Raw genomic sequence first — 72,089 nt, 5'->3', positions numbered from 1 at the left:
TAGAAATATGATTTTATAGTGAAAATCATTACCAAAACGCCCGGAAAAACCTAACGGGAGCATTATAGACTGTCATACAAATGTACAAATGCTATAAGGTAGCAAGAAATGCACTATAAACAATACTTTATGCATCGGCAAAGATAGTTAGCTCAAAGCTATTAAGGCTAATGCTGGCTAACAGAGGCTAGCGCAAGAAACGACGCCGCAAAGTATTGTTTATAGTGCATTTCTTGCCACCTTATAGCATTTGTACATTTGTATGACAGTCTATAATGCTCCCGTTAGGTTTTTCCGGACGTTTTGGTAATGATTTTCACTATAAAATCATATTTCTAAATGACAGGAAGTTGATAAACTGGCCGGAATAGCTTTGAGCTAACGGATCTTTGCCGATGCATTCCATTCTAAACGTAACGTTAGTTGTTCAAAACATTACCCGTCTATATAATTTGTTCCTCAACGTTATATAGACGGGTCATGTTTTGTAAACTAACGTTATGTTTAGAATGGAATGAATACATGGGTCGGGAAAGATAGTTCGCTCAAAGCTAATCCGGCCTGTTTAACCACTAGCTTCTGTTAGCTAATGCTGGCTGAGCAAGGAAATTAACAGTAAACGTTTTTACATGAAATACAGCCCAAAAACCCTGCTGACAAACGTTTGCTTATTAAATACATTCTATACTATAATAATACAAACGTTTCATTGCCTCTCTGTGACGACAAAGTTGTTTAAATAAGGGGAGAAAAGTAGCTAAAACCAATGTATTTGGATGGGACAGGAAGTGCCATTAGCAACCGGAAGTCAGCCGGAAGTGGCTACTTTCAGATTGTGCAAGTGGAGAGTTGCCTCCACGTATCATGTGGCCAAAAGACAGACACGCCCAAGACCAGTGATACTGTGATAAGAGACAAGGAACCTTGTTTCCCCATAAATATAAAGCAATAATATGCCTTTCATAAGTAATACTCATTCATCAGTCAGCCATGAATTAATAAGGCTGCATTATGTAAGGGATAATGTATAGCTACAAGGTCATTGTCGCAAAATAATTGACCGACACAGAGTTTAAAATACCGAGCCGCCTCGGCGAGGTGTTTTAAACGTCAGTGAAGGTCAATTATTTTGCGACAATGATCGAGTATAGCTATACATTATCCCGCTTATTACATGGCTAACTTACTAACAATATTGTTCTGCGGAATTCTACTCCCTCCTCGAAAACTGCTGCCGTAGCGCGACTCGCTAGACGCGTCTGCGAAAATTCCACTACTCTGCTGAGAACTGCTGCCGTAGCGCGAATCGCCTATATCTTTGGACAGCTGGGTGACGTCACCCTATTGTTCACTCCGAATTCCAACAGGTGTACCGACATTTTATCATCTACAAATACATTCGGATGATATTGTTTAAGATATATCAACAAGACTCAACAAGACGTTCGTCAGCAAGGACGTGGACGTGGACGCGGGCAAATACTGCGGCATGGTCATGCTGGACCTACAAAAGGCCTTCGACACTGTCAATCACACCATTCTGATTGACAAGCTAAAAGCAATTGGTTTTGATAGTTTATCAGTGAGCTGGATACAATCCTACCTGGAGGGGAGGGAACAGATGGTGGAAGTAAACGGTACCCTATCCCCCCCCCCTCACAGTGAGCTGTGGTGTTCCACAAGGAAGCATACTAGGACCGCTACTATTCCTAATTTATGCAAATGACATGTCGTCAGCTTGTGACTGCAACTTGTTCCTGTTTGCGGACGACTCAGCCCTGCTGGTCTCTGACAAGAACAAGTTACAAGTTGAAAAAGCCCTCAGCTCGGAACTAGGCAAAATCTGCATATGGCTCGCCGACAACAAACTATCATTACACATGGGCAAAACAGAGTCCATTCTCTTCGGTTCAAATAACAAACTCAGCAAGACCGACGGCTTCTCGGTTACAGTGGGTGACAATATTATCACAAGGAAAGATGAAATTACCTACCTGGGTTCCATCCTAGAGGCTAATCTTTCCTGTGACAAAATGGCATCCAATGTAATAAAAAAAAGTCAACCAACGAACGCGATTCTTGTACCGGATCTCCTCTCTGGTAAACAAGAATACCCTGAAGACTCTAGCAGGAGCACTCATTCAAGGGTACTACGACTATGCTTGCACCTCATGGTAGCAAAGCACCTCAAAGGCACTAAAAAACAAATTACAAACATCTCAAAACAAGCTAGTCAGACTACTACTTGACCTGACTCCTAGAACCCACCTCACCCCTGCCCACTTTGACAACCTAGGATGGCTTAGAGTAGACGACAGAGTACAGCAACTTGCAATGGGCCTGGTCTACAAGATACACTACGCGACCAAGGTACCCATGTACATGTCAAAATACTTCCCAAAGGTCAGTGAATACCATGATCACAACACCAGAGGGAGCTCCACAAATCATGTAAAACCCAGATTCGGCTCAAACAAGGGACTAAACACGTTTCGCAATTATGCCACATCAATGTGGAACGCCCTACCTAAAGCTGTAAAGGAATGTGAATCACTACCCACTTTCAAAAACACTCTCAAAAAACACCTACGTGAGACTGCAATTCGAAACTGGCCCCTACAAATGTCCTAACCTAGTTGTACAGTAAATGACCAAGTAAGGCTTTGTCAGTATTCCAATGTACAGTGTAAAATGTGTGTGTGTCCCCTACCCAACCCCCCCCCCCCCCCCCCCCCCACTCCAATGTACAGCCCTCACCCAACCCACCCAACCCCACCCCACCCACCCAACCTCCTCCAATGTACAGTTTCTACGCCAAATGTATATACACTCCTTTTCTGGACACTTTTGTATCACAAACAGTACTGTATTTGCAAATCTGATATGTCATAAATGTATAGATGTAGCAGTACTGTCTATCTGTATGTCATGTATGTCATATATGTTATGATGAATTGAAAATGGGGGACCCTGATGTAAACAAGACGAAAGTCTTTCTCTGGTCTGCATCCCCTTAACAATTGTATGTATTGAGCTGTACTGTACTGTACCCATTCTGCAATCTGTTAATAAACTTTTCAATCAATCAATCAATCAAGGTGGCAGAATATTGTAGAGTGAACGATTGTGGGTCATGCGCATGCGTGCGCAAGCACAGGAGCGCTGTCAGCAGAATTCATTGATTGATTGATTGATTGAAAAGTTTATTAACAGATTGCAGAATGGGTACAGTACAGTACAGCTCAATACATACAATTGTTAAGGGGATGCAGACCAGAGAAAGACTTTCGTCTTGTTTACATCAGGGTCCCCCATTTTCAATTCATCATAATTATATGACATACATGACATACAGATAGACAGTACTGCTACATCTATACATTTATGATATATCAGATTTGCAAATACAGTAGTGTTTGTGATACAAAAGTGTCCAGAAAAAGAGTGTATATACATTTGGCGTAGAAACTGTACATTGGAGGAGGTTGGGTGGGTGGGGTGGGGTTGGGTGGGTTGGGTGAGGGCTGTACATTGGAGGTGGGGGGGGGGGGGGGGGGGGGGTGGTTGGGTAGGGGACACACACACACATTTTACACTGTACATTGGAATACTGACAAAGCCTTACTTGGTCATTTACTGTACAACTAGGTTAGGACATTTGTAGGGGCCAGTTTCGAATTGCAGTCTCACATAGGTGTTTTTTGAGAGTGTTTTTGAAAGTGGGTAGTGATTCACATTCCTTTACAGCTTTGGGTAGGGCGTTCCACATTGATGTGGCATAATTGCGAAACGTGTTTAGTCCCTTGTTTGAGCCGAATCTGGGTTTTACATGATTTGTGGAGCTCCCTCTGGTGTTGTGATCGTGGTATTCACTGACCTTTGGGAAGTATTTTGACATGTACATGTATTTGTTTTTTAGTGCCTTTGAGATGCTTTGGTACCATGAGGTGCAAGCATAGTCGTAGTACCCTTGAATGAGTGCTCCTGCTAGAGTCTTCAGGGTATTCTTGTTTACCAGAGAGGAGATCCGGTACAAGAATCGCGTTCGTTGGTTGACTTGTTTTATTACATTGGATGCCATTTTGTCACAGGAAAGATTAGCCTCTAGGATGGAACCCAGGTAGGTAATTTCATCTTTCCTTGTGATAATATTGTCACCCACTGTAACCGAGAAGCCGTCGGTCTTGCTGAGTTTGTTATTTGAACCGAAGAGAATGGACTCTGTTTTGCCCATGTGTAATGATAGTTTGTTGTCGGCGAGCCATATGCAGATTTTGCCTAGTTCCGAGCTGAGGGCTTTTTCAACCTGTAACTTGTTCTTGTCAGAGACCAGCAGGGCTGAGTCGTCCGCAAACAGGAACAAGTTGCAGTCACAAGCTGACGACATGTCATTTGCATAAATTAGGAATAGTAGCGGTCCTAGTATGCTTCCTTGTGGAACACCACAGCTCAGCAGAGTAGTTGTTTTTAATCTAATTGTTAATACATATATATATCGCTATCAAAGAATGCTCCCACTACAGAATCATTTTATATGACTCACTACTCACTCCATGTATACTGTATGCATATGGTGAGCATATTTTTATACTCTATCATAACATTTTTATGTAAGATTTCTGGGGTATGGTATTTCAATACACCAATATATCGCTATCAAATAAACTCAGAATTCAGGGAACAAAACTGTTGCTTTTAACCATGGATTTATTTATATACACTCCATGTATACTGTATGCATATGTTGAACATAAAAAACATTGAACAACATGTTATCAGTTATTCAACAACATTCAAACTTATTTACAGTTTTGATTGTACAGTTCCCCCCCACCCACCCAACCACCTCCTATGTACAATTCCCCCCCCCCCCCCCCACCCAACCTCCTCCAATGTACAGTTTCTACGTCAAATGTATATACTCTCTTTTCTGGACTCTTTTGGTATCACAAACAGTACTCAAATTTGAACATCTGGTATGTCATAAATGTCTAGATGTAGCAGTATTGTCTATCTGTATGTTGTGTATGTCATATATGTCCTGATTAATTGAAAATGGGGGACCCTGATGTAAACTCTCTGGTCTGCATCCCCTTATTATTGTGTGTATTGAGCCGTACTGTACTGTAGTCTGTACCCATTCTGCAATATACTGTATCTTAGTCTGGGACAAGCCTAGTGTATATATACTGTATCTTAGTCAGGGACAGCTCTAGTGTATATATACTGTATCTTAGTCAGGGACAGCTCTAGTGTATATATACTGTATCTTAGTCTGGGACAGCCCTAGTGTATATATACTGTATCTTAGTCAGGGACAGCTCTAGTGTATATATACTGTATCTCAGTCAGGGACAGCTCTAGTGTATATATACTGTATCTTAGTCTGGGACAGCTATAGTGTATATATATACTGTATCTTAGTCTGGGACAAGCCTAGTGTATATATACTGTATCTTAGTCAGGGAGTTTATGTTGGAGAGTTTATGTTGTGGTTAGTCTTCTCATCCAGGCCATTGGTTTGGGGATGATAGGCAGCTGTGACGCTTCTTTCTATAGCCAGGAGACTGCAGAGGCTGCTGTTGAGCTGAAACATGAAACTGTTTACAGTAAAAAGAAAAAAAGCACAAAGGAATAATTCCTGAATTGTATTTACTACAATAGTATTTAAAAAGTGCACATACTTCATTTACAAATTCTCTTCCCTGGTCAGAGAGGATCCTTTGTGGACAACCGTGTCTATAAACCATAGAGCAGATGTGCCGTGCCACTTCAGCTGCTGTTTTGCTCTTCAGTGGGAAAGCCTCGACCCATTTAGAGAAGTAGTCTGTGGCTGTGAGTATATACTGGTACCCATCCACAGTCTTTGGAAGAGGTCCAGTGAGGTCAATGCCTATAAGCTCCCAGACAGCAGACACCTATCAAGGTAAAACAAATATTGACTTTAACATTTTCAATACTTCTTTATTAATAGCTGTTGTATAATATCAATACCACTATACACAATTACCTTTATACACTGTAACGGCTGTGCAGCTGTCAAAGATTTCCCACTTTTCTGGCAGCTATCACATTCCGAGACCTTTAAGAAACTATCTGTTAATAGTCATGCACTCCTCAGGTGCAAGCCTAGTTGGCTGAATGCAAATCTGAATCTGAATCTAACACAAAACACCTCAAACACATACCCAGTTGTCAATATCAATGGTCATGCCAAGCCAGTAAAATCTCGAGCACATTGCAGTGCGGGTTTTCAGATGTCCTGTATGCCCACCGATTGGAGAGGAGTGGTACTCTTTGAAGAGTCTTCGTCCATCCTCTTTGGATTTGACTGCTCTTCTCTTTTCAAAGAAGAGCTCTCCTTCTGCAGTGAACAACTATAATCATTAAAGAGTTATCTTACCAAGACACTTGTTACATTTTATATGCATTGTAGATACTCACCTTTTACTGTGAATTTGGAGGAATACCTTCTTAGGTTCAGTTTCTGGGATTTATCAAACCAGTCAGGGTATATTCCCAATGAAATAAAATTGACCACCTCGGTCCACCGATTCTCCATTGCTATACAGACCAGGGTCGGGATAAGTATTATTAACACACAAGTGATTTTTGATGCATAAAAAGTGATATTATTAACACACAAGTGATTTTTGATGCATACAAAAGTGATTTTAAAACAAGATAACGCTAAACTCAGGCCTATATCTTTTTACAGCTGGGTTTCAAGTTCAAGTTTCTTTAATAGTTGTCATACAGAAGTACAGAATACTTTTGTACAAAATGCTTCTTACTGTTGCGCTCCAGAGACTGTGCAAGACAAGATAAGTATGAAATAAAAACATAGTAAAATTAGAAGTAAAAAAAAAGAGGTCACAGTGTTCAGTTTAGACATATGTACAATGTTCGATGCAGAATAGACGTAGTTACCATACAATATACAATACTGTGCAGTGTACTAATATACAATACTATATAGTGCAAGGCAGAAATGGAGAAATGGGACGAGGTGCAATTTAGGTACAATTCACAGTAGGTGTACGAGTTGTAGTGCAAATCCTTTATCAATAAATATAAAGTGTAAGTGTGTTTGTGTGATCTAAAGTGTGGAGAGTGGGTGCTGCAGTGTGTTGTTTGTTTGAGTGAGTGTGTGCGTGTGGGTGTGTGTGCTGTGTGCATTTGATGGTTGTTGCATAGTGATTATTGTTCGTTTAGCGATTATTGTTCGTTTAGCAGCCTGATGGCCTGGGGATAGAAGCTTCTTCTGAGTCTTTCTGTGCTCGCCTTAAGACTCCGGTATCGCTTGCCTGACCGCAGCAGTTCAAAGAGGCAGTTGTTCGGGTGGCTCGAGTCCTTAATAATTCTCTTAGCCTTCCCCTTGCACCGCTTGTTGTAAATGTTCTGGAGGGTGGGAAGCCCCCCTCCAATTGTGCGTTCGGCTGAACGTGTCACTCTTTGTAGTCTGCTACGGTCTTGTGCAGTGCTATTCCCAAACCAGGAGGTGATGTTGCCGGTCAGGATGCTCTCTATTGTACATGAGTAGAAGTTCCTAAGGATCTTCTGACTGACTTGGAACTTCCTTAGGCGCCTGAGGAAGTAGAGGCGTTGTCGTGCCTTCTTCACAACACTGTCAATGTGTGTGGTCCATGTCAAGTCCTCGGATATGTGGGCTCCGAGGTACTTGAAACTGTTCACTCTCTCAACCGGTGCCCCGTCAATGCTGAGGGGGCTGTAGTCCTTGACCCCCGACCTCCTGAAGTCCACAATCATCTCTTTTGTTTTGCTGACGTTCAGGGAGAGGCAGTTCTCCTGACACCACTGTGACAGGTTCTCTACCTCTTCCAGGTAGGCCCTTTCGTCGTTGGCAGAGATCAGGCCCACCACTACTGTGTCATCAGCAAATTTGATGATGGTGTTGTTGTTCCGCTGTGCTACGCAGTCATGTGTGTACAGGGAGTAGAGGAGGGGGCTCAGAACACAGCCCTGGGGGGCCCCTATGTTGAGCGTGATGGATGAGGAGGTGCAGTTGCCGGCTCTTACCACCTGGGGTCTGCCCGTCAGGAAGTCCAAGACCCACTGGCACAGGTCATAGTTCAAGCCGAGGTCCCTGAGCTTGGCTATGAGTTTGGAGGGGACTATGGTATTGAATGCTGAGCTGTAGTCGATGAACAGCATTCTCACATAGTTCGTGTCGTCAGCTGGGTGTCGTCATCGTCACATTTTGGTGTACGACATTTTATCATCTACTTTATACATGCTTTATACATTCTGCTGCAAAGCCAATTACATGCAAATATTTACATGCTTATACAGTAATAAGTTATGTATGTACAAATATGCGGTCCACCTGTTCTCCATTGCTATACAGACCAGGGTCGGGATAAGTATTATTAACACACAAGTGATTTTTGATGCATAAAAAGTGATATTATTGTTAAACGGAGTGCGTTGCGGTGGCGATTGAATAGAACTGAATGGACTCATTGATCATCTTTAGCCTCTGGCATATTTATTTCTCAGGCGGGGCGAGATGCGGTCGTAGTGCCGCTATATATATCAACACCAATCATTGACAAATAATAGACCGGAACAGGAATGGAAAGGAAACGTCAGTGACATCACATACTGGATTTACTACATCGCCCTCTGTAGAACACAAATGAGCAAGGGCGCACATAATAATAATATATTTAACACCCCCACTCGAACTTAGCTTATTGTGGTACAAAACAAAAATATATATATATATATTCTCCCTCTTTGGCCTTCAATACAAAATAAACAACAACAACAAAAAAAAACATATTGGCACATCCATGCTTTTCTTTCACTCTAACTAAGTGCCAAACAAATACTGAGCAAACTTCTTCAGTTGTAGCTTAGTGGCTGGTTTTGTCATCACATCAGCAATCATGTTGTCAGTAGGACAATATTCCAAACATATCCTCCCACTATTCACAGTTTCTCTTATGAAGTGATATTTTATATCAATATGTTTACATCTTTGCCTGTTTACAGGATTCCTGGCTAGTGCAATAGCTCCTTGGTTATCATCATAAACCTTGGTTTGTGCATACTGACATCCATCAATACCCTTGAGTAGCTGTTGCAGATACATACACTCCTGTATGGCTGATGCTAAGGCCATGTATTCTGCCTCGCAGGTAGAAAGTGCAACTGTTGGTTGTCTTCTACTCTTCCATGAAATGAGAGAGCTTCTCTCACTTAGACTGGCACAGTACCCTGTGGTACTACGTCTGTCTACAACGTCTGATGCCCAGTCAGCATCACTGTGGACTATTAGGCCTAGTTCACCTGTATCATTCTTTTTAAAACATAAGCCACGGTCTGTTGTACCCTTAAGATACCTGAACACATGTTTTACAGTGTTCCAATGCTCTTCACTTGGTTCAGAAAGATGCTGGGAAAGTTTACTGACTACAAAACTTAAATCTGGTCTAGTGCATGTAGCCAAATAGATCAAACTTCCCACTGCCTCTCTATACATCCTCGGGTCTCCAAATTTTTCTGCATTTTCTGTGTATTCAAGTTTTGATTCACATGGGGTCTCTCTGGACCTACACTCTTGCATTCCAAATCTGGAGAGGATTTTGTTCACATACCTCTGTTGTGACATTGTGACTTGACCCTCTGACTGGTTAAAATCTATCCCTAGAAATTTTTTTAATTTTCCCAGATCCTTAATTTTAAACCTCTCAGCAAGCATCATTTTGACACCTTTCACAACCTCCTCATTGTTACCAGCAATGATTAAATCATCAACAAATACAATTAGAATCACTTTTTCATTTTGTTTTTCCCTTGTGTATTGGCAGTTATCAGCAGGATTTTGTTCAAAACCATTCTCAGTGAGATATGCATGTAACATAGCATTCCAGTTTCTGCCTGACTGCTTTAGACCGTATAGGGATTTCTGTAATTTGCATACTAGCTTTTCTCCTGTTTCTGACTCTATCTCATAACCTTCAGGTTGTTCCACATAGACCTCACGATCAATTGGTGCATGCAGGTATGCAGTTTTGACATCAATTGATGTAAAAATAAATCTTCCTGCACTGCCTTTTGCATGACCACTCTAACCGTTGTCATGTCAACTGTAGGTGAGAATGTTTCCTCGTAGTCAATACCTTGCTTTTGGCTGTAACCTTTTGCCACAAATCTTGCTTTACATTTGTCTGATCCATCAGTATCACTCTTGAGAGCATAGACCCACCTCGCCCCCACTGCCTTTTTGCCTGGTGGCAACTGGGTGATCTTGAATGTGTCATTCTCTTTCAGTGACTGTATTTCATCATCCATTGCGTCTACCCACAGATGTGACTTGGTTGAGCTTATGGCATCCTGGTAATTTTGTGGTATGTCACAAACTGCTCTATAACAAGAGTCTACACATGTTACCAGTCTGTCTGCTGTATCCTCAGTCACATAATCCTGAAGGTACACTGGCTTTCTCCTAACTCTATGTGGGTACCTTCTACCCTGACACTCAGTGCTAGGCTGTTCACATTTAGCCTCAGAAACATCACTTTGAACACTTTGACCTGATGCATTTTCCATTTCTTCTCCATTTCCCTCATTTTCAAGGATCCTGGGGTGTAACTGTGCATCTCTGTCCTGATATTCAATGTGTGATCCATGTGTCTGTTTCTTTTTCTTTGGCTGTCTCATTTGTGAACTTCACTAACCTGTGTTTTCTGACCTTCTCTGTGTCTGGATAGTACACAAGATAAGCTGGGCTGTTTTTGTCATAGCCAATAAAAAGACCCTGTTCACATCTGGGATCTAACTTCCCTTTCTCTTGTGTGTAGGCAAAACATACAGATCCGAATTTCTGAAGTTTGGACATGTTTGGTTTCTTGCCTGTGAGCATCTCATATGGTGTCTTCTTTGTGCGTCTACCGTAGCACCTGTTTCTCACATAGGCTGCCGTCTGTACAGCATAACTCCACAGCTTGTCTGGCAACTTACTGTCTAACAGCATACACCTGCCCATTTCATAGAGGGTTCGCCAACCTCTCTCTGCTGTGCCATTTTGGTGAGGTGAATAGGGCGCAGATGTCTCATGCTTAATCCTATTTTTGGTTAACAGTGCTTTGAATTCCTTGCTTGTAAATTCACCTCCATTATCAGATCGTAAACATTTCACTTTTCCATAAGGGGCTGAGTCTGCCAAGTACCTCTCTGTGGCGTGTACTGCATCACTTTTGGATTTGAGAAAATACACAGTCATGGCACCTGAGTAGTCGTCTGTAAAAGACTGTGCATACTTATGACCTTCTAAGCTTGGGGTTCTCATGGGACCGGCTAAATCAGTGTGGACCATCTGTAAAGGTTCTGTAGCCTTTCTGTCCGGCTCCCTATTCCGTGTCTGGGTGAATTTACCTTTTGTACATATTTCACACAGCTGTGCTGGCCTGACTGCACTGCCTCTTATCTCCATACCTTTTACCACACCCAGTAACTTCTGTACATCCTCATAATTGCAATGGCCCAATATTTCATGCCAAGTTTGCATGTCATGACATATATTGCATGTATCAAATTTTTTCTGAACAGTTGGCAAATAAAACAGATTACCACTTTCATGGAGGTCAAACCTGTTGCCCTTCTTGGCGATCATGTGGCTGTCCCCCTTTTTGAAAGTCACCGTTGCTCCTGCATTGGTTGCTCTTGCCACTGAGAAGATGTCATTTGGATACGTCGGCATATACAGTGCATCCTGTAGCTGTGCTCTTTGTTGCCGTCCCTCGTTGTCTAGTAGGTAGATCAGCGCCGTTCCTCTGCGTTGTGCCAACCCGCTGCACTTGGTCCCATCTGCCAGTTCCATTGAGTGGGTGTCAGGCTGGAATGTGTTGTCAAAGCTCTTGAACTTGGCAATATCATTCACGATGTGGGATGTCGCTCCGGCGTCCACCATGATCCCCTTTTTCTTCACGTTGGCTGGCGGCCTCTCGTTGTTTGCATGCTTGGCCATGAAGCATTGATCGTCGTCGTCGGTGTCCACCTCTGCGACCTTTCTTGCTCCTTCTTTTCCCTTTTTCCTGCACAGGGACTCTGTGTGTGTTGCTCTTGCAGTGACTGCACCACACTTTTCGGGTGCACCTGTTTCGGGGGTGTCCTCTTTCTCCACACCTGTAACATGTCAGAGTGGCTTCCCCATCCTTCCTATATGTCTTGGTGCCTTGTTTGCTTTGCCTTGTGCTAGTCTTCATCACACTGTCCGTATATGCAGTGCCAGTTGTCCTCATTTTCTCAGACTCTTCATAGACTCTTAGTCTTCTCTTGAAGTCTTTGAATGTAACATTGTCCTCATTCTGTGTTACATGGACAGCTAGTGGCCTAAATGAGTCTGGTAATCCATTCAGAATAGTGGCTACAAGCAGCCCATCACTCATGTTCTCTCCTGCATCACGAAGAGCTGAAATTATATTTTCAGCCCTTATCATGTAATCAGTCACAGTCTCATCGTCTTCCATTTGTATGGTGTGGTCAATGATGTGTACAGGTTTAGAATCCTGGGCTTGCTTTTTCCCGAATAATGCTCCCTCAATAATTGCAGGGCTTTCCTCCCATCATCGGCCGCATCATGTCTTATCAATGAAAGGCTCTTATCGTCTAGCGCATTCACTAATTGGGCGTAACAGTCTGCATTCCTCGCTGCGTCTGCAGCTAATGCATCTTCACCAATGGGCGCTCGCAAAATCGTGTCTTTTAGCTTCAGAATGTGTAAACGGCTAAGGAATCTCGTCTCCCACAGATCATATCTATCTTTTTTCCATCGAATATAATCTGCTGGTGTATTGTTCCTGCTACAGCCATTTTCACGTTTCTTCAGAGTTTACTATATCCAAACGTTCGGTTGCGGCTTGTAGAAACTCCGTGACGTGTCTTCACTGTTCACGGAAATCTCCCGGTACCGTCTTCATTCCCGGTTTAGTTAGTATATTATTCTATTCACCTTGTCGCTCTAGACTGGCATTCCTGGGCCCATAACCTGTTAAACGGAGTGCGTTGCGGTGGCGATTGAATAGAACTCAATGGACTCATTGATCATCTTTAGCCTCTGGCATATTTATTTCTCAGGCGGGGCGAGATGCGGTCGTAGTGCCGCTATATATATCAACACCAATCATTGACAAATAATAGACCGGAACAGGAATGGAAAGGAAACGTCAGTGACGTCACATACTGGATTTACTACATCGCCCTCTGTAGAACACAAATTATGAGCAAGGGCGCACATAATAATAATATATTTAACAATTATTAACACACAAGTGATTTTTGATGCATACAAAAGTGATTTTAAAACAAGATAACGCTAAACTCAGGCCTATATCTTTTTACAGCTGGGTGTCGTCAGCTGATTGATTGATTGATTGAAAACTTTATTAACAGATTGCAGAATGGGTACAATACAGTACAGCTCAATACACACAATTGTTAAGGGGATGCAGACCAGAGAAAGACTTTCGTCTTGTTTCCACCAGGGTCCCCCATGGTCGTCAGCTGGGTGTCGTCATCGTCACATTTTGGTGTACGACATTTTATCATCTACTTTATACATGCTTTATACATTCTGCTGCAAAGCCAATTACATGCAAATATTTACATGCTTATACAGTAATAAGTTATGTATGTACAAATATGTTTTAAGATATTGCTCACCATCAACAAGTCAAACAAGACGTTCGGCTGCAGAATATTGTAGCTGAAAACGAGTGAAAAAGGATTGTGGGTCATGCGCATGCGTGCGCAAGCGCAGGAGCGCTCGGCAGCAGAATTCAGCAGGGAGTAGGATTTTGCAGAACACCGGCCTTAAACTTGGACTTGCTTCATAATCAAATCAAATCAAATTTATTTATAGGGCCCGACAACACACGTTAATGTCCCCATGGGCCGTACAGGTCTTCTTTAAGTCAAGAAGAAAACATAACAATAAGTCAAGAACAGAACAAGAACACCATAAGGTCCAAACATTTTTAGATGAATGCAAATAAATGAAAGAATGCAAGCACTCCCAGACATACCCCACGCGAAGGTAAGGAAAAACTCACTAAAACCTAACAATAGGGAAAAAAGCTCCACAGGCAGTGTGGAGGAGAGAAACCTTAGAAGGGCCATTCAAGGGGGGATCTCCCTTCTTAGATGTTGGTGATAGTAGTGTTGCAGACGGACAGTTGGTAAGCATGCACTCATGTGTGTGGTGAAACACAGATGAGTGCATGCAATAGCAACTGTACATTTTGAAAGATTAAAGATAGAGCTAATAGCGATAGCAACTGAACATTTTGAAAGATTAAAGATAGAGTTGATAGCGGATCTATTTGAGGCACAGGGGCGGCGCAAAGAGGGTCACGTCCTCCCCGTCTTAGTCACGGGACATTCAACACTCCGGTCGTTGCTCAGGGACAGCCGGAGACAGGGAGATAGGGGGTGGCGCAGAGAGGGTCGCGAACTCCCCGACATCATCGCGGGACATCCGGCACTCCGGTCACCACTACGAGACCTCCGGAGACAGGGGGGCACGCAGAGGGGGTCGCAATCTCCCGGCCTTCGTCACGGGACGTCCAACACTCCGGTCAACACTCCAGGACAGCAAGTCATAGGGAGACAGGGAGACGGGACAGGCGTTAGACAGCTCATGAGATTGTAGTAGGCGGACATAGCAATAGATACAAGTGGTAGGCATAAATGTGAATGGAGTAGATATATGAAGTAAGCATATTATGTGAATAGAATAGAAGTACTTAACCCAGCAATGAAACCGCGTTGACTGTTAATCTGTTAACAGTCTGTTAATCAGTTGACAGGACCACGGACAGACGGCGGTGAATAACTGATCCAAGGCCTCGGAGGTGCATGTAGAGCAGTCACTACAATCTTGACCAAGACCCCGAGGCATCCATCACCTTAGTCAGCGCCAGGAGACGGGCACTCAGAGAGAAGGGGGAGAGGGGGGGGAGAGTTAGAGAGTTCCCATGTTTGTGGTGCTGCAAAGGAGCAGACATGTAGTACCCTGTAGTGCCATGTAGTACCACGTAGTACCCCGTAGTGCCATGTAGTACCCTATAGTACCCCGTAGTGCCATGTAGTACCCCGTAGTACCCTGTAGTGCCATGTAGTACCCCGTAGTGCCCTGTGGTACCATGTAGTACCCTGTAGTGCCATGCAGAGCCATGTAGTACCCTGTAGTGCCATGCAGTACCACGTAGTACTCTGTGGTACCATGTAGTACCCTGTACCCTAACTAAACTACCCTATAGTAAACTACCCAGTGGTACCATGTAGTACCCTGTACCATAACTAAACTACACAGATTAATCTAAAGGTCAGTCCCCGACCAGGTGAGATCAAGGTAGGTTGAAGGAGAGAGAGAAAAGATGAGTCTTAAGCAGGGATTTAAAAGCTTCGACAGAGCAGGCGCCCCTGATGACGGCAGGTAATTTGTTCCACAGGTAGGGAGCGCGGTAGACAAAGGCTCTGTGGCCGGCGGATTTCTTTTTAACCCTAGGGGTCGATAGAAGCCCCGCATTTTGTGAGCGCAGAGCACGAGCGGGCGAGTATCGGGAGATGAGATCGGATAGATAGAGCGGTGCAAGCCCATTTAAAATTTTGTAGGTGAGGAGTAGCACTTTAAAGTCAGAACGGGCTTGGATAGGAAGCCAATGTAGGGCGGACAAAACTGGTGTGATGTGATCAAATTTTCTAGTTCTAGTTAGTATCCGTGCAGCCGCATTTTGCACGAGTTGAAGATTTTTGATGCTTGAATTAGGTAGGCCTGAAAAAAGTGCATTACAGTAGTCCAGACGTGATGAGACAAAAGCATGAATCAGGGTTTCAGCATCAGCCAGAGTTAAAATGGGGCGTATTTTTTCGATATTACGAAGATGGAAGAATGCAATTGGTGACATTTTTTATATGTGCATTAAATGAGAGGGAGGAATCAAAAATGACTCAGAGGTTTTTTATGGTGGAGCTCTGGGATACATGACAGGTATCAAAGTTGAGGGAGATGTCCTGAAACAGGCCTCTGTGGTTTGGGGGGCCAACAATTAACATCTCAGTTTTATCTGCATTAAGGAGTAGAAAGTTTTGCGACATCCATTTTTTTTACGGCAAGCAAGCAGGCCTCAAGGTTTTGTAGTTCATCGCCCACTTGCATCGATGAACAGTCGAGTTTTCACTGTAACTCCTTCCAAGCACTGCAGACACAAGTGGTTTCCTTTCGACGGGTTTATTAAAGGCTTGGTCCTCCAATCCACCGTGAAAACTTAAACAGAAACATACGTCGCATCAGGTCAACACAAACAATAATATACACGGTATGAAAACAACACATCAGAAAAGCAAAATACAAACAAACATTAAATACCTCGTTGGCTGCATGCTACATAAAAAGGGGTCTTATTCTTCTGTTCTTGGTAACAGTCTTGATAGTGGTACACTACACATAGTGGTACACTCTTAGAATTTAGAGAGCCTGTACAACTCGTCTCGGACCATTCCTGCTGCTTGCTCGCAGGTGTCTTAATCAGTCCCAGTCTCCGACCATCCCTGCCGCTTGCTCGCAGGTGTCTTAATCAGTTCCAAAGGTAAAAACGCGACAGCAGCCTAAAGAAAGGGACACCATATATGACCAGACGTCAAAATGAATATATTATAAATTGTAGCAAATTCAATAATAAATGAAGTCCAATGAAACCATATAATGGCCACAGTTACAATTAGGGATACATGATGGTCTGTGTGAGCATGGGGGGGGGGGGGCATATCATAGTGTATCCCTGCCTTGATTGATTGATAACTTTATTAACAGATTGCAGAATGGGTATAATACAGTACAGTAAACGTATCCTTATCCATTTTTTTAAGTAAATCTAAAATTGTTAAGTATTATAAAGTATTCCAGTCAAATACCCGCATACGCTCAAAAATAAGAAAAATATTGTGATAATCATATTTTGACCATATTGCCGAGCCCTAAGTGAGTGAGTCAGTAAGCAAATGTGTGTTTTGTGTGTGTGTGGGTGTGCAGGGATGTGTGTGTGTGTGTGCAGGGACGTGCACAGGACTTTAGAGGGGCAGGTGCTCAAAGGCTGAAAAGGGCACTATACCTGTGTGTGTTTTAACCGAGCGCGCGTAGCGCACAAGCCCAATTTTTTTAGGGCCCTTTTCGGGCGGGGGCCCCCCCTTTTTATGCTTTTTGGGGGGTTTTGGTGATCAAATATTGAACTATAATAATCAGTGCAGGAGCTCACTTATCTTTGAAATACTTTTATCACTGACTTAAAAGGCCCACACATCTCCATAAATGTTCAGGGGGGAGGGAATAAGTGCTTACCCTACAGACCCCAAGAGCTGTATATTCTGTATTGTTTAATATAAATGCATTTTTTATTCCAATCCCGATTTGATTCGAGATTCCCAAATCCCATCGGACTTGACTTCTTCGTGTCCCTCAGTAAGTATAATACCAGCATTCAACTGTATGCGCTACAGCGGTTTATATCATCATCACCACCCACGCTATGCATAAAATATATAGGTCCGTGGAGAGGCACGCTGAGGAGGCAGTGCAAACTGCAATGGAATATGGGGCATCTCTCTCTCTTTACCTAATATTTTGATTCTATCCTGACATTTTTCAGTTGGAAGGGCAGTCTATATGCGTAACAAAAAAAATATATATATATTTTTTTTCTTCAAAAAGGACATTTGTTAAAAAAAATAAAAATACCACTTTTTTATGAGGCTCAAAAAGGCAGGTGCTCAAGCACCCCTTGGGGTGTGTGTGTGTATGTGTGTGTGTGTGCGTGCGTGCGTGCGACAGATACAGTACAGTGCTTCAAGAACAACACATACAGGCTTATTGTCCTGGCAGAAAATGTAACAGCACACACACACCTTTTTCTCACCTGTTCTACACCCGCCATGTTGCTATCCAAGGTGTTTGTTGACATTGCTATAACCCCATGTTGAGTGATTAGTATGGTCACTCCGGCAGGAAAGATCGAAATCTCGACTCGTAACTCTACTGTGTCGGGGGGGGGGGGGGGGGGGGGGGGGGGGGGGGGGGGTAGTTTAATTGGGGAGAAAAGCCCCAATGACATCTGTTGTTTTAAAAATGTAATCTGGTATGTAATGGAGCACACGACACTACAATTCATTATCAAATGACACTTAAATTGCATATGACAAAACAAAAAGCACTTTGCAAAACAAAAAGCACTTTGCATGGTTAAAATGTAAAGTGTTGCAAAACGTATATCAAATTGGTAAGGAAACATTCAATGTTATGTCATCACTGGATAATCTTTGGTAAACAATATACATACAGTATAAAGGAGCATATTCATTACGCACATAGTGGATGTTACAGAGACCGGGTCAAAGGGTACAACCACTGCCCATCCTGGCCAATAGAATAAATTGTAGCAAGTGGATGATTTTGTGTTGCTGGGTAACAACAGTACAAGACATAATAGTGTAAGGCTTCCGAGTGGGGGGTACAGGATATACAGTACAGTGCAAGAGATTAAAGGCTCCAATCAGTGATCCAAACATAAAGTAATGGGTATCCCACTTTTGACCTTTGACCTTTCAAAAGTCTTTAGAGTAGATAAGTCACTGGTAATTTTCCAAAATGGAGACAAATTAGCCTGCTTGATAAATTCATGATAATCTATATATTAAATGATCATTTAGCCTACTCTAATCAATAAAAAATGGAGTGGTGGTGTTTTCAGATGCAGCGTTTCTTGTCTTGTCCTTTGCGGCTCAAGCAATGCAGGATGGCAAGCAGAGCACGTCTACGGAGGAAACGTGAGCGTTGCACGTAAAAGGTGCAGCGTTTACTCGGGGGAGGAGTATCGGCCGGCGAAAAGGATGCTTTTGCTGGGGTTGTGCTGGATGAAGAAGAGGAAGGGGTGGTCGGCGTAGAATCTCATGGGCATGCAGCACTCCATCATGCCGGTGGCGGTGGCTGCGGCGGCCTCCGTGCCCTCCTCGTTCACCTCCACAAACGCCTTGTGGACCACCTTGGACAGCACCAGGTCACCGGCTGCAGACATGCCTGTCAGGAGCAGAGGAAGAGCTTCAAACGTGGGAAGAGAACAAGAGACACAAGGAGAGGACTCCGGGCTCATTCACATCTAATCACACAATGCGGGAATGCTTCTTTTGAATGAGGGGTAGTTACCGGTACTTCTTTTGAATGGGGGTAGTTGCCTCTTTTGAATGAGGGGTAATTACTTATTTTGGGGTAGTTGCCCCTTTTAAATGGGGGTAGGTGGGCTCCAGCAAATGTTGCCGCATGGGGTCGGCCAAAGAAACTGAGCAGAGATTTAGGGGGGGGGGTTCCATTTTTGAGTTCCACTCTTCAAAGATATGTTCTTTTACTCAAAATTAAATCTATACCCAGTAAAAGGTTGAGACGGTAGCAGCAATAGTTGGGGTTGTAGAGCGTATTGCCCAGTAGGCAGTGTGGCGGCTGGTGAAAATTATTCTAGGTGGGGCGGTGCCATATTCAATCAGTTTCAGTAACTACAGAACAGTATATGTTGAGGCTGAGACTCACTTTTTTTTGCCGGTAGAACATCACATACAAAAAAAAAGCCGTCGCGCTTAACGGCACGAAAACATCAAACGCGGGCGTGAGGCGGGCGAGCCATCAGCGCTTCACTTTCGCTCCCATGTTAACGGGCGTTGCTGTTCACACCGGCCGCGGGCAGGAAGGGAATTTTTTTCGCTTCGGTTGGAATTCGAGGCGTGCGCCACGTGCATTTTCACAGAAATACACTCAATATCTGCATTATTACCACACATATAGATGTTGTTCAACCAGCTAATGTGTCTGTATCTTTCCCAATACAAATAAACCATACTATACTTTGTCAGGAGTACAGTCACTGATTTCATCATGCTAAACCGTGAGTGCCTGCGCGCGCCTCTGGTCTGTCCGACGTAACCAGTGATGCAGTCGTAATATGGGAACTGCCCACACGCCACGTGCACGCACATACATGTTCCCTCAGTTGCGCACAGAACAGATGATTATTATGCATAACAATGTTTTAAATGTAATAGTAGTTACAATTTCTTTAATTGAATTAACTTAAACTAGAAAAGTAAATACAAACTAAATTAACAATGTAACTTAGAGTTATTTTACAGAAGGACAGTAGGTATCCTATTATTATGCAAAGTCTAGGTGATAAGTGCCGGTGTTGTGGCCGCGTACTTATCGCACGGCGCGACGAGTGCGCGCGTGCACATCATTGCGCGCACTTCTGCCCTGAGTGACCTACTAACACGCCGTGTAACCGCGTGTGTGCACGACTGCATGCCTGGACGTAACCCTTCGAGAAGCTTTGTGGTCTGGGCTTGAACTTTCCATAAACGTGTCCATATATAAATCCATTTAGTTAGATCCAACACTGTGAATGTATCTTGTGATTATTATCAATTTCCGACGACGACAACTATTAGCGTTTGGTATTTCCTGGTGGACGTGATGTCACACGAACGCGATGCTCAGCCAATAGAGTGAATAGACAATTCGACAATGACTCTGTTTGGGGCGCTAGAAAAAGCACCCTTCCGGGGCTGTGTCCACAGAAAGCATTTTTTGAGCTGCCAGCACCTTTCTGCCATTCATTTCTATGGTAAAGACACGCTAGGAGCGCTTCTCTTCCCCGCGCCGCGCCGCACTTCACGTTTTAGCGCTCTCGCCGGCTAGCGTTTTTTGGCGGAGCGCTCTAGGCGCCTCGAGTAGAAAATTGTTCCACATTTGCAGAGGAGCACCGCTCATCAATGTCACTTTTTTCGACCGATCAATCAAAATTGAGTAAGTGGCGGGACTAAAAAGATCAACAAACATGGCAGAGGAGAGGCCGATTCTTGCCGTGTCTGACAACCCAGTAATATACGACCTAAGGCAGGGGTCGCCAATTAGATTTGCCCACGGGCCAGATTTTCCCCAAGCCGTTGCTTCGCGGGCCAGGATCAAAAACAATGGCTAATTTAATATACTGATATTGAAAAAAGACAAACGTTTTTCTCTGGTCTGCATCCCCCCAACAACCGTGTGCACTGCGCCGCACTGCACTGCACCCACTCTGCAATCCGCCAAACAAAGTTCTCACTCATCCATTCATTCATGAACAGCTCTCAGCTGTTGCAGATCCCCTTAACAATTGTGTGTATTGCGCCGTACTGTATTGTACCCATTCTGCAATCTGTTAAATAAAGTTTTCATTCATTCATTCATGAACAGCAGATCAGCTGTTGCAGATCACCGCGGCGGGTGATGAACAGATCAGAAGACAGAATGCATGAAAACACGACTCACCATACCTTGTTTGTTGTTCAGTCCTCCAAAATCCCTGCTAATGTTTGAAACATGTCACATATCCACTCGCCGCCCTCCAATTCCAGATTGGCGTTGAATGCAGCTACTTTATCTGCCAACTTTAACACAGTTGTAATAACAACCATTTCCTCGTTGTTGTTGTCGCCACATATTATGCAGAGAGGACGTCGGCTCGGCACGCAAGAATCACCGACCTGTTGCAATAAACCCGTATTTTAAGTATGGCTCCTGTTTATTAAAAGAAGCGTTATATTTCCCTGTTGCATTTCCCTATCCAAAGATGTTTGTTTTGTTTTTTAACACATTTGTTACTCGCTCCATCTCGAACGCGGAAGTGAAAGTTCGTTAGGGACTATTCCATTGGTTCTCCCAGTCCACGTGACCATTTCTAGCATTTCAATTGGCTATAGTGCTATTGATGACTACCGGTAGATAGATACAGCTTCACAATAAAAGACACCCTGGCGTCCCGAGTGAATATTTCCTGCGCGTAAAATAAATATCATATTCTCAAAATAACCTGACGGGCCAGAAATTATTGCTGGCGGGCCAATGTCGGCCCGCGGGCCGCCTATTGCCGATCCCTGACCTAAGGTATATACAATCTATAATGCAGATGACGCAACAATAAGCGCTCCCTGCGCTTTGGAATCGCTCTGGGCATTCATATTCATTTGATATCCAAAGCGCTCCGCCTTGAAAAAAACGCTTTGTGGACACGGCGCCTCAGGCATCGTATTTGAAGACACTGATTGGTAAAATTTTGTTGCTAGGTGCATTTATGTTGCTCTGTGCATTTTTCAATTGGCTGCGTTGCGCAATGACGCCCAGTCAGTGGGGCAATATTTCTAGCGCCCCAGAAGAGAGCGGGGATGAACAGGACGCACAAACAATGATTTATATTTTATATATTACACGTTATTGTTTATTTTAAACACAAACACACTTAAAATGAGTCATTTATATATAAAAAAGAATTATTATATTTTAGCGGTCGAAATCTACTATTATAGAAAAATCCAAAACCACTTTCCAGTGACCAGGGGGTGCGGCCGCCACTGCCATTAGGACATGAGTTCTGGAAAGGTTAGTCATGTGATTGCTTACTTATTAACTCTTTCAGTGCCACTCACGAGATTTCTCTGTTTTTTTTATAGGTGGTTGCGTGCCACTCACGAGATTTCTCGGAATTATTATTATTATTTTTTTGCGATCTGAAAAATTATTGCATCACCCGAGCCTACCCGAGTATAGCCGAGCTGCGCCGGTGATCACTGTGGAAAAAAGCGCCCCCTGTCGTCTCCCAGACGACATAAGTGATTTTGGAATGGACTCAATGAAAATGAAGGGGGAAAAAATCCGGTACTCCACATTTTCCAGTTCACTGATCCAGCCGGGGTTACCACAGTTCATTCTGGAGCCTCAGATCCCCGCGGATCATGGAGATCTACAGTGTCGCGTTGGATCCATACACGTATCGATTTTTTCGAATGGTGATCAGGAATTGGAATATACCAGTTGGATACCATCTGATGTCAGGTAAGGACTCTATGTTATCAGTGGTAGGATAATCGGAGTAAGTTTGATGAAGTTATAAGCTGTTTTGTGAAATGTCTCCTTTCGGTTTCACTGTAAAAGTCTGTGAGGAAATCAACGGAGCGATTATCAGTGCGCGGCCGTAATGTGCTTGCGTGCACGTATAATATTGATCATCTAGCGTTTATTTGAAAACGATTCATAAAAAGGCAGACGAATATCAACGTTGTGGAATATTCCACTAAAAGACGATTTTCATAGAATGCTCCAGAATGAGCTGTTTTTTATATCAAAACAGGGGCTTTTCTAACTGCTCTGAAACGGAAACGACGCGATAAAAAAACAATCTGCCTTCACAGCACTGACTGGAAAATAGTCTTTGATAATCCGATGGGCAGATTAGACACATAGCCATAATTTAAAACATAGATTAGGCGATATTAACGTTAACATTGGCGCCGATGGTGGCATTCAAGCGGTAAAACGGAAAACCAGGCGTGGCACTGAAAGAGTTAAAAAGGGCTTTAAAGGACATTTAGGGAAATACATGTATTTGCCATCTTCCCCAGATTCAGACGAGAAGATTGATATCAGTTCATCTGTCCTATATCACTGTGCTGCAGAACTGGCCCCCATCTTCACCAACATTTTTAACACCTCCCTCCGTAATTGTTCAGTCCCCCAATGTCTCAAACAGTCCACCATCATCCCTGTCCCAAAATCCAATAATATCTCCTGCCTTAACGATTACAGACCAATTGCCCTCACATCCGTAGTAATGAAATCATTTGAACGCATCATTCTCACCCACCTCAAAACCAGCACCACCCCCCTCATGGACCCACATCAATTTGCCTACAGAACCAACAGGTCTGTGGATGACACAGTCAACACAGCCACTCACCACCTGCTGCAACACCTGGAAACCCGCAACTCATACGCCCGCATTCTGGTTATGGACTTCAGTTCCGCATTCAACACAATTATCCCAGCCAAACTCACCAATAAACTTCTGGACATGAACATCAACCCCTGCATCTGCCACTGGATCCACAGCTTCCTCTCCAACAGACAGCAGAAGGTCAAAATAAATAACATCACATCCCACCCTTTATATCTCAGCACAGGAGCCCCCCAAGGCTGCGTCCTTTCACCCTGGCTTTTCTCCCTATACACCAACCTGCTCATATCCCTCCACAACTCCGTAAAAATATATAAATATGCAGACGACACAACCCTTATAGGCCTCATCACAGACAATAACGAAACAGAATACCGTACACAAATCAACCACACACTCACCTGGTGCACAGACAATAACCTCCTTCTCAACTCATCAAAAACCCAAGAACTCATCATAGATTTCAGACGCCAGCCAAACCCCAAAACCCCCATATCCATCTCCGGCAAACCCATAATCACCACAGACTCCTTCAAATTTCTCGGCACTCACATAAGCAATAACCTCAAATGGAAAACCAACACAGACCACATACACAAAAAAGCAAATCAAAGACTCTTCTTCCTCCGCCAGCTTAAGAAATACAGAGTCAATAAACATCTCTTGCTCCGTTTCTACCAGGCCATTATACAAAGCATCCTCACCTTCTCCATAACTGTTTGGTACAGCAATCTGGACACTCACTCAAAAAACAAACTACAAAGAATCATCAATAAATCCTCAAAAATAATCTGCACCCCCCTCCCTTCCCTCGAATCACTCCACCGCCAAATCACAATCAGGAGAGCCAGGAAAATCATCTCCGACCCCACTCACCCAGCACACCACATCTTCCAGCTGCTGCCCTCCGGGAGGCGTTACAGATCCCTGACCACCAAAACAACCCGGTTCAAAAACAGCTTCTTCCCCACTGCCATACGGACACTGAACTCCCTGTAGCACCCCCCCCCCCCTGTAGTACCCCCCGCAACCCCCCTTACCTCTGCTGACATGGACATGGACAAACTCCGAAACTGTATCTATGTAATTGTGTTTTCTTTTATGTACGCTGTAAGTGATGTCATATGTTCTATGTTTTTATGTTTTTATGTTGGAACTGCTATGAAACCTGCACTGAAACTAAATTCCACCAGCCTGGCTGGGTGGTCATTAAATAAATTGAAATTGATTGAAATTGAAAATTGAATTGATATCAGTTTCATCTCTGTGTGTCTGCAAAGGAGCAGCTTGCCTAGCTTAACACAAGGACTGGAAGCAGTAGGGAGCAGCTAATAAGTGTATTTCCCCCCAAAATGTGTGGAGTGGTCCTTTAAAAAGGGCAAAGCTAACAGCCATATTCCATATTCCCTCCTACCAGAGAAGTCACAGAGATCTCGTGAGAAGGCGTCCACCATGCCCATGCTGCTCAGGACCTCCTTCAGGTCACACGTCTTCTCCATCTTGAAACGAGGCAGGCCCACCTCAACTTCTACCATCATGCCTCGGCGGGTCCACTGCTTAAAGTTCTCATAAGTCAACTCCCTCTCCATCTGGGATGGGAATAACATCAGCATTTACTGTGTGTGTGTGTGTGTGTGTGTGTGTGTGTGTGTGTGTGTGTGTGTGTGTGTGTGTGTGTGTGTGTGTGTGTGTGTGTGTTCTGTGTGTGTTTGAGAGAGTGTGTGTGTGTTGAGAGAGTGTGTGTGTGTTGAGAGAGAGAGTATGAGTGTGTGTGTGTGTGTGTGACCTACCTTCTCCAGTCCTGTGGTGTTGTCCTCCATCTCGTTGGGTAGAAAGATCAGCATACTGAGTTCCTTCCCTACATAAGGCAGCTCCAGGATCTGTCAAACACAGTTGACTGAACTGCTTACAGGTAACACAGTAGAGTGAGATAGTAAGAATTTAATAGTCTCACATGAATATAGCTATAAAAAAGGCACTGCTTACATTCACTGATTGATTAGTTGCTTGTCTGATAGAGGGAGAACGATTGATTAGTAGAGAGAGAGGGTTGATTGAGACTAGCTGCCACATTGACTCCAAATAATCTATTATACATAGCAGCTGGATGCTAATATATACCGTTGATCGATTGGCTGTTTGAAATATTACCTGGCAGTTGAGGTCAGGGATGAAGGCGAAATGGAACTTGGCCTCCAGGTTCATCATCTTCACTGGTTTACCCTCGTTCTGGAGACAGAGACAAACCACAGCCTTGTAGTGTTGATCACCGTTTTGTCGTTAAAGAGGTAGTTCACACTCCGTCTCTTTCTTTCCATTTTTCTATTCCTAATTTCCAATCGACCCACATGGATCTTAAAAGGAACACGCCGACATTATGGAAAATAAGCTTTCCGCTTATCTTCTCCAGAGTCAGACAAGAAGATAGATACCAATGTCCTCTCTGTGCATTCAGTAGAAAACTATCCGGCTGCAAGCTAATTAGTGGAAGCGGATACGGATCAACTGGCCTCCAAACTCCAGGGATGTGTTTTTGCTGATCCATATCCGCTTCCATTTATTTGTGCTTGCAGTAAGATATCCTCTACTACCCCCCCCCCCCCCCCCCCCCCCCCCCCACCAATGTACAGTTTCTTCCCCTTCAGATGTATATCTGTATGTCTTGTATGTCATAAATGTCCTGATGAATTGAAAATGGGGGACCCCGATGTAAACAAGACGAAAGTATTTTTCTGGTCTGCATCCTCTTAGCAGTTGTTTTGTATTGAGCCGTACTGTATTGTACCCATTCTGAAATCTGTTAATAAAGTTTTCAATCAATCAATAGTTTTTCTACAGGACAGTAAGCACATTTCCCATAATGTCGGCGTGTTCCTTTAAGTTCACGTCACCGATTCTGAGATTCCGGCATCGGAATGGCATTCAAGAGGGCCTCTGATGAAACAACAAGGTAACTTGCTCTGAAGAAACGCTGGCTTTACACGCCTCATGACCTCAGACGAGGTTGCATGAAAGGACAAGCTGCTTTGAGATCATTTGGAGGACAGATTCACATCACATCTGACACCCCCACAGACCAGCACTGTACCAATGGAAGACATCACAGGTATCTAATGCATGTAACCTCTTGCAGGAGATAAAGCCCTGTTAAGTTATGCCTAGTAGACTTATCAGGGCTTGGCACCCGCAAAGTCCGCAATATTCCACGGAACTGCCTCTTACAATCTAGTGAAATTCCCCACCTTCCATCTCCGTCCGAGGACAGACGTTTGGCATACACGCGTAACCAATAGTCCTCTTTCGGTCCAATCAGTTGACAACCCATTTCCTGAGGAGCCTACACATGGTGCAGAGAGGAAGTGCAAGAGGACCCGCCTCCCTGGTGACATCACTACTTACCGTAATTTCTTGTCACCATTCTCCAAAAACATTGCTAGTCAAATCCTCCTTTCACAATAAGATTGAGGAATCTGCAAAGAACCTCCATAAACTATGCCATCCTGTCCTCCCTCCCTCTTCCCTTTCTGTGGAAGACGTTTCCTTCTTTGAGAAAACGGTAGAGAATATCCACAGTTGTTTCTCCTATAGACCTCTCACGGGTGACGTATTTCCGGCTGCTCCCGTCTACTGTCCTACTGTAGCTTCCTCTGTGGTTCATGCAGCTGTGGTTCCCGTGAACAAGGCCTTCTAATATACAGTTCTCTCTCTGATAAGGCAGGGGATTTAGTAATTCGGAGCTGCCTAAAATGGCCAAAACCAGCTCAGCATTGCAGATCAGGTCACCCGACGTCACCAGCGTCAGCGCATTCTCTGCAACATCCGGTCATTTAGGTCAGCAATTTGGCTTTAAAAAATTGGAACGTTAACAAAACATTAAATCCTTTGGTGAAACGCAATTTCCCCATTAACCCCACATGCAGCATCAAAGACAAGATTACTCGTAACCAGGAAAGGAAAACACCGAAAATGTTCGCCATTGGCAAAATTACTAAAAACGCGTGAGTGGTCCCTTGGGCCCGCCACAATTTCAATGTCAGTCCAGGGATCCAAACTAAGTTTTCTAACCTAAGCTCCAGCCAACTCGACTCACCTTCCAAAAATGTATCCCTCACTGGTTAATCTTTCCAACAGTAAACAGATGTAGAAGAATCATGTTGTGCAAACAGGCGTGCCAAGCTTGTCATACCATTCACACTACCTACGTGTTTGGTTTATGGTGCCATGGCAACCCACCCTCAACAGATAGCAGGTACCATACCGTACATTTAGCGAGGGTTGTGCAAAGTGCAAACATGCCAGAAAAGAAAAGACATTTTTATTATGTTCAGGTTGACAAGACTTGGCGGTTTGCCGAGCCCATTGTGAAACGCCTCGGTGTCCCAGAGCCTGCGTCGTCTTGACTGAAGCATATCACAAGAAACCTGCCCGCAGCTGCCCTCCATGAGGCTAAGATGACCCCAGCTGCCCTCCATGAGGCTGGGGGTCCACATCTCAGAGGATCTGACATGGTCAACACACATAGACACAGTAGTAAAGAAAGCGAAGCAGCGCCTCTACCACCTGAGACAGTTAAGGAAGTTCAGAGTATCGGGGAAGATACTCCAGTCCTTCTACTCAGGAGCTGTAGAGAGCATCTTGACCGGAAACATCACTGCCTGGTATGGAAACAGCACGGCACAGGACAAGAAGGCCCTACAGAGAGTGGTGCGCTCAGCCGAGCGTACCACGGGTATTGCGCTACCTACCCTGCAGGTTCTATACAACAAGAGGTGCAAATCCAGAGCCTGCAGAATAATGAAAGACCCCCCTGTTTATTGCACTGTTGTTTTTATTGGATTCTACTATATGTTGTACCACTGTATTTTTATTGGATTCTATTATATGTTGTACCACTGTATTGCACATCGTCGCGGGCAAGACCACCCGCATTTCATTGTATACCTGTATGCCGTGACAATTAAAACTCTTGACTTGACTTGACTTGATGACCCCCAGCTGCCCTCCATGAGGCTAAGATGACCCCCAGCTGCCCTCCATGAGGCTAAGATGACCCCCAGCTGCCCTCCATGAGGCTAAGATGACCCCAGCTGCCCTCCATGAGGTTAAGATGACCCCCAGCTGCCCTCCATGAGGTTAAGAGGAGTGATTCAAGTTCATTTGAAAGAATTGATTGATCAATAGACGTATAAATAAGCGCTGAACTTATAAATGTTTTACATGTTCTTATTGAGCTGTTCCAGAGGAATTTCGGAATCTGGTGAAAACAGAGTATAACAACCCACAATAATTATACTACGCAACATGGAACGCTTCCCACGGGACTCAGAGTAAAGCACTTGCGTGTATTTATTTTCGGGTTGATGACAGATGAGGTTGAAATCCTAAGAACCAATGGTCAATATGTTAATTTCAAATTAAACATATTGTAACTGCTGATTTTAGAGACCTGTTACCTTGTTGATCTTGAACTGAGCGTCTTTGGTGTCTTTTTTGTCAAATGTTTTCTCCCATTTGCCTTTGAAGTAGATGGCATTGACCAGCACCAGTATGGTCAAGGGATCCACCACACCTTCATTCAGCAGATCCTTGATCTTATCTGGAATACAGGATACAGGATAGAGACGACCACACAGGGGATCAGTGATGTCGTTTGAAGTAGTGGTCGATACAGATCATTGTTGAATACATTTAGCAGATATGAAAGTCTGATATTAAAAGGCCTCAAGGGATATTTTGGATTTGGAATCTTTTTCGGTAAGTTAGCATGACATGGTTGGTATCTGCAGATTCCTTGCGATCTCTAGGTTCATATGATACCAGTGCTCTAATCTTCAGCTTTGGCCTGCAACAATGTTGCTAAGCTTTTGACATTAAATATTATATTAAAATATCTTTTCTCATAAGCATATTGCTAAACTTTGGAACAATATATAGCCCCTTATAAGCTAGCACTGAAGTGCTCCAATACCATGGTTCTTAACTGGTGGGTCGCAACCCCTGTTTTTTAAAGAGTTTAGGGGGGGAAAAGGTCTACAGAATTTATGATGCTGCGCTTTTATTTTGAAAGACATACGTTTCCTGTGACGTAACTTAATGTCTAAGGAAAAGGGTGGGCCCTGAAACTCAACCAGTTGAGAAGCACTGCTCTAGTGAACTCTCACTTCATATGGTACCATTATGTTCACTCCTTCACTAGATCTGACCCACTAGAGCCCATGAAAGACGGTAATGTGTCAGGATGATATTTGATATCGGCAGATACAGATTTTCTAGAGAAAAAAACTGCAACATCTACAAACCAATATATCAGTCAACCCTTAGTTTCAAGCTGAACAGACTAGAGCAATAATAAGCTTTGGACCTTTGAAAAAATCTGAACCTTGTAGACCAATAGATAACATGCTTATTCAGTGTAGCTGTACCTGGTTCAGTCTACAATGGTCCTCATTTCAAATAGCAGTCTTAATTAGTGCATCTTAACGTTCTGGTGTGTGTGTGCTTGTGTGTGTGTGTGTGTGTGTGTGTGTGTGTGTGTGTGTGTATGTGTGTGTGTGTGGAGAGTGTGATCTACCTTGTGTCTGTTTCTCCACCCAGCTGTTGATGTTGAGCCTGGCAGCTTCATGGTTACTGGCGAAGTCCACAGACTCCAGCTCAGCGTTGTAATGCTTCCTGGTGTCATTCAGGAACTCCTGCAAACATCAATCGTTACAGATGCCGCCACTGACACAGAAGGAGATCAATCTGTATGCTTGCTCGGTCACGCCTTAATACCTATCAAAATCACATTTAAAAAAGAACACGCCAACATTTTGGGAACTTAGCTCATCGTCTTCTCCAGAGAGAGACAAGAAGATAGATACCAGTTTCCTCTCTGTGCGTTCAGTAGAAAGCTATCTGGCTGCATGTTAGCCTAGCTTATCACAATGAATGGAAGCGGACAGTGCCGGTTAGCCTTCGGGAGAGGCGTTAGTTGGACAATGCCTAGGCTAACCGGCACTGTCCGCTTCCATTCATTGTGCTAAGCTAGGCTAATGTGCAGCCAGATAGCTTTCTACTGAACGCACAGAGAGGAAACTGGTATCTATCTTCTTGTCTCTCTTTGGAGAAGATGGTAAGATAATTTCCCAAAATGTTGCAGTGTTCCTTTAAGACCTTTTTATGATTAAATGTAAGACTTTTTAAGACCCCACGGGAACCCTGTAACATCCATTCAGTCATTGGTTGATCCATCCATCCACTCATTCTTACAGAGTAAAGTGAAAGATGATCCCATGTGTTTTCCATTCCTTCACGCATAGCTTTCATTGCTACCGGTGTCATTCATGCTACCAAGGACTTGTGTCTCTCCTAGGCTGAAACCTTTACCTCAACCATGTTTCCAAACGTAGTGAGTTAACATACTTACATAAACATGGAGCTGCGCGACACATAAACCAGGGTTCCCACTCTTTTTGAGAAATCATTTTCCAGGACATTTCCAGGAGACGCGTGTATATTTTCCCCAACGGAGTTTCACTTCAGTGTTCGGTTTGCGCGATCTGATTGGCCACTGACGTTTTTTTCAGCGCCAATCGTGTTACTCCTAACAATCGCGCCAGCAGGCTGTTACCCTAACCCTAACCTTAACCAACTAACCCTAACCTTAACCAACTAACCCTAACCCTAACCAACTAACCCTAACCAACTTCGAAAGAGAGCGACTTCGAAAGAGTCGCCAAGCTTAACCAGTTTGTTAGGAGTAACGCGATTGGCGCTGAGAGAAACGTCAGTGGCCAATCAGATTGCGCAAACCGAATGCGGAAGTGAAACTCCATTGGGGAAAATATACACGCATCCAGGACAGCACTTGCTCACAAATGGTCATATTGCATGTTGCTTATTGGAATAATATACAGAGAAATATAACTATGGTAAGGAACAAATTTATGTTTAATTTTTTTTTTTAAATTGCGCTCATGAATAATGAGTTACATTTTGGTCATTGACTTATTATGGAAATTAGTATGGAAATATAAAGGTGATCGGTGACTTGAGAAAAGTTATGCTATATTACGAGTTCAAATCATATAAATGATTTTGATCAGTTTTGTTCTTATGGACTGACTATGTCATTTGTATTTTATGGTTGGAGAATTGTGATATCTGACTCATGAATATTGAGTGAGCTTTGATTCACCGTTTTGTTTGTTGTGATGTTTTCTTGTGAGTACTTTCAATGTTTGCGGTTTTATATTTTTATTTCACTTTTTTTTGTGTTTGTATTTTTAATGTTTGGACCCCAGGAAGAGTAGTCTCACTTTGGTGTGTAGACTAATGGGGATCCACAATAAAACATAAAACATATCATTTACTGGTAGTATTGACACATTTAACTCCAGTTTTATTTCTCCTTTTTTAATGACGCAGGGTTCATGATGAAGTATCTCCCGTTCATTCCAGGTGACTGCTACACTCTTCACTGCTAACTGTACAATAAGGTCATCTTGCCTCCTCTTGTTGTTCGCGGTTTGTTTGTTTCTTTACTTACAAGCTCTCCTAAACAAATAATACACAGACATGTTCTGTGTTACACTTGCTTGAATTGCGGCAATTACAATACTCCAAACTCATAATGCATAATCCAGATCCCTCATATGAACTAAATGGAAAGACACCTTTCTGACAGAACGCGTCACAAACCACGTGCCACAGACGACAAGTCACTCACTCAGCTCATAGAGAACACAGTAATTCAGCGTAAATGACGTACCGTATGTAGGATTTTACAGCACTTTAAAAATAAAAGAGGACAATAAGCATGAGCTTGTCAAATGCCATGACGGCCCAAAACAAAGGGAGCATGGGCCCCAAATTGGGTGGCACTGCTATAATCCTACAGACAGTAGAGTTTAAAAACAAAATACACACCTACTGTAACTGAGGGGTACAATTCCCTGACTGTATTGATAAGTATGGTATCATTAAACCACTACCGCTTTATGTACTTTAATTACTGGCCATACAGTACATGATATATAAATATGATGAACACTTCCCACATTGAATCGGTTCCACACAAAGGTATAATCAAGTATTTATTGCAGCAAAAGGTACATAATATACTTCTCTATTATACTTTGGATGCGCTTATAAGGCAAAGGAATGTGCGTAGGCAAATCAATAATGAATGTCCATTCTCTGGTTACGCAGGAGGTAATTATACAACCTGAATCTTAGGGAATTATATCTATGGTACACTAGTAATATATAGCGGGAGATACTGGAAGGGTCCCCCCGGTTGTAAGCCAGCAGGGGTAGAGGATCTGTCGGTAGTAGAGAGTCTGGTCAACGATGACTAAGGAGACTCCAAGTACAGGAGACGGTGCAATAGTCTCTTGATCCACAGACGAATACAGCTGTTCTCCGTAGACTGTAGCTCCACAGTGAAGAAAGCTAGCCGGCCTCAGGCTCTCTGAGGCGCAGACTCGACGTGGTCTCCTCACAGGGTAAATCCAACACGTGTAGGCGTCGGCGATTCTCCGCTCCATAAATCACAGGACCAAAGCAAATATAATCCAGCCGCAAAGGGCTATGTAGTCGTCGGGTAGATTAATCCAGTGTACATGTCCACACGGTTCTCGTCTAGGTCTCCTCGGGTGAAAGCGCCATGAAAGCAGCCCAGCCTGGATAAGCACTCTAGCTGATACGAGGAAGCGTTGGTGATGCTGGTCACTGTAGAACTTTAGCCGCACGATACACTATACACAAATAGACTATTACTGACTTAATAGAAATATGTCGCACTCGACGGTATAGCGCCAAACTCTGACAATTCAGTTATTAATTCGCACGCGGTCTCAATGCTCTATTTTGGGGCCAAACAGGCCATACTTCACCGCACGAAGTATCGTGGGTGAGGCTTCAACTTATTGGGTAACTCTGACTTCTGACTAAGTGCTTCTGTATTCACCTGCGCCATATTTATATGCACGGCGAACAAACTAGTGCCAACCTCATTTCTGTCTCGTAGCCCTGGGCAAGGCCGGGCATGTCCAGACATGTCTTGACGGTGACTTTGAACCTGACTCCGGAGGCATGGCTCTGGCGCCTGTGGACCGCTGTCCAATAGGAGAATGAAATATTATGGTCTGGGCTAAAGGGATATTCCGTGTATATGTACAAGGAATATACAAGGGATATCAAACGATATACAAATACTATGCAATATATATCAATCAATAAATATATATATTCGGTTTAATCTGATCCTTTGTAACAGCCGCCTCCTAATTAGTCCCACCTAATTAGCTAAGCAGAGACAGATTAACCGCACTGTCCACTACTCAATGTCTGTTGTGAGGGGTCGGGCAGTTCACAAAGTCATGGGGTCATGGTCGTCATCGATAGTATCGGGGAGCCTTGGCAGTTCTATTAGCCTCGCCACGGGTCGGGTGTAGATCCGTCCTTGGACGAGCACTTCGGCTGCTCGGACCTTTCCGTCGGCACCGGTGATCACTTTGCTTACGCGGCCAGCCGGCCACATAGCTCGGGGTAGTGACTGGTCGATAATCATGACGACTGTTCCTTCTGTCAAATTGTCTCTCTCTTTCACCCATTTCTGGCGGGTCTGTAGAGACGGTAGATAGTGGAGTAGGAAGCTGTTCCAAAACTTGTCAGCCAATACTTGACTGTACCTCCACATTCTTCGGCCGTTCGCTTCTTCAGGCCTGTACATTGTCTGTGGTAGCGTGGGGTCCAGCCGCCCAATCAAGAGTGTGTTGGGGGTGACTGGGTCGACATCTGCTACATCACTTGAGACGTAGCCGAGGGGCTTTGAGTTCAATACTCCCTCGATCTCCGTGAGGACTGTCATTAGGACTTCTTCCGCCACGGTCTGGGCCCCAAGCACGGCGTACAGGGCTGTCTTTATTGAACGTACTTCTCGTTCCCAAGTTCCACCGAAGTGAGGTGCGTTCGGGGGATTAAACTGGAAGTCAATCTGGGATGGAGCGAGGTGGGTCTTAAGTTCTGGGCCCATAGCTTGGAAGCTCTCTCTCAGCTCTCTTTCTCCGCCTTTGAAGTTTGTCCCGTGATCAGACAATAATATAGACGGTTTGCCTTTCCGCGATGTGAATCTTCGGAAGGCCATAAGGAATGAGTCTGTGCTCATGATTGGAAGGAGTTCTATATGCATCGCTCGGGTGGTCATGCATTTGAATACAATACCCCACCGCTTCTCGGTTCCTCTTCCTTTCTTTATATACAGCGGGCCGAAACAGTCCATACCGGTGGAGTGAAAAGGCTTGTCGCCGAGTCGGAGGCGACAGGGAGGTAGGTCAGCCATCCGGGGTATACTGGGCTGCGCTCGCCACTTACGACAGTCTAGACAGGTTCGCTGGAGGCGCTGCACTGCTTCTCTCCCTTGCAGTATCCAATAACGACGTCTGATCTCCGCGAAGACTCTCTCTGCCCCGGCGTGATGCACATCCTCGTCGTATTTCTTTATGATCAGCTCTGTGACCTTGTGTCGGCTGTTTAAGACTATCGGGTACTTGACGTCATCCGGTAAGTCTGGAGCTCTCCGCAGACGACCACCCACTCTGATGAGACCATGGGCGTCGCTCTCGGGGGCTAGGTGGAGCAGTCTGCTGTCTGATGGGACGGGCTTTGCTCCCTGTAGACAGTCTAGCTCATCGGGGAACGAGTCTCTCTGGGCTCGTTGTAGTAGAAGAAGTTCTGCTTCTTCGTAGTCAGCTGCTGTAATGTCAGTAGTGAGCTGAACCTCTGGGTGGTGCCACAGGAATGTCTTTAGCTGCGCACTCTCTAGGGTGAGGCAATCGTCTATGTCGGGGTCTGTGGAGACGAGTGTGTTCAATCCACAGAACATAGATTTCTTGTTTTCTGCCTCCTCTTTACTCGCTTCCCGTGGGGTGGGTGTAGGCCACTCTTCTTCCGGGAGCTTGAGGAACTCTGGCCCGTCACTGTATAGGTTGTGACGGGTGAGGTCATCCAGGGACATTCCCCGGGTGATGACGTCAGCTGGGTTGTGTTTTGTGTCCACATACCTCCAGCTTGCTACTTCTGTTAAATCTTGAATCTCTGTGACTCTGACTCCCACGAAGACCTTGTATCTGCACGAATCAGACCGGATCCATGCGAGTACTGTCGTGGAGTCTGACCACAAGATTGTTCTTTGCACCGGAATGGTGAGTTCACGTTGGATTAACGTGGCGAGTCGCGCTCCTGCTAGGGCTGCGCAGAGCTCTAGACGCGGGATAGATTGTTGCTTTCGTGGGGCTATTCTTGAGCGAGCCAGGATGAAAGCAGTATGTATTTCTCCTCCCTCCTCTCGGGCACGCAAGTAGGCCACCGAACCGTAGGCTACTTCGGAGGCGTCGCTGAAGACGTGCAGGTCCATCTGGCACGTCTCCGGCCTCACTGTGGGTGGGAAGTAGCTGCGGCGTATGTTGACACCTGGGAGTGAGCTGAGTTCCGTCTCCCACTCTCTCCATGTGGATGCAAGGTGTTCGGGTATGGGGTCGTCCCAGCCCTGGTCCTTGTCCCATAACGCTCTTACAATCATCTTTGCCCTGGTGGTGTAAGGTAGAATACATCCCAACGGGTCATATTGTCTGGCGAGTGTTCTGTATACACTCCGTCTGGTGGTCGGTAGTGCAGTCGACCTTCCCTGCTCCTTGGTCAGGGGTGTGTGTTTATAATGGAGCGAGTCTGTTTTGAAGCGCCAGACTAGTCCTAATGTCATTTCTTGGGCTTCTCCTGGGATGGTCGCCATCCAGGTCTCGCTGCTTGCTGCCTTGTCCTCGGGGGAGCGGCTGCGCAATACTTGCGGGTCGCTGCTGGCCCACTGCCTGAGATCAAAGCCGCCTTTGATCAGGGAGGCGCGGAGCTTGAGTAGAAGGGCCTCGGCTTCTTCTGGCGTCGAGACGCTTTGCAGACAGTTGTCCACGTAGAAACTATTTCCTACACTTTGTCGGACCTCTTCATCAGCTGCTGGGTCCTCTGCGACGTGTTTTTGCAGTGCAAACGTAGCACAGCATGGGCTGCATGTGGTTCCGAAAGGGAGGACTTCCCATTGATAGATGGCTGGTTGCTCATCCCCGATCCTCTCTCTCCATAGGAACCGCAGCAGGGGCTTGTCCTCCTCCACTAGTCTCACCTGCAGGAACATCCCTTTGATGTCGCCGCTGATGGCCACCTTGTCTTGGCGGAAACGTAGTAACACGCCTAGTAGAGAGGGGCCGAGTGTTGGGCCGGGCAAGAGCTCTTTATTCAGATTTTGTGATCCGATCTGGTAGCTGCAGTTGAACACAATACGATCCTTGCCGTTGTGGTGGACTTTGTGGTGCGGCACGTACCATGATTCGGTCGTCTGATCGGCCTCTTTAATGTCAATTTTCTTTATGTGTCCCGCTGTGATTAGCTTGTTAATCTCAGCGCGGTACACCGTCTCTTGAGCGGGGTCTCTGGCTAGGCGCCGCTCTGTGTTCAATAGATACCGCTCCGTCGCTTCTTTTGGGGCGTGGAAGGTAGGCATACCCTCTCGCCTCAGGAGTGGAGTTGCGTATCTCATCACTCCGTTGACTTTGACTCTCTTTGTCCCTTGCTCGAGGAGGGCTATAGCGTAAATGTCTTCCTTGGAACGAATGTCTTTCTTTTCGTTCTTAAAGGGCATTGTCTCTAGTGTCCATAGCCTCTCGACATGCTGTAGGAGGGTGGTGTCTTCTTCTGTCACTCTGGAGTGGAGGCAGTTAGTGGCTGCTGTTCGGTTAAGAGACTTAGCGAGGGGGCCTTGTAATGTCCATCCTAGGCGGGTCTCGACTGCTGCAGGACAGCCTCTGGGCCCTGTGTGGACCCGGTCTATCGGGACGATGAGGTCTGCATGGTCGGAGCCTATCAGCAGGGTCGGGGTGGCACCGTCTATGAGCGGTATAGGTAGTTGACGCAGGTGCACATATTTATCCATCAGCTTGGCGATGGGGTAGGTGTACTGCGACAGGCCTATTTCTTGGCTGGTGAAAGCATTAGTAATCCTATACCGTCTCTCTGGCTGCCCGCTTGCTGCGATAGTGAAGGAGACATTCTCGCCCTTTATCGTCTTTAGATCTCTTCTTATTGTCCGAATCGTCATCTGGTTTTCGCTCCCCCGCAGCCCCAGCTGGGCCGCAGCGGACGCAAGGAGAAGGGTCTTCTCTGACCCGTCGTCAAGGACGGCGTAAGTGTCCATGACCTTGTCTTGGTAACTCAGTGTTACGCGGACCACCTTTAAGAGCACCCGGGCGCCCCCGCTGCTGGCGGGGTCAATGTACATAACACTTGCCTTTGTGCTGCTTGAGGGTGCAGGCTTTCTTCTGTTACTGTCGTGTAGGACATCTAGGTGGGCTCCGTCACACCGATTACACCTCTTCTTTAAGCAGCAATCGGCTGCCATGTGACTGCGCGCACATCGGTAACAGCGTCGGTTGGACTTTATCCATTGACTCACCTCGTCTGCGGTCATCTTCTTGAACGTGTCACATTGTGACAACCAGTGTTCCTTTTCGCAGTACGGGCACACCATCTTCCACTTCTCTTTCATCGAGGGGGTACTGTGGTTCTTGCTGCTCGGTACTGATTCTGATTGGTGCATGACGGTCACCAATCTTCGGCCATCGTTTGCTCTCCTAGGTCCCTCTCTGGAGCTTGGGGTGCTCCGCATGAACGTATCCAACCGTAGGCTGTTGACTTCTCTCGCCAGGAAGTCGGCTAGGTCTAGGAGGGATGGCTCGGGACCGTTAGGATCACGGTGGTCTCTTTGCCGCCTGAAGCGCTCTTGTCGGGCGGGCGGAAGCTTCTCTAAAATCCTCTCGACATTAGAGTTCGCGTACAGTTCGTGCATACCCTTTTCTCTTTGCGCCCCCAGCATCCCTACCAGGGATTGTACCTTGATAGACAGGTCATCTAGTGAGCGATTGTCTGTGGCTGGGGGTAGGCGGTCAATATGCCTTATCTCTTGTATTACGTAGTCCCATATGCGTCCATATCTTTGGTCGAGTGCTGCTAGAGCCGCTGTGTATGGGGTAGTAGAGGTGGCATAGGCCAGCGCTATATTGTGCGCTCGGGGCACCTTGAGGTGCTTCAGTAGGATAGCATACTTGTACGGTTCATCAGCTACATCGGACATCATTGTCTCTAAGCACATTCGTAGCTCCGTGTACTGTGCTCTGTTCTCGTGGGTGAAGTCCGGAAACGTCGGTGTGCCAATGTATGATGCCATGGATGGCTGGCACATCGGTGAGCGTTGGAAGAGAGGCCTCCTAGGCGAGTCTCCTCTTACGCCTCTTGGTGGGCTGGTACCTGCTGGGTACCATGGCCCGCGTATCCAGGTGATGTTCCTCGGGGCTGGTCGTGCGTCAAGCTCACCCGTGAATTGAGTCGGGGGTCTGTAGCGCAGAGCCGCGGGGGTAGAGCCTGGGCTGTACTGGACCTCCTGGTCCTGTGGAGTACTGTGCTGCTGTCGGGCTTGATTCTCCTCCTCTCCCTCTTCTTCTTCCTCTGGCAGGTCCTCTAGATCCTGTAGTCGTCTATTTAGCCTCTCCGCGGTGTAGACCGTTTCTTCCTTGTAGCTGGGTCTCACTTGGATTGGTCGGGGAAGGGGTTCGGAGGGGGGTATAGGCTCTCTCTGGTGGTTGGGCTCAGGGTCGCTTGATCGGGTAGGGGAGGGTGCCCTTGACCCTTGTCTTGACGAGGCCCTGGAACCCTGTGCGGAGGGAGGGGGTGTTGCCCTGGTGATCAGCTGCTCCATTATCCGCGCTTGTAATCGGTCGCGCTCGGCTTCGCGCTTGGTGAGAGCGAGGTCGCGCTCTGCTTCTCTTTGGGCACCGGCAGCGGCGCGCTGGGCTTCGGCGGCGGCGCGCTGGGCTTCGGCGGCGGCGCGCTGGGCTTCGGCCCGGTCCCTTACCATATTCTCTTCCGTCTGAAGGCGTCTAATCTCTAGACGTATACGATCTTCGTCGCTCCGTTGCTGCGCTTGAAGGCGTTCTCTTTCCATGGAAGAATGTTCGCGCTCACTAAGCGTCTGTGCTTGGAGTCGATCGCGCTCTGTTGAGGCTGCTAGGCTGGCGAGGAATGCCTGTGCCAGCATCTTGTCCGCCTCGCTGGGGGAAGACGCTGGTTGAGGTGATCCGCTCCTGGCAGTACTCGTTGGAGATCTGTTCTCCTGTGGCGAGTCCTGGAGATCCATCTCCGGGGTGCTCTCCTCTTCTTGTAGCGGGTAGAGTTCCATCCCTGGAGGGCTGTCTTTATCCTGGAGCTCTCCGGGGACTACTTCTTCGGTCTTGGCGGGGGGTAAAGTCATGTCGGGTCCCTCCTGGTCCCTACCGTGAGCTTGGTCAGTTACGTTAGAACCCACTAGGGCCTCTATTGGCGGGGTAGCCTGGTCGATAGGGTCGGACATAATTTTACTATCTACTTTTTCCGCGTTTACCGTCTGTAGAAAGCTAGGTAGTATATTGGCAACGTAATCCTCTAAGTACTGAGGTGTCTGCCGTCTACGCTGCGGGCGATCTACTTTAGGAGAACCGTTTTGTGGAGTGTTCATCATAGGCCATGTCAATATTAATACCACTATATTAATATTACGCTAGTTACCCTCCGGCTCGAAGGACCAATTGTAACTGAGGGGTACAATTCCCTGACTGTATTGATAAGTATGGTATCATTAAACCACTACCGCTTTATGTACTTTAATTACTGGCCATACAGTACATGATATATAAATATGATGAACACTTCCCACATTGAATCGGTTCCACACAAAGGTATAATCAAGTATTTATTGCAGCAAAAGGTACATAATATACTTCTCTATTATACTTTGGATGCGCTTATAAGGCAAAGGAATGTGCGTAGGCAAATCAATAATGAATGTCCATTCTCTGGTTACGCAGGAGGTAATTATACAACCTGAATCTTAGGGAATTATATCTATGGTACACTAGTAATATATAGCGGGAGATACTGGAAGGGTCCCCCCGGTTGTAAGCCAGCAGGGGTAGAGGATCTGTCGGTAGTAGAGAGTCTGGTCAACGATGACTAAGGAGACTCCAAGTACAGGAGACGGTGCAATAGTCTCTTGATCCACAGACGAATACAGCTGTTCTCCGTAGACTGTAGCTCCACAGTGAAGAAAGCTAGCCGGCCTCAGGCTCTCTGAGGCGCAGACTCGACGTGGTCTCCTCACAGGGTAAATCCAACACGTGTAGGCGTCGGCGATTCTCCGCTCCATAAATCACAGGACCAAAGCAAATATAATCCAGCCGCAAAGGGCTATGTAGTCGTCGGGTAGATTAATCCAGTGTACATGTCCACACGGTTCTCGTCTAGGTCTCCTCGGGTGAAAGCGCCATGAAAGCAGCCCAGCCTGGATAAGCACTCTAGCTGATACGAGGAAGCGTTGGTGATGCTGGTCACTGTAGAACTTTAGCCGCACGATACACTATACACAAATAGACTATTACTGACTTAATAGAAATATGTCGCACTCGACGGTATAGCGCCAAACTCTGACAATTCAGTTATTAATTCGCACGCGGTCTCAATGCTCTATTTTGGGGCCAAACAGGCCATACTTCACCGCACGAAGTATCGTGGGTGAGGCTTCAACTTATTGGGTAACTCTGATTTCTGACTAAGTGCTTCTGTATTCACCTGCGCCATATTTATATGCACGGCGAACAAACTAGTGCCAACCTCATTTCTGTCTCGTAGCCCTGGGCAAGGCCGGGCATGTCCAGACATGTCTTGACGGTGACTTTGAACCTGACTCCGGAGGCATGGCTCTGGCGCCTGTGGACCGCTGTCCAATAGGAGAATGAAACATTATGGTCTGGGCTAAAGGGATATTCCGTGTATATGTACAAGGAATATACAAGGGATATCAAACGATATACAAATACTATGCAATATATATCAATCAATAAATATATATATTCGGTTTAATCTGATCCTTTGTAACACCTACGTTTATATAGGCGATATGAGTGAGGAGAAAATACAATAAAATATTTCATGACTGGAAATCTAGTCTCTGAATTTCCAGGATGAGGGGGACCCCCGATACACTCACACACACACACACACACCTGAACAAAGTCAAAGGACTGCTGTCCATACAGTCTGTTGGCCAGGCTGAGGGAGTACGGAGCACCAGGCTTGTTCAGGTCACCCATCAAACTGCCGAAGCTCACATGGATGTCTTCCTTGGACTTGTGGAGGTGCAGCGACTGTGGACCATCAGAGGAGACAGAAGTTACAAACACCACAACGTTGCAGAAATGTATTGAACCGATTCCGACGTGTAGTCTTGGGTTAGGATGTCCTATAGGAGCAACTCTGAACTATAGCCCATGTGGTTCATCAGCACACCAGAGAACACCAGCCCTGCAAGTCTAACCCAAGACAGGAATATGAAGAGGGAACACATTTGTGCACAGAGCACAGTGGAGCCTAGATACTTAACACCACACTGTCGGTTTCAACACCAGAATTCAGGAGAGTGTGTTTGCATCAGACACTTATGTATCAGACAACATGCTTCTTTATTAAATAGAATAATAATATTCAAGTCATCATTTTTTTTTCATGATATAGACTGGTCTGATTTGACTGTTTTGTTGGCGAGGTCAAATGTGAAAATAATGCCCCGTCCTGTGTGCAACCACCCACTCCTGTTGCTTCTGTTTTGAAGACAGATGCTCATCAAAAATGGATAGGAAGTAGTAAACGTGCAACAAGAACATAACAAGACTGTAGCACGTTACATTATAACCCTGGAAACACTAGATCGTGTTACATTAGAAACCTTGGAAAGTCCCACTCCGGAGCACAGAAAAGGAGAGATGCGTGTTAGTCCTCCCTTGCCTCCTCGTTTGACACTAATCAAGGAGGCGTGAAGACAAGCGAGGGAGCGAGAGAACATGCGAGATTCCACCCGGGACCACCTTTAACCCCTCGTCGTTGTCACGTTCTCGACTAAAAGCTCCTTTCAACCACCACGCGCCCCCAGGCGTCATCGGTGAAACGCCCTTTGACCTCCTGGTTGTTAGTTAGTTAGTCTTTACTGCAGTACTCAGTTACCACCTTCAACAGGTGTGGCGGGAGGCGCATGTCCGTCTGTTGCTGCATCTGCATCTGCTGCGCCGCTCCGCTCCCACACGGCCCTGCTCCTCTCTGTCCCGCCTCCCCTGCCTTTTTTTTATGAAACAGAGCACCTGGTGGCGGAAATGGCAGCGGGGGTGGGGGGGGGGGTTAAGGGCAGAAAAAGGCTATAGACTGTGGTATGTGTAACCATGAATGCTTGGTTAAACCAGTTTGACAACTGCTCCTGTACTCGCAGACTGTGTCCAGTGTAAGGACTAGGTCTAGAGCAGGGGTCAGCAACCTTTACTATCAAAAGAGCCACTTTTCCCCGTCCCACAAAATAAAATGCTCAGGGAGCCGCACAACCTATTTACCCTTAAAATGAAGATAACAGTGTATAACATTTTATATATCCCCAAGCATACCCCACATTTAGCATAAAACGCCTGACAATTGCAAATGCCCAGTATGCCAGATGGCTACTCCAGGCCTGCCTGCTTCTAAGTTCAGTGACCTGACTGCAGACAAAAAAGAAAAAAATTAAGAAAAAAATTATAATATCTTTTTTTTTTCAAGTACCACCAGCAGGGGGCCCAAGTACCACCCGTGGTACACGTACCACAGGTTGAGAACCACTGGGTTAGTATATTAGGACAAGTCCATGACAGTAAGGTTAGTTAGGGTTAGACTTTTTCATTTTCTTTTTCATTTCAGATAATGGTTGAAGAAGTGTCAACAGCAAAAGATTGGAGTTTATAGCAGAGTTTATAGCAAAAGGGAAGTTTTGTCTGGGCTCTGCTGAGAAGTCATGGGTCAAATAGAAAGTGCGGGGGTGAAGATGGGGGAGAAGATGGGGAAGTTGGTGAGTGGTGACTACTCCCATTCTCAGAATTTGAGGGTTCATTGGAACCTGATGATTCAGAGTTCAATGAGGCAGAGAATGCTCTGATTCAGACTGACATCATATCTATATTCTGTACATGCTGTTCCAACTCTTTGTTGAGGCTTTATTTCTCTCTCTCTCTCTCTCTCTCTCTGACACACACACACACACACACACACACACACACACACACACACACACACACACACACACACACACACACACACACACACACACACACACACACACACACACACACACACACACACACACACACACACACACACACACACACACACACACACACACACACGCCAGCCCCCTCTCAATCATGTACCAGCCCCATCTCAGTCATGTACCAGCCCCCCTCTCAGTCATGTACCTGCACGACTGGCGGGGGGGTGCTTAGTAAGATATATATGATTGGGCCAGCCCAGTGTCAGTTTTTTTTTTTTTTTTTTTAATCACAACAGCCCACATATGCGTCGGCCCACCGGGCAAATGCCCAGTATGCCAGATGGCTTCTCCAGGCCTGCCTGCTTCTAAGTTCAGTGACCTGACTGCAGACAAAAAAGAAAAAAATTAAGAAAAAAATTATAATATCTTTTTTTTTCAAGTACCACCAGCAGGGGGCCCAAGTACCAGGTTGAGAACCACTGGTCTAAGCTGCCGTAGGTGATAACGTCACACTCGAATGTAAACAGGAAGAGATGGAGATGGAGACACACGGAGATGGAAATTGAATGATATACAGAAACGAATAACTAATAAATATGAAGTTATGTTTAAACTGCTGTTGTCAAGCGTTGTCAATATAACCCACCCCATTTCCTCACGAATGGAACTAGTCTTGTGGAGTCCGCTTTGACCGTTTACCAGGGTTAGCAGCTATCGCTAGTTAGCTTAGCATAATCCTAATGGATACCTTGGTTAGCAGCTACCGTTAGCTCATTGCTCGTATCAATTAAATTACATGTTATTAAAGGTCCGCGCTGGTCTGTCTAATGAAATTACAACCGCAACATTATATCGCACTGTACAGCCCTGACTACACTAACGTTAGCCTATAGCTCCGCCGTCCCTTCTCGAGGAAAGCACTGCGAGTGTCTCTCGGCCGCGGGCGGCGCCATATAAACTAAATACTCGATGTTCGCGATATAGTACAGTACTACATCTCGGGTAGAACAATCCGCGATACATCGAGTATACTCGATATATCGCTCACCCCTACCCTACTATATGTGTTTTAAACACCTAGCCCTACTATATGTGTTTTAAACACCTAGCCCTACTATATGTGTGTAAACACCTAGCCCTACTATATGCAGGGATTAAAGCAAAAATAAAATCTCCTGACTGAACTTTTTTTCAGGCCAAGTCATATTCTTATTTTAACCTCCACTGTATTTCTTTTTAATAGCGTTGGCGTTTTAAGGGAGCCTACTTGTTTCGGTTTAGTCGATAATCCAATGTACAGTTACCCCCCCACCCCGCCTACCCAACCCTCCCCCCAACCACCTCCAATGTACAGCCCCCCCCCCCTCCACCCAACCTACCCAACCTCCTCCAATGTACAGTTTCTTCATCAAATGTATATACTCTCTTTTTTAGACTCTATTGTATTTCACAAACAATACTGTATTTGTAAATCTGGTATGTCATAATCATAAATGTATAGATGTAGCAGTATTATCTATCTGTATGTCATGTATGTCATATATGTTATGATGAATTGAAAATGGGGGACCCTGATGTAAACAAGAGGAAAGTCTTTCTCTGGTCTGCACCCCCTTCAATTGTATTGAGCTGTACTGTATTGTACCCATTCTGCAATCTGTTATAACAATCAATCAATATTTAACAGATTGCAGATATATAGGTTATATAGGATATATAGGTTTAGGATTGCAGGTATATAGTAATGATTGCAGATATATAGGTTATATAGGATATATAGGTTAATATAAGATTGCAGGTATATAGTAATGTTACATTTGTGACATATACGATATGCAAATATAGAGTACTGTTACCCATAGATCCTAACAGAGATTATATACATTATGATGGGGAGGAGACTGTACATTAGGGTGGGTGGGAGAAAAAAGATACATACATGGAGAGAATATACAGTGGGGAGGAGACCGTCTATAGATACACCTGTGTGATGTTGATATTTGTACTGTGAAGTAACACGACAATGACAAATGTGTTGTTTCTGTTTTTCTTTTTGACATAGTTGCGGAACACGGAACAAGTTAACAACTCACCACCGTCTACAGTCCCTGCATCATACTGTAGCCTAGCCAGTCTCTTGAAATACTGCTATCTTCAAACTTCCATTCCTCTCGACACTTTCTTTTGTTGGGTGGTGCCGCTCATCCTTTTCGTCTGAGAACACTGTGTGTTTTCTTTTTAGTGGCCAGCTTACTCCTTCCATTAACGTTATTATGCTGACGTTAGCTAATAACTATGTGTTGGGGATAATGGTTCCGCACGGACCATATTGTTTGTTACATTGCTGTCGGCAAACTCGCTCAGAGTGTCAACAGAGTGTTGACGTTAAGTTGATGTTAGCTGCTAGCTGGCTACCCAAATCCACAACAGCCAGGCAGCCAACCGTACAAAATACAGTCTCAGCCAATCACATCGATTTGTACAGTTAGTTAGCTCCACTCCATTGCAAAGTAAAAGTTAGCCAGCCAGGACAGCCCGTATTAGCAAGCTACAGTTACAGTAACGTTAGCCACCCGAAGATCGGTAGCTAGCTAACGTTAGCCACAGCTTCAAAAACGAATTTCAATTATGTTATGAGCTATCAGCTAGCCAGCTAGATAACGTTAGAAAACGCCTCGTGTAGTAAACTAAAGTGAATAGTTTACTGGGCCATTGTTTAATGCTTCAGTGGTGTTAAAAGAGGACCTGCACGCTTGCTATCTTCGGTGCAAATGATACGGGTCTGTGACAAGACAGGTCTGTGAGGGGGAGGGCACTGTGAGCAGCGTGTGTGCATCAAGCTCACGTTTGATTGGTTAGAATGGTCAAAATGCCCTACGCATCTACAAATCATATTATACCAGGTAGCCAATTCCGTCAGACTCCAAATCAAATTGACGGAAAAAAAATTAAAAAATACTGAAATCCGTCTGGAGACGGAACGCTTTAATGCATGTATATGTGTGTAAACACCTAGCCCTACTATATGTGTGTAAACACCTAGCCCTACTATATGTGTGTAAACACCTAGCCCTACTATACGTGTGTAAACACCTAGCCCTACTATATGTGTTTTAAACACCTAGCCCTACTATATGTGTGTAAACAGTACACCTAGCCCTACTATACGTGTGTAAACACCTAGCCCTACTATATGTGTGTAAACACCTAGCCCTACTATATGTGTGTAAACACCTAGCCCTACTATATGTGTGTAAACACCTAGCCCTACTATATGTGTGTAAACACCTAGCCCTACTATATGCATGTAAACACCTAGCCCTACTATATGTGTTTTAAACCCCTAGCCTAGCATGTGTTATGGCCTTGTAGTATAGTCACCTCTTCCATCTGTGTAGCTGTGTTGCCCCTGGCTCCCAGCAGCACCATGGCCAGGGCTGAGGAGATGCTAAGTGGAGAATAGAAGACATTGCCCGTCTTGTCCTTTGCATTCAGCTCTTTGAACAAAGCCAGAGAGAAGCAGGCGTTGGCCTCCGACAGTGGGCTTGATGACGCCATTGTGCCTGAAAAATGTAAAAAAGACGTCAGTTGAAATTGCATCTACTTTGTCCCATGATGTCATAGTGCTTCTATCCAAACTGCTTTACAACTTGCCTCATATTCACCTATTCACTCACACATTCACACACCGACGGCGGAGGCAACCATGTAAGATGCAGGTGCCAACCTGCACATTGGGAGCAGAGGGGTTCAGTGTCTTGCTCAAGGACACATACTCCTCTACCTCCTGAGCCACTGCCGCCCCATGTATGTAGGGCTGAGTATCGGAATTCTATATTTTATTGGTATGCTTCAATACTATAGAGTATCGGAAAACACTGTGCCATTCAATACCAAATTTGGACACATAAGTAGTTAATATCATCAGTGTCAGACTGTCAGCGCACCTTTTGTTCCAAAATATGTTCCATTTCTTCTGTTCAACCACAATCCAAAATCATCCAAAAAGTAACAAAGCCTTCGACTGGCTCACACAGCGCATAACTCGTATATTGAAAAAAAATTGCAAAGGACTGATGGGCTAATATCTAGCTAACATTTTGATGTTTCTCGATCTGCACTGTCCATATTTCTTTTTTATATTCTATTTATTTTTGGGCTTTCTGTATTTTTAACCCATCCCAATTTAGTCGTTATGCCAATTCCCTTCCTGGTTGTTGCACGGCCTGGGGAGGGTGTAGAACTACCACATGCCTCCTCCGATGTGGAGTCGCCAACCGCTTCTTTTCACCCGACAGCGAGGAGTTTCACTGGGGGAACGTAACGCGCGCGGAGGTTTGCGCTATTTCCCCCCCGATCCCCTCCCTGCTGAACAGGCACCCCAACCGACCAGTAGGAGTCGCAGTTTACAACGACCAGGACACCTAAACATACCCCACCGGCTTCCCACCCGCTAACACTGCCAATTGTGTTATAGGGACGACTGACCAAGCCGGAGGTACTGCTGACAGCTGGATTCGATCCTATAGTCTCTGCGGTGGTAGGCGAGTGCTTCGTTAGCTTTTTTCCCCCAATGTATTAGGTTAGAGTAAGTTAGTTTAACTGTATTTGAAAGTAAAAGACAAAATAATTAGTTGCCAATGATGAAAAAATTACTTTAAAATACTCATTCCCAATCCCATTGTTATGCCACATCTATGTGGAACGCCCTACCCACGGTGGTAAAAAAGGTGAATCCCTACCCACCTTCAAAACCACTCTCAAAGAGCACCTACGGGAGGCTGCAATTCGAAACTGGCCCCCGTAAATGTCCAAACACCCGCCCACCCCCTCCTAATGTACATTGCCCTCCCCCTCGTATGTATATATTTACTGTTAGGATCTCTGTTTAACAGTACTGTATATTTGCAAATCGTGTATGCCACAAATGTAACAGTACTGTATATCTGTATGTCATGTATGTCAGACTCATAAATGTCATGATTAGATTAGATGATTAGATTCGATTTGTATATCTGTATGTATGTTGTGTATGTCAGAAATGTAATTATGAATTGAAAATGGGGGACCCTGTTGTAAACAAGACGAAAGTCTTTCTCTGCTCTGCAGAGAAGAACTCTTCCAGGTCCTGGGATATTTTCAATGTTTCGGCTAATTTCGATTTAAATTGTATAATTCCCATTGCGTGTGCTCATTTGTGCTGTACTGTACTGTACCCATTCTGCAATCTGTTAATTAAAGTGTTCAATCAATCAAGCAAACAGCTTGGAAAGGAAGGTAGGCAGCATATCTTGTCACTGACACACAGCAGATAGGCATGTATATTGCAATTCTAACTTAACAAATATGCCGTGTTGTCTATAGCTATGATAGTATCTAAAGCGAATTGCTTTTGGCAACTTCAAACTATTTGTTTCACTTGTTTATTTTCGAGATGATAAGAGAACATAATAATAGGGCAACAACGTGTTGCCAATTACAGCCTACATTATATCAGCCTACGTTCAATGAGCGAAAGAGAGAGACACGTTCGTTCATAATAGTAATTGGCTACTTACTGTACGAAAGATATTGATTGTCCTCCTTGCCGTTCAATGTTCAATACTGTGTCATCTCTAGCGCTGTATTTACGCCCAGTGTTTGCACGAGGACACGCCCAGCTCTGGACACGCCCAGCCCTAAAGCCCGCTTCCGCATTCTATCCAAGGACTTCTTCAAGTTTCAAGTTTCAAGTTTCAAGTTTCTTTAATAGTTGTCATACAGAAGTACAGAATACTTTTGTACAAAATGCTTCTTACTGTTGCGCTCCAGAGACTGTGCATGACAAGATAAGTATGAAATAAAGACATAGTAAAAATTAGAAGTAAAAAAAGAGGTCACAGTGTTCAGTTTAGACATATGTACAATGTTCGTAGACGTAGTTACCATACAATATACAATACTGTGCAGTGTACTAATATACAATACTATATAGTGCAAGGCATAAATGGACGAGGTGCAGTTTAGGTACAATTCACAGTAGGTGTACGAGTTGTAGTGCAAATCCTTTATCAATAAATATAAAGTGTAAGTGTGTTTGTGTGATCTAAAGTGTGGAGAGTGGGTGCTGCAGTGTGTTGTTTGTTTGAGTGAGTGTGTGCGTGTGGGTGTGTGTGCTGTGTGCATTTGATGGTTGTTGCATAGTGATTATTGTTCGTTTAGCGATTATTGTTCGTTTAGCAGCCTGATGGCCTGGGGATAGAAGCTCCTTCTGAGTCTTTCTGTGCTCGCCATAAGACTCCGGTATCGCTTGCCTGACGGCAGCAGTTCAAAGAGGCAGTTGTTCGGGTGGCTCGAGTCCTTAATAATTCTCTTAGCCTTCCCCTTGCACCGCTTGTTGTAAATGTTCTGGAGGGTGGGAAGCCCCCCTCTAATTGTGCGTTCGGCTGAACGTGTCACTCTTTGTAGTCTGCTACGGTCTTGTGCAGTGCTATTCCCAAACCAGGAGGTGATGTTGCCGGTCAGGATGCTCTCTATTGTACATGAGTAGAAGTTCCTAAGGATCTTCTGACTGACTTGGAACTTCCTTAGGCGCCTGAGGAAGTAGAGGCGTTGTCGTGCCTTCTTCACAACACTGTCAATGTGTGTGGTCCATGTCAAGTCCTCGGATATGTGGGCTCCGAGGTACTTGAAACTGTTCACTCTCTCAACTGGTGCCCCGTCGATGCTGAGGGGGCTGTAGTCCTTGACCCCCGACCTCCTGAAGTCCACAATCATCTCTTTTGTTTTGCTGACGTTCAGGGAGAGGCAGTTCTCCTGACACCACTGTGACAGGTTCTCTACCTCTTCCAGGTAGGCCCTTTCGTCGTTGGCAGAGATCAGGCCCACCACTACTGTGTCATCAGCAAATTTGATGATGGTGTTGTTGTTCCGCTGTGCTACGCAGTCATGTGTGTACAGGGAGTAGAGGAGGGGGCTCAGAACACAGCCCTGGGGGGCCCCTATGTTGAGCGTGATGGATGAGGAGGTGCAGTTGCCGGCTCTTACCACCTGGGGTCTGCCCGTCAGGAAGTCCAGGACCCACTGGCACAGGTCATAGTTCAAGCCCAGGTCCCTGAGCTTGGCTATGAGTTTGGAGGGGACTATGGTATTGAATGCTGAGCTGTAGTCGATGAACAGCATTCTCACATAGTTCCCCTGCCTCTTGTCCAGATGTGATGCTGCTGTGTGCAGCACATGGGCTATGGCGTCCTCCGTGGACCTGTTGGGGCGATATGCAAATTGCAGAGGGTCCAGGTTGATGGGGAGGGAGGAACAGATGTAGCCCTTCACTAGCTTCTCAAAGCACTTCATGGCTATGGAGGTGAGGGCTACAGGGCGGTAGTCGTTGAGGCAAGCGGGCGTAGATTTTTTGGGTACAGGGATGATGGTGGACTTCTTCAGACAGGTGGGGATGACGGCCTGTTCCAAGGACAGGTTGAAGATGTCAGTGAATACCGGGGCCAGTTGGTCGGCACAGACTTTTAGGACGCGGCCGGGGATGCCGTCCGGTCCTGCTGCCTTCCTGATATCCACTTTTTTAAAGATCCGTCTCACCTCATGCTCTGTTACCCTGAACACTGAGTCTCCATCAGCAGACCCCCCCCCCCCATTGCCGTGGTTTGTAGGCTGGTGTTGTTATTCACAGCCTCAAACCTCGCATAGAAGGAGTTGAGATCATTTGCTAAGGAGATGTCACTGTTCAGTTTGAGGGGGGTTCCTTTGTAGTCTGTCATTGTTCTGAGGCCCTGCCACATGCCTCTAGAGTCAGCCTGTTCAAACTGAAGTTCAACTTTATCCCTGTAACGCCGTTTTGCCTCTATTACTGCTCTCCTGACGTTGTATCTTGCCATCTTGTGTTCTTCCATGTTGCCTGTCACCAGCCCGGTGTTGTATGCTGTTGTGCGCACTTTCAGAGCCTCACGGACGGATTTGTCTACCCAGGGCTTTTGATTTGGGTAGATATTAATTTTGGTGGTGGGGATTATTACTTCTACCTGAGTACAGACATAGTCAATCACCGTTTCGGTGTATTCGTTAATATTGGCTGTGTTATCACGGAATACACTCCATTCTGTGCTTCCCAGCACTGCTTGGAGTGACTCCACTGACGTCACGGCCCAACGCTTAACCTCTCGCGAGACCACCGGCGTTCGCTTGAGACTCTGTTTGTACTTAGGCAAAAGAAAAATGGCGGCGTGATCGCTTTTACCGAATGGACTAAGAGCCTGTGACTTGTACCCATTCTTAAATTGCGAGTATACATGGTCTAATATGTTCTCGCCTCTGGTGGGACAGGTCACATGCTGATAGAAATTCGGCAGCACCGTTTTAAGACGCGCGCTGTTGAAATCCCCCAAGACCAAAATGGCAGCGTCAACATTAGCTGTCTGGAGTTTGTTTACCTCGTCGTGAAGTTTTGAAAGTGCGACCCCAGTGTTCGCGTGTGGTGGAATGTACACTCCGATGAGGATGATGGACGTTAACTCTTAGGAAGGGTCTCGACGTCACTGTGTAGCGCGTGGACGCACATTGGTGAGAAGTGTGGAAACTTTCCTTTCGGCCGACATCGAGTTCAATGGGATCTCCTCGTTTATGACCTGACATTTAAATGAGTAAAAACACTTACTTCCACCGTGGTCTTCGACGTTACACGACAGCACACGACACAGGGACAATAATAATACGGACAAAATATAACTCTTGTTCATTGGCCAGGCCGTTGGTTAATTCCGTATCTAATAAAACAAGAGCATATCCTGAATAGAGCAGCCGATTGCAGTCAGGCAGCAATACCAAAAGCGCCATAAACGCCTATGGATGACTAACCTGCCGTAAAGCCGTCTTCAAATCCTACAATAGGTTTTGTGATCTGCACGGCCTCAGCCAGCTAATCACACAACCCACACGTGTGTGTGTCAACTCAGACTACCATTGACCTCATCCTGACCTCTGACAAGTCCAAGATCGCCAATAAAGGGGTTATAGCATGCGGGTTAAGTGATCATTATATGATATTCTGTACGCGCAAAAAGCTAAAACAAAAGGCTGGCTGTCACAAAACAGTCACATCTAGAGACCTCAAAACCTACTCTAGCGAGGCCTTTAACCTTGAACTGGAGGGTCTGGACTGGTCAGATGAGCTCAATGGTACACTGGTTGAAGAAACATGGCTTGGCTTCAAAACCAAATTTTCAACGATACTAAACAACATGGCCCCCCTAAGAACCACCAGGGTAAAAGATTGCGCGGAGCCGTGGATGCACGCTGAAATACTGACCGCTATGAAAACCAGAGACAAAAAATGCTCTGAGTTTCGTAAAAGTCAGTCAAAGCTTACAGTGTTGCAGTGCTGGTATCACTCGGTATCACTCGGTGATACCTCACTCACTGAGGCTGAAGTACGCGCAATCGCTTTTTACATGGCATTATCCAACCGGACTCCCGGAGAAGCATGCAGCTGCAGAGCCGCAGAGCCAGCGGCGCTCTCTGGGCCGCGCGCTGACGGCCGCGCTGTGAGGCAATAGTATCCAGCTGCAGGACGAGAGCAGCCAAAAAAAACTGTGCATGCGCGCGCACGTGCGCACGCGCACGCGCGTGGAGCGTTTGACCTACTGTCAATTTGCCACTGCACCACTGCTTACCATAAGCACGAGCAGTGAACTCCAAGCCCACGTGACTGAACTCAAACTGGAAAGAAACAGACTAAGAAATAATGTAAACTCCATGATCAAAACAGCAAAAAAAATATTCATCAATGACAAAACCGAGGAAAACAAAAACAAACCACGTGAACTTTGGAAATTACTCAATAACCAACTAGGCTGCAGTAAAAAACTTAAAACCAGATTCTCAAACATAAACATAAAGACGGACAACACGCTCATCACAGAAAAGCTGGATGTAGCCAATTACTTAAATAGTTTCTTCACAAACATAGCCACAACACTGGTAAACAAACTACCCTCCCACTCAGGGCATTATGGGGTAGAACACATAGTAGCATACTACAAGAACCTAGGGGTCCACAAAGATGACTTCAAACTGGAAATGGTAACAACAGATGAGGTACTCAAAAAACTGAGCGCCCTCCAACCCAACAAGGCCACTGGCCATGACAACATCCCCTCCAAATTCCTCAGAGACTCAGCAGCCGCCATCACCCCAGTCATCACACACATAATAAACCTCTCCATAAAACAGGGACACGTCCCCAAGGACTTCAAAATTGCGAGAGTGACCCCTCTGCACAAAAAAGGCAGTAAATTAGACCCAGGCAACTACCGCCCTGTTTCTATCCTTACCTCCATCTCGAAAGTCATGGAAAAAATTGTATACGAACAGGTCGAAAAATACCTTGCGGAAAAAAATCTAATCTACGAATTCCAATCTGGCTTCAGAACATCCCACTCCACTGAATGAATGAATGAATGAAAACTTTATTTAACAGATTGCAGAATGGGTACAATACAGTACGGCTCAATACATACAATTGTTAAGGGGATGCAGACCTGAGAAAGACGTTTGTCTTGTTTCCATCAGGGTCCCCCATTTTCAATTCATATAGTTCTCTATTTAAACGACCACATCAAACAAGAGGTGGACGCGGGCAAATACTGCGGCATGGTCATGCTGGACCTACAAAAGGCCTTCGACACTGTCAATCACACCATTCTGATTGACAAGCTAAAAGCAATTGGTTTTGATAGTCTATCAGTGAGCTGGATGCAATCCTACCTGGAGGGGAGAGAGCAGATGGTGGAGGTAAACGGTACCCTATCCCCCCCCTCACAGTAAGCTGTGGTGTTCCACAAGGAAGCATACTAGGTCCGCTACTGTTCCTAATTTATGCAAATGACATGTCGTCAGCTTGTGACTGCAACTTGTTCCTGTTTGCGGACGACTCAGCCCTGCTGGTCTCTGACAAGAACAAGTTACAGGTTGAAAAAACCCTCAGCTCAGAACTAGGCAAAATCTGCATATGGCTCGCTGATAACAAACTATCATTACACATGGGCAAAACAGAGTCCATTCTCTTCGGTTCAAATAACAAACTCAGCAAGACCGACGGCTTCTCAGTTACAGTGGGTGACAATATTGTCACAAGGAAAGAAGATATTACCTACCTGGGTTCCATCCTAGAGTGACAAAATGGCATCCAATGTAATAAAAAAAGTCAACCAACGAACTCGATTCTTGTACCGGATCTCCTGACTGGTAAACAAGAATACCCTGAAGACTCTAGCAGGAGCACTCATTCAAGGGTACTACGACTATGCTTGCACCTCATGGTACCAAAGCACCTCAAAGGCGCTAAAAACAAAATTACAAACATCTCAAAACAAACTGGTCAGACTACTGCTTGACCTTACTCCTAGAACCCACCTCACCCCTGCCCACTTTGACAACCTAGGATGGCTTAGAGTAGACGACAGAGTACAGCAACTTGCAATGGGCCTGGTCTACAAGATACACTACACGACCAAGGTACCCATGTACATGTCAAAATACTTCCCAAAGGTCAGTGAATACCACGATCACAACACCAGAGGGAGCTCCACAAATCATGTTAAACCCAGATTCGGCTCAAACAAGGGACTAAACACGTTTCGCAATTATGCCACATCAATGTGGAACGCCCTACCCAAAGCTGTAAAGGAATGTGAATCACTACCCACTTTCAAAAACACTCTCAAAAAACACCTAAGGGAGACTGCAACTCGAAACTGGCCCCTGTAAATGTCCGAACACTACCCCCTCCAATGTACAGTAAATTACCAAGTATGGTCTTGTCAATAATCCAATGTACAGTTTTGTTTGTACAGTTGTACAGTGTAACCCAACCCACCCCTCCTACCCAACCCCCCCCCCCCCCCACTCCTACCCAACCCCCCCCCCCCCCCCCCCCCAACCACCTCCAATGTACAGTCCCCCACCACCACCTACCCAATCCAATGTACAGTTTCTACGTCAAATGTATATACTTTTTCTTTCTGGACTCTTTTTGTATCACAAACAGTACTGTAATTGCAAATCTGGTATGTCATAAATGTATAGATGTAGCAGTACTGTCTATCTGTATGTCATGTATGTCATATATGTTACGATGAATTGAAAATGGGGGACCCTGATGTAAACAAGACGAAAGTCTTTCTCTGGTCTGCATCCCCTTAACAATTGTATGTATTGAGCTGTACTGTACTGTACCCATTCAGCAATCTGTTAATAAAGTGTTCAATCAATCAATCAATCAAGCAAATGAGGAAGAAAAATTATCTGAATGTAATAATAATAATGATAATAACTTTATAATTATTTGTATAGCACTTTTCATACAGAAGTTGCAGTTCAAAGTTTCACAACAGTAAAAAAAAAATACAGGCATAAGCGAGCATAAAAACGACAGAGGTAGCAAGGTAAGGTAAATCACAGTGTTTCACATTAGGATCTAAGTTCTAACAACCCAATAGGCCTTTCTGTTTACAGTTGCATTCAGTAATAGTAATACAAATAATAAAAATAGAATAGACAGAGTAAAAACAAAGTGCGGTTGGATTCAGTTTAAAAATAGGCTAAACTTGTTTTATAAATTAGTAGGTAGGAGGTTTTGTTCTCCAACCATCGATACAAGGTATTAGGTTTTGCTTTAGGTGTTTATTTTTTCCATTTATATTTTATATTCTCAAATTTTAGTAATTCCTAAACGAACCGCGGGAGGCAGCAATACGCCGGAAATCTATTAGCAGCAGAAGAAGAGGAATGACGCTACTTCCTGTTTTCTTCCTGGGTCTTCGTTTTGACCATAGATATCTGCTACTTTTTTAATGAATTAAATCTGGTCGAGGGAAAAGAAAGTGCGATGAAATATGCCAAAATAATAAACGACAACGCCGGAAAAAAGTAGTGTTCACAATTTGGCTTGGATATGTTTTTTTTACTGGACACAAGTAATACGATGAACATAAGAAAAAGCTCCGTTGTTGTCAACAACATAATCTGTAAGCATTACAGCTAACGTTAGCCTAGCTGTGCTGTTAATAATAATGATGGAGAGGGTGATTTCCACACTTATGGAAAAACGTGCGCTTTTCACTGCTTCGTTTGCCATACGACTTGCTCTGGTTGTTTATGGCGACTACCAGGACAAGACCATGGCGGTCAAGTACACTGACGTTGACTATCACGTGTTCACAGACGCGGCGAGGTTCATCACTCAGGTCAGTTCAGAGGTTAATTTTAAGAACATGAAAACAGCGACCTCTTCTGGGCAGAACATCCCCTCTTGGCATTGCCCATGTTTTCATTTTGTTTAGTTTGGGTCTGATGTGTGGGTTGGAGCCAGGGGATATATATTCAGTAGTTTTAGCTGACGCTTTTATCCAAAGCGACTTAAAGGTTCTGTACAACAGGAAGGTTACAACTCTTTCAGCTAAGTAACAATGTTCGTCAAACAGTGTTGAACTTGGGTGCTACAGGTATATAGTAACTTTGTAGAGTCAATAGCAACCCCACCCCTCTCAACTCCAAGTCTCCAACCCACACATCAAACCAAAACCAAAAAATAAAGTGCACAACCAATGAGGCTCTTTTGCCTAGAGGTCAGTGTTTGATAGCTTTACATATTCTAACTTTAAATGCAAATTAGCCCCAGGGTTCCCTTCTCTTTTTGGAAGGTGACCTTACTTTGAAAATACTATAATAACGAGAAGCTCTAGAGTTGAAGAGGCTCTAATAACGAGAAGCTCTAGAGTTGAAGATGCTCTAATAACGTGAAGCTCTAGAGTTGAAGAGGCTCTAAAAACGAGAAGCTCTAGAGTTGAAGAGGCTCTAATAACGAGAAGCTCTAGAGTTGAAGAGGCTCTAATAACGTGAAGCTCTAGAGTTGAAGAGGCTATAACAACGAGAAGCTCTAGAGTTGAAGAGGCTATAATAACGAGAAGCTCTAGAGTTGAAGAGGCTCTAATAACGAGAAGCTCTAGAGTTGAAGAGGCTATAATAACGAGAAGCTCTAGAGTTGAAGAGGCTATAATAACGAGAAGCTCTAGAGTTGAAGAGGTTATAATAACGAGAAGCTCTAGAGTTGAAGAGGCTATAATAACGAGAAGCTCTAGAGTTGAAGAGGCTCTAATAACGAGAAGCTCTAGAGTTGAAGAGGTTATAATAACGAGAAGCTCTAGAGTTGAAGAGGCTCTAATAACGAGAAGCTCTAGAGTTGAAGAGGTTATTATAATAACGTGAAGCTCTAGAGTTGAAGAGGTTATAATAACGAGAAGCTCTAGAGTTGAAGAGGCTCTAATAACGTGAAGCTCTAGAGTTGAAGAGGCTCTAATAACGAGAAGCTCTAGAGTTGAAGAGGTTATAATAACGAGAAGCTCTAGAGTTGAAGAGGCTCTAATAACGTGAAGCTCTAGAGTTGAAGAGGCTCTAATAACGAGAAGCTCTAGAGTTGAAGAGGTTATAATAACGAGAAGCTCTAGAGTTGAAGAGGCTCTAATAACGTGAAGCTCTAGAGTTGAAGAGGCTCTAATAACGAGAAGCTCTAGAGTTGAAGAGGTTATTATAATAACGTGAAGCTCTAGAGTTGAAGAGGCTATTATAATAACGTGAAGCTCTAGAGTTGAAGAGGCTATTATAATAACGTGAAGCTCTAGAGTTGAAGAGGCTCTAATAACGTGAAGCTCTAGAGTTGAAGAGGCTTTAATAATGGGGAGCTCCATTATAGAGATTTGTTAATCTCTAATTAATTCCTTTGTATGCATTCTCCCATCACACTTGGCCTCCCTACAGGGCAAGTCGCCCTACACCAGATCAACGTACCGCTACACGCCGCTCCTGGCCTGGCTGCTGACCCCCAACATCTACCTCAGCCCGCTGTTTGGGAAGGTGCTCTTCATCGTCTGCGACGTGCTCTCGGGATTCCTCATCTACCACGTGCTCCGCCTGCGCGGGCTGGCCTCCCAGGTAGAGTTGTTCATGGACATAGCAGCTCCGCTCATCAAGAGGAGCTTGTGGATGTGAAGGAGAGCATAATATACCGTATTCATTTACACCTATGAGAACTTGTCAAGTAGTAGAGCGTATCGTATAGATACAAACCCAGTCGGGGATGATTGTGGGATATGGTGGTTGATATACCAGGCTAAAATAGAAATAGGTGATAGATATTTTCATTATAAATCAGATAATTTCCACATTAGTAAATGCTGATGCCTGTAACCAGGTGAAACCTAAAGCAAAGATACTTTATATGCTGCCTGTTTCACACATAAAAGTATGTTAGATTTCTCTGAATGGAGACAAGTGCATTATATTTCCCCAACCAAAGGTCTCAAAGGGATAGTACACTTTAGTAGAGTGTCAGGTGTCAGGCTCCTCGTTCATTTCCATTCATTTTGAGGACCAAGTCTAAATGTCATACACCATAAATAACCATCCCAGAGTTTTAAGCTAGGCTAGTGGTCCATATCCGCTTCCATTCATTTGTGCTAAGCTAGGCTAGCTCGCAACCGAATATCTTTCTACTGAACGCACAGAGAGGAAATTGGTGTCTTGACTCTGGATAAGCTAATTTCCCATAATGTTGACGTGTAGCTTTAAATGTCTAAGATGTAACGTGACGTAGTGTAGTGTGCTACTGTTTGGTCTGAACTCTCTCCCAGCTCCCCCCCCCCCCGCTCTCACTCTGCCACCACACAGAACCTGGACTAACCCCCCCCCCCCCCCTCACTGCCACTTTACTTTACTGCCATTATTTATTTTAGTTTACTGCCATATCTATCATCTCACTGCCACTTTACTGCCACTATTGTATTTTACTGCCATTATTTATCAGTTATGCTTACTATGTACCACTGCTGCAAAAAAAAAAAATTTGCACTAAGTTCTCTTTTACCTCCTATATTTATTTCAATCATACATTCATTTTTTAGCCACTGTTTTTATACTGTGTATATAGTCCTGTATAGTGTATGTACATCATGTCCTATATGTTACTTACATTTACATTTAGTCATTTAGCTGACGCTTTTATCCAAAGCGACTTACAAGTTCTGGACGACAAGACAGCAAGAAGGGTACAACTCTATCAGCTGAGTAACAAGTGTTGCGTGTTACAGTGTAGGTTAGTTTATTAGGACAAGTGCATGACAGTAAGGTTAGTTAGGGTTAGATTATTATTATTATTTTTTTTATTTTTATTTTTTTTATTGACTTATGTTTATAGTGTCATATGTTACTTTATGTTTATATTATAAACGAAATATCACTTCTCTGTATGTCTTGCACATTATGAGAAGCAACAATGAAGCTGACTTTGACTTGGCCTCAGGCGGCGTGCTGTGTGAGCTCTCTGTGGCTGCTCAACCCTCTGCCCATGGGCGTGTCCAGCCGGGGGAACGCAGAGTCCATCCTGGCAGCTCTGGTGCTGGGGACACTACTGTGTTTGGAAGGTAAGGAGTGTATGTATGTATGTATGTCTGTCTGTTTCCACTCTGTATCACCCCATGCAAACACAAGCCTTCTGCGTTGACACTCTTTTTATGACGCATGTCTGTTCCGTGGCTGTCCTTAAAAAACAAATGGTCTTGGAGTTTTCTGCCTAATCGATTTGTAGTTGATTGAATCGACGATGCTGCAAAACCTCATTTCTCACATGCAATCATGCAGAATGACCTCTTTAAATCTTAGCAAAGATATGCTCATCATCTTTCAAGAAATAAGTCGAATTCAGCATGGAGTAACACATAAAAAACAACTTAATTGACTAACAAAGTCTTGGTCGACTGATTAATCGACTAAGAGGCGACAGCTATAGAAAATGTTAAATGATTTAAATTGATTTAGTTTCTTTGGAGAAAAGAAACATAGAGGCATACCGGTTCTATAGTCTCCAGGGAACTACAAAATGGTTGAAAAGATAACAATAATCAAAAAGATTAGTTTGATTGCTATTTATTTACTGACTATTTATATTCTAGGCCGGCGCCTCACTTGGGCAGCTGCACTCTACGGCCTGTCTGTCCACATGAAGATCTACCCCGTCACGTACGCTCTGCCCATCGCTCTGGCCCTGCGCACGCCAGAGAAGAGGGGGGAGGGGAGGAAGGAGGGCTGCAGGTGGCAGAGAGCGCTGGGGTTCGTCCGAAGCTTCCTCAACACGGAGCTCTTCCTCTTTGGCAGCGTGGCGGGAGGAGTGTTCTGTGGACTCACCGCCCTCTTCTATCACATGTGAGCGTGCCAAAATAATCTATCACATGTGAGCATGCCAAAATAATCTATCACATGTGAGCGTGCCAAAATAATTCATCACATGTGAGCGTGCCAAAATAATTCATCACATGTGAGCATGCCAAAATAATCTATCACATGTGAGCGTGCCAAAATAATCTATCACATGTGAGCGTGCCAAAATAATCTATCACATGTGAGCGTGCCAAAATAATCTATCACATGTGAGCGTGCCAAAATAATTCATCACATGTGAGCATGCCAAAATAATTCATCACATGTGAGCGTGCCAAAATAATCTATCGCATGTGAGCGTGCCAAAATAATTCATCACATGTGAGTGTGCCAAAATAATTCATCACATGTGAGCGTGCCAAAAGAATATATCACATGTGAGCGTGCCAAAATAATATATCACATGTGAGAGTGCCAAAATTATTTGATCACATGTGAGAGTGCCAAAATAATCGATCGCATGTGAGAGTGCCAAAAGGATCTTATCACACGTGCGTGTGTCAAAAGTATATATCACATGTGAGCGTGCCAAAATAATTCATCACATGTGAGAGTGCCAAAATAATTCATCACATGTGAGAGTGCCAAAAGAATATATCACATGATGTGAGTGTGACAAAATAATTGCATATTGCACACATACGTGGGCTTACAGCTGCACACTGGGTGTACACTTGCAGACATCAAAGCACACACAAGAAAACTTACATTATGTCTCATTTTGATTAAAGATTGAATCTGTAATTTTGTCAAACAGTGACCTCTAGGCAAAAGAGCCTTACTTTGTATTGAATTCCTCCAGACCTCTCTTGGCAGAGCCTGAGGTGTAGCCAGCAGTAGCAACCCCCCCCCCCCCCTATCCCCACTCAAATCCAACCCACACATTAGACCAAAAACTAAAAATGCAAACAAGGCACAGTACCAGGAGGGCCTATTTTGCCTAGGGGCCTGTTTACCATGATACATTTACCATGTATCATGTATGGTATCAGATTTTAGTATCTGGGAAATTCGCCGATATCAATATTCTATTTTAGCCTGCTATCAGACCGATATCTGATACCAGTATCGTGTCGGTATCGGTGCGTCCCTAGAATAAGCACGTAATTAAGAGGTTGAGTCCAACCGGTTCTCATTCGACATGATCCAGCGATGGAGACCTTGAAGACTCAGCCACTAAATTACGTGTTTATTCTGAATGATTATTGTCTTGATGGTCTTCATTCCAAATGATGGAAAATCTAAGTGTGTTTGGATTCTGATTTGGAGCGTTCCTATTACGACATGTCACTACAGTTAGGATTGTATTACTTTATATTTTCAACAATTTCATACAACTTCCTTGAATCTATATAACATATTTGTTAAAGAAACTAGTCTAAATCTAATGTTAATTATTTATTTTCCAGCACTTCTTTCGTCCATTGTATTGGACACAACCACATTTTAAATGAATCATTTCCTTTCCTGCCTGCCTACCCCACACCAAAGAGTAAAACACTTTTACAAACTGCACAGTACATTAGGTAGGCAGTGTTCCTTGCTCCAAAAAGCACAGCTTATTGATTAATCAAAGCTAATTTGTCCCATTGTGACATAATCAAGGCCAACATCAGAACAGCTTGTTTAGGCTTGTCAATCTGAAAGAGTACATTTTCCCCCAGCACTTAAATAATATTTCAGACTGACTGCCAAATCCACACAAAGACTAGGCAAAACCCATTTTCATAATTTGTCCCCTTTAAGAAATGTGTTATTTTTACTACTTTATTGCTATTTGTAGGTCATCATTGTTTTACGTTCTGCAGTGATTTGGGCAAGTCTTTTTTATATTACCAATAGTTTCAACCTCCTCTCCTCTCCTCTCCTCTCCTCTCCAGGTATGGCTGGGAGTTCCTCCATGAGACCTATCTGTACCATCTAACCAGAAGGGACACCAGACACAACTTCTCTCCCTACTTTTATATGCTCTACCTCACTGCAGGTGTGTATCCATCCACCCATCCATCTATCCATCCACCCACCCACCCATCCATCCATCCATCCATCCACCCACCCACCCATCAACCCATCCATCCATCCACCCACCCATCAACCCATCCATCCACCCACCCATCCATCCATCATCCATCCATCCATCCACCCATCCATCCATCCATCCACCCACCCATCCATCCACCCATCAACCCATCCATCCATCCACCAACCCATCCACCCATCCATCCACCTTGTTGAAACCAGCAGGAACCCTGCACCAGGCTTTATTAGGTCTTTATTAGCAATGTGACTTTAAGTCAGTGGAGAATCTGAGACGTCTAACTTTTATTAACTCGGCTTGAAAAACGGCCAGTAATTACAGGCACTACGAGGAGGATTTTGACGTCAAACATATCATTGTAAGTTCAATGTCTGAAACTCATTGAGACCCATGAGAATGAAAGACAACTGACGAGGCCGCGACAAGTACCTGGATGTCCTCTGTTCTGTATTGATATAGTGAATGATAAGTACCTGGATGTCCTCTGTTCTGTATTGATATAGTGAATGATAAGTACCTCGATGTCCTCTGTTTGTATTGATATAGTGAATGATAAGTACCTGGAGGTCCTCTGTTTGTATTGATATAGTGAATGATAAGTACCTGGATGTCCTCTGTTTGTATTGATATAGTGAATGATAAGTACCTGGATGTCCTCTGTTTGTATTGATATAGTGAATGATAAGTACCTGGAAGTCCTCTGTTCTGTATTGATATAGTGAATGAGAAGTACCTGGATGTCCTCTGTTCTGTATTGATATAGTGAATGCAACCGTGTCCGATTCATAGTATGGATATGGAGTATGACATGTGCTTCATGGGAAATGTGGTCTTATCGTGAGGATTAGACTACCGATTGTCTTGGCAATGGTCTCATTTCTTTACTGTAATTATACCAAGGTATATCACAACCAATCTGTGGACCAGGACACTGCCAGTACAAAACTCTCCACCCCCAGCCTCAGCCACAGTCCACAGGTTGTGCATCCCCACCATGTCCCATACTGCTGTCCGTGTATGGAATAGTCTTCCAAAGCATGTTATTGGCTCCATTGCAGACAATGGTATTCAGGCCGTCAAACGCAGAATTCATAGACACCTCCCGACCATTCCCCTCATTGACCAGCTGCAGTCAACCATATGATTGGCCAACTGGATATAACTGTGTTTCCTGACTGACTCACAATTGCACCCAATAAAATAAATATGAATAAATAAATCTGACAATGATATGTTTTGTTGAAAGTTCTCCTTGTATTAGCTTTAATCAAGTAAAAGAAAAACGGCATCTAATAGACGATGTACTTCAGCTGCTCTCCTATACTCTTGACTGAAGTGATGGGTGTCTGTGTACTTGTCCCTGTGTGTGCAGACAGTGGGTGGAGTGTGTGGGTGGGCCTGGCAGCCTTCCTCCCCCAGCTGGGTCTGCTGCTTCTGGTGTCGTGGGCCTACCACGCTGACCTGGCCCTCTGCTGCTTCCTGCACACAGCCATCTTTGTCTCCTTCAACAAAGTCTGCACCTCGCAGGTACACCCCCACACACACACACAACCTAAAATATTTGCTTACTGACTCACTCAATTAGGGCTCGGCGATATGGTCAAAATATGATTATCACAATATTTTTCTTATTTTTGAGCGTATAAGGATATTTGTCTGGAATTGATTTTTCTTTTCTTTTCTGTGAAAATTACAGTGTGATTTGACATATTTCTGATGGGTTTTCTTTTTCGGGGTAATAAAATTGTTGTGCTTTTTCATTCAGAAAGGTATATTTTAATCCAATTTTATCCCAGAATATGATTTACTTAAGAAAAAAAAGGATAAGGATACGTTTACCATTTTGTTGACGACTGTATAGTGAAAATCCATACATTTGTATGGATCCATGACAGTATAACTTCATATTCAGTTGACCTCCCAGCCCTACATTCACGCATGCACTCTTAGCAGACCCTGCTGTGTATTTCTATGAAGGCTGAAATAAACTAATTTAGCTGAACCTCAGACCTAGACAATGAGCAGAAGAGTTTGTGTTTTGTGCAAACATGTTTGGTAACAACATTTACATACTGTACAGTTGATTTCAGATTTCTCATGAACCACCACGCATTGCTGAGGGGTTTGAATGAAAAATGTCTTCTTTCCACTCAGACCAGTGGTTTGTGCCACAGAGTCCTTAGTTACCATGGCGACCACTCACTGCGCGATTCCCAGCCTTTTAGCCGAAATCACGATTAATTTAAAGCATCTTTAAACCTCCCATTTCACCGCAAGATGCAGTAAATAATATGACTTTTAATTATTTTCTCTGAATATCTATTGAAATGCTTAACACTTAACACACAGTGGTCTGTGCTTCGCTCTACGTCTTGTCTCCCAGTACTTCCTATGGTACCAGTGTCTGCTTCCTCTCATCATCCCTCATCTGAGTCTATCAACTAAACAGGGAATTGGACTGCTGGCCCTCTGGTTTGCTGGACAGGTAATTCCATCTCGCTTGCCTTATTACAACCAGAGTTATGTGTAGCAGGGGGGGTTACTGTGAGTAAGCCTAATACCTCCCTTGGCCGTTGGGGATTCCTTTTTGGTTGGCCTGACATGTACAGACCCACTACGGAACACTACCTATGCTAGCTCTCCTATGAGTCTGAAACAGATATATTAAGAAATAAACAAATAACCTTCCGGCGAATATGGAGGTTTTCTAAAGCCATTTTTTATTTACCATGGTGGCGTGTTGTGGTCTTGTGTCTCATCCTGCAATTACTTCTTGGCAATGTAATCTCATTAAAGTATAGGAAAAAGACAATTTCTCTGTACTAGGGCAACAGCTCTCCCTTGTTGCCTAGATAACATACAGAGAAACCTTTTTTATATTATCTTATCTTTATGTATGTCCTTTGGTTAAACACCAATTTCTTCTTTTGGGATGTGCATACAGTATAATACTGGTTGCTCTTGTACGCCAAGGTGCGTATGGCGTGATATGCGTCATACGTTATACAGTACATTGTAGTCCGTGCCGTTTAGGTGGGACTCAGACACACTCAGTGATCAGGCATTCCTGGTAGTTCTCGAGTTCTGCTGCCATTAGTTCTCTGGCTGCTGGCAGCGGTCCCCGCCCACTGTTGTGGAGCCTGATGGACGCTGATACGGAGGACTGGCTGGGGCGGTTAGTGGTGTGTCGGGGGGTATGAGTCTGTGACTGAAACGTGCTTCTCATCTTGACTAGCTCATCATAGAGAGGGTGGGAGGGATTATCCAGTATAGCGGCCAGCTTCCTTCTCATCCCCCTCTCTGCCACCACCTCTGAGGCTCTAGTCTGACCAGCTCGCCTCCCACCACGGAGCTAGCCTTCCTCACCAGCTTGTTCAGTGTGTTGGTGTCCCTTGAGATGATGTAGCCCCCCCAGCATGCCACAGCATAGAAGAGGACGCTGGTTAGCCTCATATTGTCAAACAAAGTAACAAGCACCGGTTTGTTTCTTTTGTGACGTTTTTCTTTAATACAGGCAATTATACTTTTGACTCAACTACATTAACTTACTTTAGGATAATAATAACACCATATTAATAAAAAGATAATAATAGTGTTCTCTGGGCCCCCCCCCCAGTGCTGGGCCCTTGGAATCATCCTAATCTACCCCCCCCCCAGCTACGCCCCTGCTGGTTACTACTGACTGATAAAACGACTGCACACGTTGAAGGACCCGAGTCTCCTGGTAAATGGTAAATGGCTGCTTTTTTATATAGCGCTTTTATCCAAAGCGATTTACAATTTGTTACTCACATTTTACCCGTTCACTCACACATTCACTCACACATTCACACACCGACGGCGGAGGCAACCATGCAAGGTGCCAACCTGCTCATCGGGAGCAATTAGGCGTTAAGTGTCTTGCTCAAGGACACATCGACACGCTGTCCGGGAGGAGCGGGAATCGAACCGGGAACCTCTGGATTGCCAGACGACTGCTCTACCTCCCGAGCCACTGTCGCCCTCCTCAGGAAGAACAGCCTGCTCTGTCCCTTCCTGTAGAGGGCCTCTGTGTTGTCTGACCAGTCTAATTTATTATTTAGGTGTACTCCAAGGAACTTATTATGTCTCCACCATCTCCACCGCATCCCCTCAGATGGTGATGAGAGTCGTGGGGGGTCTCTTCTTGCCTCTCCGGAAGTTCACCATCAGCTCCTTGGTCTTGCTGATGTTGAGTTGGAGATGGTTGCTGTCGCTCCACCCCACAAAGCTCTCCATCAGGGCTCTATACTGTCATTAGTGATGTAACCTACAATGGAGGAGTCGTCAGAGAACTTCTGTAGGCGGCACCCATTCAAGTTGTGGCAGAAGTCAGAGGTGTAGACAGAGGGTGAACAGGAAGGGTGAACAGGAAGGGTGACGGCACAGTTCCTTGGGGGGACCCGGTGTTGCTCACCAACACATCAGAATGACTGACCTGCAGTCTGACGTACTGCGGTATGTTGGTGAGATAGTCTGTGATCCAGGCCACCAAGCCGTGCTCCAGCTGCTTCACTGTGAGCTTCTCCGCTAGCCGTGAATGGTGTTGAAGGCGCTGGAGAAGTCAAAGAACATATGCAGATACTGTATGCATAATACCGAATTTCCCCAAGGGTATCAATAAAGGAATATCTTATCTTATCTTATCTGTATGCAGTAGGGTTGCAAATCGTAAGCACGTTCCTTACTCGCTCATTGATAACGTTAACGATCAATTAATCGATTAATTGTAACAAAAAATACCCAATTTACCAAACAATAACAAATGTATTTGTTTCCTCAATCAAAAGGTTTATTTCCGCAGCAGCGACATATTGCATTCTCGCAACATTGCATGACATATGAAACATAGAAATGTAGAGGCCTAGACATATTAAAACACATTTGTGTCGACTTTAAGCGGGCAAGCTGCATATGTGGCCAAAAAAAACATTGACATTAGCATACAGCAGATTCTGTGTTTTGTTTCCCCTGGTTTTGCAGGTGACGTACTGGGTGAAGTTTGTCATAATAATAATAATAATAATACTAGTATACGGGCGCCCTCTCTCTCTCTCTCTCTCTCTCTCTCTCTCTCTCTCTCTCTCTCTCTCTCTCTCTCTCTACCGGACTGCCCGGTGGTAAAAAAAAATTATAAAAATCGACCAAAAACACAATAAAAAAAACTAATAATAATACTAGTATCTCTTCTCTCTCCCTACTCCCAGGGTGTATGGTTGGGCCCGGCCTACTTCCTGGAGTTTGAAGGCTACAACACCTTCCTGCTGATCTGGCTGGCCGGACTCCTGTTCCTGGTCATCAACTGTTTCATCTTGATCCAGATAGTAGCCCATTACAAACCAGCGCAGACCACACTGAAGAGACTAAAGGCTGAGTGATGGTTTATCACTTGCATTTATCACCTGACCTCAGTGGCTTAAGGCAAAGATACTGGGTCTGCAACCATTACCACGCCAGGTGCGCAGGTTAGAGTCTCTTGCACACCACTCGACGGTTCTCACAGCCGGCCGCACGTCGTGCCAGATCCACCGCTAGATTTCAGTGGTGAGAGCGGCGTTTAGGTCACCATACAAACACCATGATCACATGGCCCATACCAACACCACGGGGGGGGGGTAGTAGTAAGCCTGCCAATGCCACGCCTTGTGTAGCACACATGATGCATTACATGAAGTGAGAAAGACTCTGGCTCTGCCGAAAGCTTCACTGTGGAATTTTGAAAGGAAATGTTGCGTTTCAAAACATCCAACCAGTGGCTCCCAAACTGATTTCAGGAGAGGCACGAGGCCCAATAGAGAATTTGAGGGAAAAGGAATCCTATTTACAGAGAGACCCGTGAATGCTGGGACTAAATGCGAAACCTCCTACAATCCAGTCAGTGAACACGTCATCATTCAACCCTGCTCTCGCTGATGGTTACCGGAGATGTGTCCAGAATCCAATTGCAGAAGGCTGCAGCGCTGCACAAGTTGAAAAAGTTACATGGTGATTAGAAGGTTTATACAGTACAATATATAGTCTATACCCACGACTGTCTACCTGCTGATTATCACACATTTTTGTTTGTATATAAAAAAGGAAATATATTTTTTTGTTAAAATAAAATAGGTGGCTTGTTTGGAACACGTGTGGAGGCTCTTGGAATGTTATTATTATTACAGTTTTTCACGATTGCTAAAACACATTCCATGGAACTGCCCTCCCTTTTCACAAAACTCTAAACACAAAACACTTTTTTCAAGCTATATACATAAAACCTAACATTCGCGTTTCAAAACCAAACTATCACACCAAAACAGTTGCCCATATGCTCTAGAGTCTAAAGCAAACTTTGACACCAAAATCCCTCTCAAGGCCTGCAAAAATGTAAACAGTGCTAAGCATCATTACACAAAACAACAAATAATTGAAAACACAATGTTCAGAGTGTGAGAATGTTCTTTTTCCAGTTTCACAACTGCCAGGACACATTTTCAGAAACCTTCTTATCTGTTCTCAAAATATATGTATTGGGCATTTATAGATTTGTGTGTTTCATAGGAATAGTATGTAAATTAAGAAAATACAGTTACAGTAAGCACTATAAAAATGCAGCAGGTGAGTTCACCTGTCTTCAACCAAAATGTAAGGAGAGTGAAATACACAGAGAATGTGCAAATATACAATACACTGGACACAAGACCAATGATGCAGACTGATGAAAATATATATGTTTTATCTCCATATACCCAAATCACATGGAAAATCACAACAAAACATGTCCCAGTTTCCCATACATTCTCTGGCCAGACCCAGCTATGCAAACATAATGTCTGTACTCTTTAAATGTCTTAAAATGTTCTGTGATTGTAACCACTGTAATTGTAACCTGTACTGGATACAGTATGTTTGTCTGATATTTGCTGAGCTTATAGTGATATGCACACTACTGTAGTAGCATGAAAACTGGTACACCTGCAGCCCTCCTTCCTCCCCTCCCCCCTCTTCTCTGGCGTGCGCAGGGCCAGAGCGATGGGCAGAGCGTACGTGACGGGGTAGATCTTCATGTGGACAGACAGGCCGTAGAGTGCAGCTGCCCAAGTGAGGCGCCGGCCTAGAATATAAATAGTCAGTAAATAAATAGCAATCAAACTAATCTTTTTGATTATTGTTATCTTTTCAACCATTTTGTAGTTCCCTGGAGACTATAGAACCGGTATGCCTCTATGTTTCTTTTCTCCAAAGAAACTAAATCAATTTAAATCATTTAACATTTTCTATAGCTGTCGCCTCTTAGTCGATTAATCAGTCGACCAAGACTTTGTTAGTCAATTAAGTTGTTTTTTATGCGTTACTCCATGCTGAATTCGACTTATTTCTTGAAAGATGATGAGCATATCTTTGCTAAGATTTAAAGAGGTCATTCTGCATGATTGCATGTGAGAAATGAGGTTTTGCAGCATCGTCGATTCAATCAACTACAAATCGATTAGGCAGAAAACTCCAAGACCATTTGTTTTTTTAAGGACAGCCACGGGACAGACATGCGTCATAAAAAGAGTGTCAACGCAGAAGGCTTGTGTTTGCATGGGGTGATACAGAGTGGAAACATACAGACATACATACACTCCTTACCTTCCAAACACAGTAGTGTCCCCAGCACCAGAGCTGCCAGGATGGACACGCCCATGGGCAGAGGGTTGAGCAGCCACAGCGAGCTCACACAGCACGCCGCCTGAGGCAAAGTCAAAGTCAGCTTCATTGTTGCTTCTCATAATGTGCAAGACATACAGAGAAGTGAAATTTCGTTTATAATATAAACATAAAGTAACATATGACACTATAAACATAAGTCAATGAAAAAATAATAATAAAAAAAAAAAAAAAAATAATCTAACCCTAACTAACCTTACTGTCATGCACTTGTCCTAATAAACTAACCTACACTGTAACACGCAACACTTGTTACTCAGCTGATAGAGCTGTACCCTTCTTGCTGTCTTGTCGTACAGAACTTGTAAGTCGCTTTGGATAAAAGCGTCAGCTAAATGACTAAATGTAAATGTAAGTAACATATAGGACATGATGTACATACACTATACAGGACTATATACACAGTATAAAAACAGTGGCTAAAAAATGAATGTATGATTGAAATAAATATAGGAGGTAAAAGAGAACTTAGTGCAAATCTTTTTTTTGCAGCAGCAGTGGTACATAGTAAGCATAACTGATAAATAATGGCAGTAAAATACAATAGTGGCAGTAAAGTGGCAGTGAGATGATAGATATGGCAGTAAACTAAAATAAATAATGGCAGTAAAGTAAAGTGGCAGTGAGGGCGGGGGGGGGGTTACAGACCAAACAGTAGCACACTACACTACATCACGTTACATCTTAGACATTTAAAGCTACACGTCAACATTATGGGAAATTAGCTTATCCAGAGTCAAGACACCAATTTCCTCTCTGTGCGTTCAGTAGAAAGATATTCGGTTTGCGAGCTAGCCTAGCTTAGCACAAATGAATGGAAGCGGATATGGACCACTAGCCTAGCTTAAAACTCTGGGATGGTTATTTATGGTGTATGACATTTAGACTTGGTCCTCAAAATGAATGGAAATGAACGAGGAGCCTGACACCTGACACTCTACTAAAGTGTACTATCCCTTTGAGACCTTTGGTTGGGGAAATATAATGCACTTGTCTCCATTCAGAGAAATCTAACATACTTTTATGTGTGAAACAGGCAGCATATAAAGTATCTTTGCTTTAGGTTTCACCTGGT

General features: G+C 44.4%; 2 protein-coding genes and 1 long non-coding RNA gene across 4 annotated transcripts in view; 1 reads left to right on the top strand and 2 right to left on the bottom strand.

Annotated features, from left to right (window-relative positions):
* Positions 1 to 16,242: 16,242 nt before the first annotated feature.
* On the bottom strand, positions 16,243 to 18,060 carry LOC311247492. Its single transcript, XR_014620846.1, has 2 exons — positions 17,940 to 18,060; positions 16,243 to 16,635 (listed from the first exon to the last, which is right to left on the bottom strand). It is a non-coding gene; the product is annotated as an uncharacterized lncRNA (long non-coding RNA).
* Positions 18,061 to 18,122: 62 nt separating this feature from the next.
* Positions 18,123 to 49,645, bottom strand: LOC311247491 (leukocyte elastase inhibitor-like). Of its 2 annotated transcripts, none has more exons than XM_084338532.1 (9): positions 49,566 to 49,645; positions 47,389 to 47,570; positions 41,951 to 42,091; positions 30,403 to 30,520; positions 29,285 to 29,427; positions 25,983 to 26,060; positions 25,622 to 25,711; positions 25,246 to 25,420; positions 18,123 to 19,096 (listed from the first exon to the last, which is right to left on the bottom strand). In XM_084338532.1, exons 2-9 carry the CDS (start codon positions 47,563 to 47,565, stop codon positions 18,876 to 18,878), a joined length of 1,143 nt encoding a protein of 380 aa, XP_084194658.1. In that variant the 5' UTR covers positions 47,566 to 47,570; positions 49,566 to 49,645; the 3' UTR covers positions 18,123 to 18,875. The 2 variants fall into 2 exon arrangements, with proteins under 2 accessions (XP_084194658.1, XP_084194659.1); XM_084338533.1 differs by lacking the exon at positions 49,566 to 49,645 and adding an exon at positions 47,662 to 47,743.
* Positions 49,646 to 56,823: 7,178 nt separating this feature from the next.
* Positions 56,824 to 72,089, top strand: part of LOC311247495 (uncharacterized protein) — a 110,991-nt gene continuing 95,725 nt past the window's right edge. The window contains exons 1-8 of the mRNA XM_084338538.1: positions 56,824 to 57,242; positions 58,813 to 58,986; positions 60,353 to 60,473; positions 61,002 to 61,251; positions 63,147 to 63,250; positions 64,677 to 64,831; positions 65,688 to 65,789; positions 68,530 to 68,696. Of these exons, the coding sequence (XP_084194664.1) occupies positions 57,069 to 57,242; positions 58,813 to 58,986; positions 60,353 to 60,473; positions 61,002 to 61,251; positions 63,147 to 63,250; positions 64,677 to 64,831; positions 65,688 to 65,789; positions 68,530 to 68,696 (1,247 nt within the window). The 5' untranslated portion in view covers positions 56,824 to 57,068. The remainder of the gene's footprint in view (positions 57,243 to 58,812; positions 58,987 to 60,352; positions 60,474 to 61,001; positions 61,252 to 63,146; positions 63,251 to 64,676; positions 64,832 to 65,687; positions 65,790 to 68,529; positions 68,697 to 72,089) is intronic.

This window comes from Notolepis coatsorum (genome assembly GCF_963971535.1).
Source record: "Notolepis coatsorum genome assembly, contig: SCAFFOLD_224, whole genome shotgun sequence".
Classification (NCBI taxonomy): Eukaryota; Metazoa; Chordata; class Actinopteri; order Aulopiformes; family Paralepididae; genus Notolepis; species Notolepis coatsorum.
The sequence above is the reverse complement of the archived record's forward strand: the minus strand, read 5'-3'. Positions and strand labels throughout refer to the sequence as shown.

Excerpts from the sequence above, each read along its gene's own strand:
- LOC311247491 (XM_084338532.1), bottom strand. The coding sequence starts at position 47,565 with ATGGCGTCATCAAGCCCACTGTCGGAGGCCAACGCCTGCTTCTCTCTG. Across the intron at positions 25,712-25,982 it reads TCCCTGACCTCAACTGCCAG|ATCCTGGAGCTGCCTTATGT; the intron begins GTAATATTTCAA and ends TGTGTTTGACAG. Across the intron at positions 25,421-25,621 it reads ACACCACAGGACTGGAGAAG|ATGGAGAGGGAGTTGACTTA; the intron begins GTAGGTCACACA and ends TTCCCATCCCAG.